This window comes from Trichomonas vaginalis, chromosome IV (assembly GCF_026262505.1).
Source record: "Trichomonas vaginalis G3 chromosome IV, whole genome shotgun sequence".
NCBI classification, from domain to species: domain Eukaryota; phylum Parabasalia; order Trichomonadida; family Trichomonadidae; genus Trichomonas; species Trichomonas vaginalis.
This window is the reverse complement of record NC_067206.1, coordinates 31,670,830-31,731,777: the sequence shown is the minus strand read 5'-3', so window position 1 is coordinate 31,731,777 and position 60,948 is coordinate 31,670,830. Positions and strand designations below refer to the sequence as shown.

The following is a 60,948-nucleotide window of genomic DNA, read 5'->3' as shown; positions in this document are numbered from 1 at the left end:
TGAATGTCTTTACAAAAACACGTATGAATATCTTATTGCAGTGGGAAGCCAGATGGAAAGAATTTACGTCAAATATGCAATTTATAAAATCTTATGTCGACAGGCTACGTAGCAACAGTGGTCTAAGGTGGTGTTATGGAGGGGTCAAGGTCTGTGGTTCAACCGCGACAGCGCCGTATTTTCTATTTTCTTTATTTGTCTTGTTTGTCGTGAATAAAAAGTGTCATAAAAGTGCTCTATCTTCCACCGGAATAAATAAAAAATTTACTCTTTATTTCTTCTTATTTCTTTGTTCCCGTGGAAGAAAGGGTTTTGCTGTTTTTTCTCAGCCGAAATCAATGATTTTTTCATTTTTTGAATCCCTTAGCGAATGAGGAATCTTTTCTCTCGTGGAAGCTTTGACCTAAAATATAATTTAGGTGAAGACGGTGAGATGTCACCTGTTTTCTCACCTCTTTTTCACCCTTCGTGACTTTGTCATAACTTCTTCGTAAATGCTTTGTCATAACTTCTTCGTAAATGCTTTGTCATAACTCTTTCGTAAATGCTTTGTCATAACTTCTTCGTAATGCTTTGTCATAACTTCTTCGTAAATGAGTGTAAATGGACCAAAATATTTATAGGTGAAGAGGTTGAGATGCACCTCTTTTTTCACCTAATTTCTCACCCTCATGAATTTTTCATGAATTTCCTTAAGATAGAAAAATAACGTTAGTTTTATTTTTATTATTTTTTTTATATTGTATGTAAGATATGATTTCAACAATCGGCCACAAACAACAAATTCAAAGCCGCGAACGGCGGACTCTGCCACAACAACTTCACCAAACTCGTTAGTCATGAATCCAACATCTATTTAGTAGAGATGAAAGCTTCAATTCCTTCTTCATTACTTTCGAAAACAAAAATCCAGAAGATAAAGCAAAGAACTTTTAACAAGTAATTTAGACTGTAGTGCGAAAGATGAAACAAATGAACAGTATCTTTATGAAATGCAGGACATTATTGACCATTTACCTAAACTACCTGAAATTCAGCATCAAAAACTAACTATTCCTGATTCGATTGAAGATTAAGATAGTGAAACCAACTGACTCAGTAGAAAAATAAAGAAGTTTGCGAATGAAATATGTTGTCATTGGTAATCTTTCATTTAGCATGTAGTGGTCTTCAACAAGAAGTAAGTCAATAGTTCTAACAGTTTCGCATTCTTTTGGTATATCTCTTTATTTCATTATGTCTTGAGTCATTGAAATAACCAATGGTAACATTAAATGCTATACCTGTTGAATCGGAAATTTCTTGTACTTTACTTTGAGGAAAGTCTCTAACACGAATGACTTCTCTCATGTGGTCAATAGTTTCTTCATTTACTCCAGCCTGAATGCAAGCATAAACGAAACAATTGTCCTCTGTCATAAGTGTTGCAGTTCTTTTGTTCAGTTCATTGAAGATTTGGTAGCGTTCAAGATTTATAGGTAATGTGCAAAGATACTTCCAGAACTGACCGCTTCTCTTCTTATAAAACTTCTTTTCACCATTATCTTTCCAAAAGCTTTCTATAAGTGCTGGGTTTCCTGTTTGCTTAAGAGCTTCCAAAATGGCTTTCTGGTCATTTGTCAGTGTGCTTTCATCTCTATATGGTCTCTTTTTTGGTTTGCCTTTCTTTACATCTGACATCGTTAAGCCTTCATATTCTGTTAAATCATACATCTTTATTTCGGTAAGATTCTTTATGTTTGTCAAGAAGAAGTCATAGTGCATTTCAACAATACCTGCAGCATTTGCTTCTATCTCTGATATAAAGTTCTCCTTCAAGAGCTGATGTAGTAATGTTCCAATATTATTGAGGTTTAACGTAGAACATTCATACTTTCCACCAAGTTTATAACATACCATCCATCTCTGTTGCGAGTTTATTTTAATTTTCTCTAAGAGTCTCATGAAAACCTTACCGAAATGTTTGTGTAAGTAGTCTCTGTTTGGTTCATCTAAAGCTTCGATGTTAAAGTCAATGAGTCTATTGCCTGACTTCACATTTCTCTTCCTATTCTCTTCATCTTTCTTTAACCATCTCTCACCTTCTTTTGGTTTGTCGTCAATGGAACGAATGACATCGTTAGCTTTGCGAACTTGTTCTATAGCACTTTTAAACATCTCTCTTCTCTGTTGTTTCAGTGTGTCATCTCTCTTTCGTGTTTCACCAACGTTTGCATTTGTTATGTCAAACATCTCTCTTCTTACTTCATGAGGTACAGCTCTTCTTGTTTCACCAACGTTTGCATTTGTTATGTCAAACATCTCTCTTCTTACTTCATGAGGTACTGAACGTCTATGATATAAGTCAATAGCAATGTCATTTAAAGGAAATGCTCTTGCATGGACTTCGTCCTCGCCGCGTTGCGGCTTTATGAACTCATGAATTCTATCATAACTTATTGCACCATTATAGTCTTTAATGAAGTCAGCTTTTTTGTTTGTTGCGTAATGCTTTGCAACATCTATATTAGCTTCTGTAAGAAGTTGTTTTATTTCCGAGTGTTCTAACTTAGACAACTTCCGATACATCTTTAGTAGGAAATAAAAAAATATTTTTTGAAAAAATTAGATTAGATTTTTTTTAAGTTATTTTTCAAAATAATTTAATATTTTTATTTTAATGAAACACATGCAAGATTGCAAGTTCTTTTCATACAATGCTCTCGCTACTGCCATCAAGAATGAGTTCAATAATGCTTCAAACGTTAATGTTATCTTTAACAAGAAGTTTGTGAAAGAATCTAAGTTTGGTCAGTATGTCAGACCATTAGCTATCGTCATTGACCGCAAACGTATACTTCACAAGAGTTAGCAGTAGTTTTGAAACAAAAGGGTTTCTTCGTGAATGTCAAAGATACACACTATACTGTCATAAAGAACTCCAACATTGACTTCTTCAGTATTGCTATGAATCTTTCCGAACAGAAAGAATATAAGAAGGGTGAAACATCTGTGAAATATTATCCTTCATCTCTGAAGACAATAACGAACAAAGATGTTATACAAAGTTCTTACCAAAGGTTGAAGAAGCTTCAATTGACATTGACGAAGGAAGTGAAATGGTTGAAGAAATTGACCCTGAAGCTATTTAACCAAAAATATATTTTTGGTGAAGAGGTGAGATATCACCTGTTTTTTCACCTCATTCTCTCTTCGTTAATGTTGTCGTGACTTCTTCGTTAATGTTGTCGTGACTTCATTCTTCCTCTTTGAAGTTATCGAAATATTCTGTTATTTTTTCCTTCAGTAATGTTAAGTCTTCTTTGAAGGTAAGTATTGTGCAACCTTTGATGTCATAGTGTGTTTGAGGAAGAGTATTTTTGACAATTTCTTTTATTTGCTCATTCGGTGTCATTGAAATCGGTAAGTTTTCACGATAGAACCAGTTTCTGTCAGATTTATATATTTTAGCAAGGTCGTAAAAGCTTTGTTGTTTCTTCTGACTAAATGCAACATAACCATATCTCTATCTTCTTCTTTCTCCAACTCTTCAGTATAAATCATATACTTATAACTCTTTTCCTTTCCTTTTGGTACTGAACGTGGTATTCTTTTCTGTATGCTTTTGTCTTTGGATTCAATGACTTCATCTTTTGCTTGAAGTTTCTTTTCCATCTCTCCACGTTCTGCTTTATATAGTTCATCTAACATCATGAAAATATAACAAGCATAACGAGGTGAAGCCCACATTGCTACAGCATTTACTAAAAGTCTATGAACATAATAACCTTTCAAACCAGGTGCCAAATTCTTGCGATTTTCGTACGGAATCTCTTCCCTCGGTTTTCCGAGGGAAGCAATCATATGAGGAAATTCTTCTAAAAGTTCTTTTGCCTGTTGGTTTTCAAACCAATGATATGCTTGCTTTGTAGAACGAAGAGCGCGTTCATTATACTTTGCATTTGATACATATCATCTTTGACTGAACGAATGAGTCTCAATTGTTTGTTATATTGTATGTATTCGTATTCTTCATTTATGGCTTCATGAACGATAGCAGTTGTTGTGTTCTCTAATGTTGACATACTGTTCTTACATACAGGATAAAAAAATAAATAAAATAAAAACTAACTTTATTTTTTCTGAGATAAACACTATTTCTTCACAACATTAAATTTTATCCTGTATGAAAGACTTTAAAAAGATTATTGACTGACTTCGAATACTATCTCATTGACGCACTGACAGACCCTCAAAACTGTGTTGAAAGTTCTTTAAGCTTTAAGATTGAAGGTACGACGCATTTTGTCTTCACTTACGTATTGAAAGAATATGACCGTTATCATAACGAAGTGAATCAAACACTAATAAAATTTGTAGATAAAAAATTGGTTAACAATGAATATTTTAAACGTGAAGACCCAAACACTGCTGGAGATGATGAAGAATACAGACAAGTTATTGAAAAAAATAACGCAAGATTAGATGCAATAGAAAAGAAGTTTAATGAATGTCTTACAAACACGTATGAATATCTTATGCAGTGGGAAGCCAGATGGAAATAAATTTACGTCAAATATGCAATTTATAAAATCTTATGTCGACAGGCTACGTAGCACAGTGGTCTAAGGTGGTGTTATGGAGGGGTCAGGGTCTGTGGTTCGAACCGCGACAGCGCCGTATTTTCTTATTTTCTTTATTTGTCTTGTTTGTCGTGAATAAAAAGTGTCATAAAAGTGCTCTATCTTCCACGGGAATAAATAAAAAATTTACTTTATTTCTTCTTTATTTCTTTGTTCCCGTGGAAGAAGGGTTTTGCTGTTTTTTCTCAGCCGAAATCAATGATTTTTTCATTTTTGGAATCCTTAGCGAATGAGGAATCTTTTCTCTCGTGGAAGCTTTGACCTAAAATATAATTTAGGTGAAGAGGTGAGATGTCACCTGTTTTCTCACCTCTTTTTTCACCCTCGTGACTTTGTCATAACTTCTTCGTAAATGCTTTGTCATAACTTCTTCGTAAATGCTTTGTCATAACTTCTTCGTAAATGCTTTGTCATAATTCTTAAATGCTTTGTCATAACTTCTTCGTAAATGAGTGTAAATGACCAAAAAATATTATAGGTGAAGAGGTGAGATGTCACCTCTTTTTTCACCTAATTTCTCACCCTCATGAATTTTCATGAATTTCCTTAAGATAGAAAAATAACGTTAGTTTTATTTTTATTTATTTTTTTATTTTGTATGTAAAGATATGATTTCAACAATCGGCACAACAACAATTCAAGCCGCGAACGGCGGGACTCTGTCCACAACAACTTCACCAAACTCGTTAGTCATGAATCCAACATCTATGTTAGTAGAGATGAAAAGCTTCATTCCTTCTTCATATACTTTCGAAACAAAAATCCAGAAGATAAAGCAAGAACTTTTAACAAGTAATTTAGACTGTAGTGCGAAAGATGAAACAAATGAACAGTATCTTTATGAAATGCAGGACATTATTGACCATTTACCTAAACTACCTGAAATTCAGCATCAAAAACTAACTATTCCTGAATTCGATGAAATAGAAGTGAAACCAACTGACTCAGTAGAAATAAAGAAGTTCATTCGAAAGGTAAACTATGAGTTTCTAGGATTTCATTGCAACCATAAGGTTATGGACAAAGATTGCGACATGGTATATAAGAATGTTTCTGACATATATAAATCCGGGGAGTTTAAGACCTACGATAACTTTGTTTCGTTAGTTGCTGAATGTGTATGGCAGATAAGAGATAAAGATAGAAGAGGTAAAATATGGAACGAACAGATAAGACCAACTGCTTTTGAGTTAAAGAAAACCATTGACGCCTTAGTTGTTTTAGCAGGTAAGGTTTCAGAATATAACGCAAAAATGAATCCGCAATGTTCTAAATGTAAAGCAGCAATTAGGAAATATAACTACTCCGTCAAAGAGATAGAAAGAATGCGAAACGACTATGCAGACTTAAAGAAAGAAGCAGAAAAGCCAGCAGAAAATAAAATGGACATGTTAGCATTTCTGAACAAAAACTATCCAACTGCTGACGATTTCCTTCTATCTGACGTCAAGAAGAAATATAAAGAAACTTTCGGCATTGTTAAAACTTTTGACATACTGACAGAAGAAATAGAAGCTACGAAATTGTTTAGGATTTCAAATATACATCGTACAATTCATGTAAAACGCTTGTGAAAAACTGGGGTGAGAAAACAGGTGAGAAAACGGGTGACATCTCACCTCTTCACCTATAATATATTTTTGCTTTAATTAAATGCTTTCCGGAAACGTCGATGAAAATCATATGGACAAATTATATGAAAAAATTAATAATGATTACCCCTCATTAACCAGGGAAATGACGGATTCTATAGTTCGTAAATTCGATGAAATACAGGATATGTGGTTCGACAGATTCGACATGAACGATAAGGAAAAGAGAAAGAACGATAACAATTTACTTACTAAAAGAATCCTAAAATCTAAAATAGGTGAAGCTTCAACATTTAACACAGTACATAACTTTTACACCGCTGTTTATATTTTCAATAATTTATTTAACGATGAACGAGAAAGAAAAAGTATGTTTAACGGAAGAAATGAATATGATTTTATCCTTTGTGCTGTTCGGGATGTTGACATGAAACTAAAGAAAATATTCTTATTACAAGATGACACGGTTGAAGATGAAGTCAATGAGTTTTTAAATCGTGATTTAAATGAAATTGATGAAGTTATGACCGAATGTTATAAAAAGTTCAAGAGGTGAAAAAAGAGGTGAGAAAACAGGTGAAATCTCACCTCTTCACCTAAATTATATTTTTGTCTGATTTACATCCAACGAAAAAGTTTAGAAGAATTTTCTTATTCTTTCTGGCATGTTTTTATCTTTCCAGTACTCCCGCTCTAATGGTCCCAGATGAGTTGGTTTAGATTCTCTCAAGTTCTTAGATGGTATAACATCTTCAACGCCTCCTTCATATCTTACTTTATAAGTGTCATCGTTTGTGTTATAGTCAAGTATTTCAATAACCACTCCTCGCTTTGCTTCGTCAATGGTTTCAGCAAGTTTGCCATTACTACTTTCGACTAATTTATGTCGAGGGTAAAATGCTATGGAGTCGTCAGCAGCTTTTATAAGATATCCATTACCTTGCGTAGAGTCTACGATATAATAATTTCGACTTAACCTTAAACGTTTCTTTGTCAATGGTTTGTCGTCAAGAACTACACGAACTTTTGTACCAGGAATGAGAGTAAATTGTGTTGAATTTCTGATATTTTGTGTTTGGCTTCGTTTCTTTTGTATATACTTTTCTTCTTGTTGTTGTGTCATTGAATTTGGTGTATGTCCTGTTGTAGAATGTGTTGAGGAATTATATACTTCGAGAAAATGTTTCATTGTTTCTTCGGTAAAGTCTCGCTCTTGATTTAAATCTCTGAGAGTCTTATGAAGCGGTTAATGATACCGAGTATGTTATGGTTATGGTCTTCAGTAGTGTAGTGAGTTATGTTATGCTTAATGAGAAATTCTGTGATTTCGTTGCTGAGGTATGCACCGTCTTGGTCTGATGTTAAAATACTTGGGCTATGTTCTGCTACAAACTTTTGTAAAACTCTTAACACTTCATGAGTTCCTTTATTTCTCATTATATACGCATATGCTTTACGAGTGTTAACATTTATGAAGATGAGGAATGGTTTATGTCCTCCTTTTCTGCTTTGAATGAGAGTGTCAAATTGGTATGCGTCAGGAGTGTTGGAGTAAATTGGTAAAAAGTAGTCGTAAGGATTTATTTTTGTTTGATGTACAACATTTTTGTCAAAGAACCTTTTCACTTCAGCTCTGTTAGTAAATCCCGAACTCTTTGCAGCTTCATTGAACTTCTTAAATGACCTCCATGGATGTTGTTCGAATACTTCTTTCAAGCTCATTTATGTAAAGTTAAAGATTTTAACCAACTCGTATCCAAGCGTGCATTGTTATATAAGGAGGCATATAATCTTTTCCATTACCTGCTGGGTCTGTAATACCAGCTACAACATGTGTATGATTTCCTGCAGTTCCACAGAAAATACCTGTGCTAACATCTTTGGGGTCAGTTGTGATATCATATCTATGCATTCCCTGTCTATCCGAACCCGCTGCAAGATTTGTATAACCTCTTTTTGTTATTGAATGTGAATGGTTTCCTTCCACAGATGTTCTTCCACTGAACCTATGCATATGTGAAGGAAGGTTTTCAATACCTATTTTCTTTGAACCTCCCATCTTCATTGACTGCGTATTAGTGTAGAATGGAAAACTGTCAACTATTTCATACCATCTACCACCAAATAAAGTGTTTGGATTTATTGGATTCATAGACGTATAAACAGCTCCTATAGGATATATTAAATCATATATGCTCATAACTCTATAAACATATTCTAAAGAACTTATGTCATTAAATACCATTTGGAATGTATCTCCCGGATGAAATGTTGCATTTGTTCCACTTTTATAATGTAATGTTAGTTCAATAGAATTATCCAAGAAAAATTCAAAAGTATCTGGTTGAAGACCTCTAACAAATTCAAATGGAGTTGCTGGTTCACCATTTATAATTTCTGTTGTAAATGTCATTGTATCTGGTTTCGAAAATTTCTTTGTTAGTTCTGCATCCACATAAGTTTTGCGCTTTCTTATCTAACATTGCTGGTAGTTCATATGCTTCAAAGTTTCTGGCATGATCTTCGGTATTCCTGCAACTCTTATCTAAATTGTTAAGAGTATCTTTTACGCTTGTACTCGGATTTCTAAAGGTGCACTTGAACCAAGGTCAAAGTTCAATATTATGTCGTCTGCTCTAACAGTAGTGAAGGATTTATGTGTATGGTTCTTGTCTGCTTTCTTGTCATATAAATCTTGAGCAGTGAATTTAATATTATGTTCATCCTTCATGACATAAACATCTTTACATCTAATGTTTCTCATCGTCGTTATGTCGTCATCCGATGTTAAACCTTGTGGAAAGTTAGGAGGTTTACAATATAATGCATCCCCACCAGTTTCTTCAACCGTTCCTTCAATACTTTCTATAGCAACAGTTGTGAAGGATTTATGTGTATGGTTCTTGTCTGCTTTCTTATCTAACATTGCTGGTAGTTCATGTGCTTCAAAGTTTCTGGCATGACTTTCAATGTTCCTGCAACTGTTATCTAAACTGTTAAGAGTATCTTTTACGCTTGTACTTGGATTTTCTAATGGTGCACTTGAACCAAGGTCAAAGTTCAATATTATGTCGTCTGCTCTAACAGTAGTGAAGGATTTATGTGTATGGTTCTTGTCAGCTTTACTGTCTAAAGAAGTTTGAAGTTCATTTATATCGGAGATGTTGTGTTTATGAGATTTCAAAACTTTGTTCGTTGCGTCAAGTTCAACTTTGTCAGCTTTACTTTTAATAGCATCTTCAAACGTTATTTTTGCCTTAACTCTTAACATAAATCTTGGTTCAACTAATACACCATTAACAGAGAAAGTAGAGGCATAAATTTCATCGTTATAACTAAATGCTTCTGGTGCTTTACCTGTGTCATACTGTACAGTACAGCTTATGTCATAACCTTTAGCACGAATGTATTTATATCTTCTTTCATTAACATTTTTTGTCTTCGCTTCATCACTTCGTGTTAAATATCCATGGTAGTCCGTTATAATCTGTTCGTCTGAAGTTATATAATGAACGTGGTTTTTATCTGCTTTTTCGGCTAATTTCTCATTAACATCATTCACTTCTAATTCAACTCTTCCGCCAGAACTCTTATTATCATTAATCTTTTTCATTAATTCGGTAATTACGTCATAAAGACTATATTCTGTTTTCGGTTTTGTAAATAATGAGTCAAAATTTCTTTTCATCATTACATCGCTGACATTAATGATATCACCAATTCCTTTTTCATTTATTCTCTTCATTAATTCTGCAATAATGACGAATATATAATCTGTTAATTTATTCTCTTCATCGAGGGTTATAGAATGTTTTGAAATTGAATCATTAACTCCTCTAAATAAATCAATAACTTCAGGATACACGTTTTTAATGTCTTGAATAACCCGACCAGTATCCTCGCCACTATGTGGCTCTGAGCCCGTTGGGCTCTGTTGTTCATGTTCTTCGTTCCCGTCGTTACGTGGTTTTATATCTCTAACCATCATCAACGCAGCCATAACCGGAGGGTTTGTTGCTACCTGTTCGAAAATCCGTCCGTTATGTATGGTATATCTAAATAATTTCTTTGTGTTTGTTAAAACATTTGAAACAAGTCTTTTAAAACCATCTACAAAATTTCCTGTTTCACCTAATGTTCTTGCAGCATTTACAAGCTCACCCATTCCCGCTTTTGACCCCAAAAACGTCCATATTGCATTTATTTCACTCTGTATAGTTGTCCATTCAGCGAAACTAACACCCGCATTCGCTAAGCTGAAAATGAAATTCAGTGGATCGAACTTAATTCCACCTTCTTTTTCAATTTCAACGAACTCACTAACATGAGATTTTAAATATTCTTTCGTTAAAATTGTTTTCCCCGATGTTATGTCATTAACGAAACTATCACCGTCAAAAGTTAACGAATTCAATTTCGTCGTTGATGCTTTTATTTCATACACCGCTTTATCGATAGTTTTTGGCTCACCTTCTTTAGAAGCATATGAAACATTAATGAATGAATTATATGTATTCGTGAATGAATTAAAATCAATGATTTTCATTAATGACGCCTTTAATGATTCATTAACTGTTGAATCCCTTAAAACAATTAATGAACTGTCATGGGCTTCGCCCTGGTCGCTTCGGTCTGAAAGACCTTCAGGACTCAAAGAGTCCGTTTGCGACTTTATGAAAGGTACACTGCAAACCGTCGAGTTTGGATCAAATGCTGTAGTTGGTGCAGGAATATTAATGATATAAGTCATTAAATCATTAAGTGACGTAAATAATGTTGTCGTTTTTGATTTAATTTCTTTAGCATCTGTTATATATGGTAATTTTATTTCTGTAGTTTCTGAATTAAAGATATTCGCTAAAATGTTTTGTAAACTGTTTTGAACAGCTGTGTAAACCGTTGAATTCGGAACTCTTACGATTTCACCATCCTTAATAAAAGGCATTGTACATGACGTAGTGCTTGGGTCAAATCTTTCGGGATTATAATTCAACATATATTCTAACGCTTCATATACAGACCTATAAACAGTTGTGTCGTTCTTCATGACAACTTCACCATTTACAATGAATGGCATAGTGCATGGAGTTAAAATAGGGTCAAACTTTTCATAGTCCTTCCATGTTATGTATTTCTCGGTATTTCCATCAGAAATAACAATATATTTGTCAGTAAGTGTGAGAGAGTATTGACCAAAATATAAACGTTTAGCTCTGTCAGCTTCATACGCATATGCAGCAATACTCATATTTTAATGAGAATAAAATGTTGTTCTATTTGCAAAGTACAGACCCAAACGAATACGGGACAGTAAAGCTACAAACAAACTTAGGTCTTCAGAATGAAGCGCTTGCTTTCAGAGTTGTTGACTTCAATACTATCGCTTCATTCGTTATAACAGATGAAACAGATTTCATGGAGCTTGAAATAGATGGAAAGAAGCACGAAATAAGATTTCACAATAATGTAGAATATAAGATGGAAACATTAGCTGGAGTGTTAAATGCGCTCATAAATACTACAATAAACAAGGAGAACGAAGAAAACTTAATGAATGTTAAACTTATTGCAGGAGTTTTGAAGTTCAGTTATGCGAAGGAGTTTAAGATAACACGAATGAGTCATAGAGTTCAATTGCTTCTGGGAGCATACCATATGACATGTCCTTTGAAAAGTGTTGACAAAACGATTGAGATGAAATCTGTTCCATACGTATGTTATGGTAATTGTTTATACGTTGAGTCAAAATAGCTAATGTCACAGGTATTTCAGGAGTTAATAGTAAAGGTTCAGTAGAATATAAATCCTTCTGTTATGCAGTCAATTCAATGTTCATTCCAAACGTTCCTGTCATAGTAACTCATTTAGGTAAATGGGTTCGCATTAGTCCTCATAATTTGAAAGACATGCAATTCAGACTTGTTGACTTTCAAGGAGAGCCTGTAGAACTGAAGGCACCAGTGCGAATGACTGTTGAAGTTGACTTTTTAGAAAATATTAAATGCAACAGCTTACAAGAGAACTCAGAGCTAAAAATATAAAGTATGAATGTTATGTATTAGGTCATGAACTTTGGTTGTTGCTGTTTGATGAAACAAATGAGTTAGTTATGTCAGTCAAGAGAACAGAAAAAGGCGTCAAAGGCGCCGAGCGCAAAGCGCTATATTGTGTTAGTGAAAACTGCACCAAGTCAATAAGATTAGGTTTGCATTATGAAGATGAGTTCGATACTGTTGAAGAAGTTTTGGATAGATATTACAAATTGCTTTAATTTACTAAAACATATTTCAAACAAAGCTTATATTCTGTTGAAAGTTTTGTATACTCGTTCGAATATTTATACTTAAACTCAACTCCTGTAGTTCCTGGTGTTTCAATGATGCGGATGTTACCTATTTTCATGAATGGTGGCGTTTGACCACAGCATTCGATTTCAGGGTCGAGATAGTCAATGACACATTGTTTCCCTGTTATTCGTGATATAACATTTTCAAGGTCCTCCTTTGTTAGAATTATTTGGTTCTTGCTTATAAGATTTGTCAAAAGCTTCTTATCGTCTTTGAGTAAAATTGTTTGGTATAACTGAAGAAGGTAATGGTCTACGTTATCTGAAGGATTTGTTTGAACATTTGTGTAAGGGTTGTCGTTGGCTTCTCTTGAAAGAATTTGGTCCAGTGGTGGATACTCTAACTTAACATCTGATGTAGCGTTAGCGTTTGAAGCTGAGTTTAAATTCACGGATTTCAGTTCTGGTTCTTTTTCTTTCAAACACTCCGAACTATAGTTCTTTATGACAATATTGTTGTCGTTCGTGAGTAGTCACATTTGATGTTGGTTCAATTGGAACATTAACGGCACCAGCTAAGATGGATTTGCTTCTCATTTCATATAGAATAAAAACCTTTTATATGTATGAAATGAACAATATACTCGACAAGGGTTTGAATGTAAAGCTAACGAATGAAAATATTGTTGAATTCACTGAGACAGGTGCTGTGTATAAAGATGTAGAACTACTGAACAAAAGAGCTAAGGGAAGAAGCAGGAACATGAACAAAGGGTGGAAGCCTATAAAAATTTATGTCAATGATGGCTCAGGAGGTTCAAACATAAAGTATGCAGAAAGTTATAGAGTTTATGCTCTCAAAGGTGAAAAGCCTTCATTTAAGAACAGCTATTCTAACGCATATCCTCAAAAGCTAACGGATGGAGAAGTGGATGATATGAATGACAGCAAAAATATTAACAGAAATGGCGACAGAGATGCATGGAATTTGTTTACCATCAGTCAATTGAAGGTTAAACTTTAAAACAATGTTGGTCGTTCCCATGGAATGTTTTTGACTTTAATGGTATTAGTCATGATATGAATCTCAAGGTATGAACGAGGAGAGATGAGAGACTTATATGCTTCCCAAATTTCTTCAAAAGGTAATGTTATACCTGACTGTTTCCAAATGAGTTCAATGTCATAGCGTGAGAAACCTTGAAAGATAACGAAGTCAGTTATGAGACGTTTTATGTTTAAAGCAAGGAAACGCCATGTTTGCATAAGTATTGCTACAGTTAAGTGGTAATGTCTGACTTTAGTAATGATGTTAGCTAATGGTGAGTCAGGCTTTGACACTAAACCTTTTCCGGCGAAGTCGTCGCAAACGAGCAGAGTATTTGAAGGATACTTTTTGAAGGGGTATTTTGAAAGTTTTGATAGAATGTAGTTTGTCAGTCGTTTCATATCGTAAACTCCTGAGTATTGACGTAAGTGGTGTTTGTCAATAATTCTTTCCATCTCTTCTGAAGTCTTTTGCATTCCTGACTGTATAAATTCAACGATGGCATAATATTTCCTCTTACGTCGAACGTAACGTTGAAGAAATTCAATGAGTTCACTGTCTGGAACTTTAACGACAGAGGCTTGAACTTTTGACATAAATGTTTTCGCTGTTGAATCCATAGAGTCTGAAGTTGCTGATATAATGATTTGGTCATAATATGAATCTTGACCTAAACGCTCTGTTATGAGTATATGACGAATGAGGTTAAATGTCTTACCTGAACCCATCTTTCCACAATAGAAATACACACCATTTGAACAGAATTCATAATCTTTGCTGAAAGGAAGAATGAGAGAAGAGTTAAGTTTGTCTGTAGTTTCATTCATGTCTTCATCTACGTCATGTATTAAATGCTTCATTTTATCTCCATTAAAAATGCAAGTCAGAAATATTCAGAACATAGCACCGAGTCTAACTGACAAGAGTATAAAGATATACTATGAACATGTTATGATGAAACCAACCAAAATTCAAGAAAGTCAGTATACTTATGAATATCCAAGACACTGGGTAGAGTATGTAGGAGGTGAGAAAGCTATTGAAATCAGACAGGTTCGAAGTATTCCAGCAGGAAGGACAATATTATTGAAGAACTTTAATGTTTTGAGGTATAATGATGAAACAAAGAAGCAAGATAGTTTTCCCATTGCTGTGTATGTGAACCTAGACACAGGAGATGACATGAAAGTTTTTAACACAAAGCTTCAAACGGTAGTGAGAGAACAACTTACTGCGGAAGGGCATCCATTACCTTCAGAAGTTACCATAGTATATAATTTTGAAACAAATGCAATAGATTTTAAAGTCATCTCTGCAAAGAAGTCAGGTTTTACATTTAATGAAGCAGATGTATATTCGAATGAAAACTTCAAAGCTATTGCATGGTTAGATAATGACGATTGCTTTAAGAAAATATTTAAATTCAGTGACTCAACGATGTCAATAGATGACCTTCGTGGAATGTTACCATCGATGTTTACAGTAGAAGGTTCAGCAGGATTGCTTACAAGATTGTCAATTGGTGGTATTTGGTCTCGTGAGAACATTGTTATAAAATCCAGTATAAGTGAATTTGCTGAAGAATCTATATTATGTCTTTCAAACTACATGTATTCGCCACCGAAGCATTATAGTATAACAAACTTTGTCAGTAAGTTTAATATAAGACTTGTCGAACCTTCTTCAATGAAAGATGTTGTGCTACCTAAAGATGGAAAGGATGGACTCATTATTGAGATGATTTTAATTGCATATTAAATGAGCTTGTTCTTGAAGGTCATTCATGATGAAATAACTGTTGTAGAAGATGTTAGCAATTGTTCAGACATTTTGAAGCGTATAGATGAGATAAGAAAGAAGTTAGATAGACCGCAAAGCGGTGAGGGCGAAGCCCGTGAGAACGTTTATGTTTCATTGACTTTCTCCAGTAACGAGAACTTTTATGAGATAATATTGAAGAGAGATGATTTTAATATGGTGTAAATGGTAGCTTGGGCAGCTTTAGGCGCAATGGGAACAAAAGCATTAGCATTTGGAGCAAAAGCACTTGGAGCTTATGACGCAGTAAATAAAATGAGTGGAGGAAGGGTTTCGAAGACATTAGATGCAAATAAAGGGAAGATTGGAGGCTGGGTTGCAAAGAAGTTAAGATTAAATAAAATAGGGCTCATAAATAAAACATCCAATTTGGTTGCGACTGAGTCAGAAAATGCTTTAGGAAAGGACGATGAGTTTGCAAAACATGCAAAAGACTTTAATGACCAGATGAAAGGTGAAACAATGCATTTAAATAGAGTCGATGGAACTCTTCCTCCACCAGTAGTTCTTCCGTATGGTCCCTATGGAATGTATGGAAACCCTTACGAAAGACCATTTGACCCATTGACTGGTGGAAGTAACTGGTATCATTACGGACGAAGAAGAAAGACAGTCAAGTTGGAGACAGACGTGAAGAAAGCAACTAAAAAGAAACCAAGGAAGAGAGTTATAAAGCAATGAATTCATGAGGTGAAAAAAGAGGTGAAAAAAGAGGTGAGATTTCACCACTTCACCTAAATTTATTTTTGTGCTATGTTTTCATACGTGTGAGGGTGGTGATATCATTAATTTTAAGTTTATTTTTTTATAAATGACAGAACAAAAATATAACATTTCTACTCAGCAGGAATGAGACCCTTACTGACTATGTATTCGTTTAATGCTTGATGAAAACAATGGTACATATTATCGTATGGGTATACACAGCGTCTGTTTCCATCGTCGTCGTATATGTAGAGCTCAAATCCAGTCCAACCTTCTTTTGTACAATATGTAGCTTTATTTAAGTATGCATTTATGTAGATAAGGCAATTTTCTTCATCGCTCCAGAAATAATTTTTGTTCTTTGTTGAAATAGTTTTCGTTCCTCTGCGACCATAAGGAATGTATGCAATGAACTTTGCGTCATATGGGATTGTAATATATTCGGGGTTTCTTTCATCGTCAATGGGTCTGTCTTTGTTAAAATGCATGTTTCTCAGTTTTACTTGAGTTTTGAATAGTTCACGGAAACGTTCTGGGAAAGAGTCATAGTAAATGTAGTCGGACATGTCTTTGTAATGAAATAAAAAATTAAAAAAAAAATAAAAATAGGTTATTTTTTATTTAGTGAGGACGGTAGTGAAGTCGTTAGTGAAGTCGTTAGTGAAGTCATTAGTGAAGTCATTAGTGAAGTCATTAGTGAAGTCGTTTATGTGTCAGATGGTTTTGTAAATATTTAAGGTTAAGTTGGTGTTATGGTTGTGTTGTAAAATATACGTTACCGGTTTCGTAAAGTGTCAAAACCGCTAAGTGGTGTACGGAGGCGCGCAGTGCCGCCGTACCCAAGTTAGGGATACTAACTAAGTTTTCGCGATAGAACCAATTTCTGTCAGATTTGTAAATCTTAGCAAGGTCGTAAAAGCTTTTGTTGTTTCTTCTGACTAAATGCAACATAACCATGTCACTGTCTTCCATATCTTCAGTATAAATCATATACTTATAGTTCTTTTCCTTTCCTTTTGGTACCGAACGTGGTATTCTTTTCTGAATGCTTTTGTCTTTTGCTTCAAGCTTGTTCTCTAGCTCTTTTCTAATTTCTGTATGTAAATCGTCAAGAAGTTTGTAAACATGCCATGCATAACGTGGTGAAGCCCACATTGCAACTGCATTTACTAATAGTCTATGTACATAATATCCTCTTAAATTTATTGGCTACTGTCAGTAAAAGTACTGCTACTGTCAGTAAAAGTACTGCTACTGTCAGTAAAAGTACTGCTACTGTCAGTAAAAGTACTGCTAATGTCAGTAAAAGTACTGCTAATGTCAGTAAAAGTACTGCTAATGTCAGTAAAAGTACTGCTACTGTCAGTAGCAATGGTCGAGGTCGAACCTACCGACGAGGCAATTTACCTAATTGAAATTAACGAGCTTGTTAAAGACTTCCTCAGGCAGAATGTAAAAGGCAAGCTTGTTAACGGTTGGATAACGGGAAGGGCTGCCTTGAATCTCGAGACTTCGACTGGAATTCCAATTGAGGTACCAGAAGGCACTCCTTTCGACGACATAAAGCAAGCAAAGAAGGAAGCCATTATAAAGTTCTTTGCCAAGCGTCCTTGGATACAACTTCCAAACAGAGAGAACCCTTTGGGAAATAAGAAATAAAGATTGGCGGTTAGAAACCGTATAGAACCTTCATTTTTTTCCTCAAAAATAATGTTTATGTTAGAATATTAGAAAATAACATTTTTTCTAACATAAGCGTTTTACATGTTTTATGTTGCAATGGTTCACAATTCTAAACAATTTCGTAGCGAGTAGGTGACAAAAGTGCATACTCTTAAATTAACCTTAAATGTTGATTTTTCGATATTTTCGGTATTAACCTTATTGTAAATTTTTCCGGTGATAAATTTATCACACTGAGGTTATTTTTCCGGTGAGATTTTTAACCTTGATTTAATGAAATTAATATATATAAATTTTATTATTTTTAATTTCGAATGAGTATAATAAAATATTTTTTATATCGTCATAACTCTCATCACTGTTGTGATTCCAAATGCGATTATTAAGGTTCAAGTCGCTAATGTTTTGAATGAAGATAGAGCAGTAAGAATTCTTACAAGGGCAGGTAATCAGATTGTTGAGCAAAGAGCTTCAAAACACGATGAATGTTTGAAATTAATTCAACACATTTTGGAAATTGTCGAAAGCCGAAGGATTGAACCTAATGTCCTTATTCCATCTTTGAAGGCAATATTAAATTTGGCACAAAGAAGTTTAAAGGAAGAGTAAGCAAGATTAGATAATTTGGACTTTTTTTAAAATTAATGAATAAACAGTATATTTTTGAAGTGTAAGCTTATTTACCTGAAGCTATATTACTTAATATAACATTCAAAGTATTATTGCTATTTATTGGAGAACAAATTTATGTAATTTTCACATGAAAATTGATAAATTTGTATTTCCTTATGATAATCAATTTTTGTATTTGTAGAGAGTCTCCCTGCATGATATCAAGACTTGGCTATTAGTCTTGATCCATTTTTGAAAATTGTATTGTAAATTGTAAGAATTTCCGAATACTACTACTATAAAATATAATTGCTTATCTATGTATATTCTCCCTGCATGATATCAAGACTTGGCTATTAGTCTTTATCCATTTTTGAAAATTGTATTGTAAATTGTAAGAATTTCTGAATACTACTACTATAAAATATAATTGCTTATCTATGTATATTCTCCCTGCATGATATCAAGACTTGGCTATAAGTCTTTATCCATTTTTGAAAATTGTATTGTAAATTGTAAGAATTTCCGAATACTACTACTATAAAATATAATTGCTTATCTATGTATATTCTCCCTGCATGATATCAAGACTTGGCTATTAGTCTTTATCCATTTTTGAAAATTGTATTGTAAATTGTAAGAATTTCCGAATACTACTACTATAAAATATAATTGCTTATCTATGTATATTCTCCCTGCATGATATCAAGACTTGGCTATTAGTCTTTATCCATTTTTGAAAATTGTATTGTAAATTGTAAGAATTTCTGAATACTACTACTATAAAATATAATTGCTTATCTATGTATATTCTCCCTGCATGATATCAAGACTTGGCTATAAGTCTTTATCCATTTTTGAAAATTGTATTGTAAATTGTAAGAATTTCCGAATACTACTACTATAAAATATAATTGCTTATCTATGTATATTCTCCCTGCATGATATCAAGACTTGGCTATAAGTCTCTATTCATTATGAGTATGACCCCATTTTTTTTTACAAAAAGTGCCGAATTGCAACTTTGTCCCAATCTCTTTCGTAGCTTCTATTTCTTCTGTCAGTACATCGAAATTTTTGATGGTATTGAATGTTTCTTTATACTTCCTCTTGACGTCAGATAAAAGGAAATCGTCAGCTGTTGGATAGTTTTTGTTTAGAAATGCCAATATGTTCATTTTATCTTCTGCTAGTTTCTCTGCTTCTTTCTTCAAGTCAGCAGAGTCATTTCGCATACGCTCTATTTCCTTGAGGGCATATGTGTAACCTCTAATTGCTGCTTTACATTTAGAACATTGTGGGTTCATTTTAGCATTGTACATTGAAATTTGTCCTGCAAGTACAACTATAGCGTCAAGGGTCCTCTTAAACTCAGAATATGTAGGTCTGATTTGTTCGTTCCATACCTTATTTCTTTTGTCTTTATTTCTTATTTCCCAAACACATTTAGCTACTAACGTAACAAAATTGTCATATGTTTTGAATTCTTCAGATTTGTATAAGTCAGATATGTTCTTATATACCATATCGCAGTCTTTGTCCATGACTTTGTGGTTGCAATAATATGCCAAATATTTGTCGTTTTTCTTTCGAATATACTTCTTTATTTCTGCTGAGTCAGTAGCTTTAACTGCAATTTCGTCAAATTCTGGAATAGTAAGCTTTTGTTGTTGTATTTCAGGAAGTTTAGGTAGATGGTCAATAATATCCTGCATTTCATAAAGATATTGTTCATTTGTTTCATCTTTTGCAGTGCAATCTAAATCTCCTTGGAGAAGTTCTTGCTTTATCTTCTGTATTGCCGTGTCAAAATCAAACGAATCTGGAATAATTTTTGACGTATCTACTAACATTGAAGTTGGGTTCATAACTAAAGAGTTTGGTAAAGTTGTTGTGCCAGTTGTTGCTAACATGTTCTTACAATAAAGATAAAAAATATTTTTTTAAAAAAACTAACTTTATTTTTTATGTTTTTTGTGAAAGTGTCAAAAATAAATTGTTTTCATGAGTTTTCTACGATGTTAGAAAAAATGTTATTTTCTAATATCTTCACATTCAATACTTTTTCAGCACTTTTCCGTAGATATATATGAAAGACAATTCGAGATAAAAGTCACAGTACAATGGAATAATATGTTGCACACCATTTGTTGTGAACCAAACTTGAAAGTCAGAGAAACTGTTACTAGGTGGTTCGTAGAATTTAGAAGCAAAGTCATAAAAGTCCTTACCAATACATAGAAAACTATTGTTGCTTGAACTGAAACTTGCATGACACATAACATTTTGAGGGTCAAACACGTTTCTATAAACCATCAAATCTGCTGGTGGAAGTATAAATTTAAATGGACCATCTGGTGGTAATGGTTCGTTCTGGTTTAGTAACCGAAGAAATTGTGCCCAAGAACGTTTGTCTACTTCCCAAAATAAAAACTCTGTATCTCTTGGAGGGTTAATTTCAATCTTTTGAAATGAAACGGTGGAGTTCATCTTGTCATATTCTAGTTTCAGATAGTATGTTCCATTTAGTAAAGAGTCGTATTTTTCTTGAAATTCCCAATAATATTTGTTCATTTGAGTTTGAAAGTCATTTAGAGTTTTTTCAAGACTTTCGTCTGAACGAATTGTAAAGATTCTCATTTCGTCAAATTTGTCTATTAGACCATCAGGACCTTTATACTGCCCATGAAAATATACTGCGAACATAAATGCGTTAGTTCTATTTGAAAACAAAACTCTTCTAAATCCTATTGCCTTTGCATCTGAAGGACTTTGAAGCCAACAAATTGGATAGTCAAACCTGTATGCTCGGGATGAAATTTCTTCATCTGAAATAGTCCTACCAGCATTTGTAAAGATATAGTCTAATGGTTTTGTATCTGCTACTTTTGTTCTTTGTTTTTCAACCTGAAGCATTTAATATATGTAAAAATATATTGTTTTAAAATGGTATGCCATAGTCTGTAATTTCAATTGTTTCATCTTCTAGTTCGTCGACAAATTCGAATACAATATCTCCAAATTTGCCTTTGTTCTTATTGTTTTCAGAACGAGTGACCCAACGTAAGTTTTCAAGTCTATTGTCGTTTCTTATATAGTTTATATGGTCTACAAAAGGTAAATTGTTAAGATTCAGTATAAAATGAGTTGCAATGACAACATGTTTAAGATAGTGTTTTCCATCCATCTTCATAATAGCATATCCATCATTTCGCTTAAAACTCTTTTTGTCTTTTTGTTTCTGACTTCAAATGACTCACAACAGTGAATTTCATATTTCTCATCTAACAAACAAGTTTTCCAACGGTCTTCTCCAACAAACTCAGCGTACATTTCAAATAAAATAAAAAAAATGTCACTTTTTTGAAAATAAATTTTTTACTTCATGCAATGTTTTATTTCTGTGCCGTCTTCAAGTATGCCCCAATATTTCCTTTTCGATATTACATGAACTTCGGTGAAAATTTTGTCCAATTTGAATCGACCCATCTTTTCACCGACCATACCCATTTCAATGAGTTTGTTGTATCCTTCTTCGTTCGTCATGAGTGCGTCAATGTTCTCATAGTAAACCACAACTTTCGATTTGACTTCGGAGAAGAATTTGTTGTACTCGTCAAGGACTGCCTTTGCGAACTGAGGGTAAGACCAATGTTCGACAATAGGTTTTAATGTGGTTACTAAGCCACTTTGACCTTGAGTGAATTCGTACTTCAAAACAAAAGGAGAAAACCTTTCAACAAAGTTGTCGACCTTCTCATAATGTTTACTCTTCATCTCTTGAGGTTTCTTAATGGAATATCCCCATGTCGAATTCATAAGCAATTTGAGTGTCATTGCAAGTTTGGGGTTTGAAGCTTTCCTAATATCATACAGTTGTTGTATGACTTTTCCAACTGTATAGTTCCTTCCCAGGAACTCACCATCTTCGTTTGGAATTCCAGTCGGAATATATTGGACAAACCTCATGTACGCAGCGTTAAGGTCGACATAGTATATCTTTTCGTTTGAGTCGAACTTGTTGCAACCAATTGGTCCAGTTTGTGGAAATTCAAGTGAGTCTCTTATCTTCTGAGAAACTTCTCCTGTTATCTCATAAACATCATCGAAGCAACCTGTTTCATATAAAACCTTCTGACCTAACTCAGATGCTCTCCAATACAATTTGACGTCAATTGGATGTCTCAATGGAAGTTTGTTTATAGCATCTTGAAGTTCTTGCAACCTCATTGGAAGTTCTTCTGGTTCAGGTTGGTATCCGAACAATCCAACTCCTTGTGGAACTGTGTACTTCTTTTGTACTAGAACTTTGTCTGGAACAACTTTTGGTCTTGCTAACAATGAAAAGTTTGTTTCGTCTTTTGGTACAAAAGTTTCTGTCAGCTTGTCATCTGGAATTGGTTCCAACAAACCTTTCTCGAAAAGAATGTTTACAGCTCTGACAATGTTGCACTTACCTTTTCCGAACAATGGGTTTGTAAGACTTTCGTTCAACATGAAGTGGTTGTGGACAATTACAATCTTCAACCATGGTAAGTCTTTGTCAACAACATAGTCGTCATGTGAAGAACCTTTAGCTGTAGGTATGTTGACTCGGATATTGACATTTGCCAACGGTGCAATTTTTGCCAATTGACCTCTGAGAATGTACCTTGTCTTCACACATGACTCAAGATACTTCATCTTCTCATCTGTAACAAGACCAGAGTTCCTGAGACATGTAAGAATGCAAGGTTCGTTGACAATTGTTTCAATTGAATTGTAAATTCCATACCTTGTCAAGTCAATGTCAGACTTATTTATGAAGGGGAAGTATCCAGCATGTTGTCTGACTGCTTGAGGGTTAGGTTGGTACCATTCGAACTTGACACTTGCAATTCCTTCAATTGCATTCAAAATGTCTGAGTCGGAGTCAACCATTTGTTCTCTCTTTGTAGTCTTGAAAGCGTCAAGAAGTTTTGCGGCTGTTTGTTCATTGCCATGTGCATAGTAAATGTGACCATCCAAATCTGTTATGGTCAATCTGAGATTGTGTCCTTTCTTATTTCCGTCTTGAATTGCAGCAAGTACTCCCATGAAGCCTTCTTTGTTCTTTCCTTCGTCAAAGTTTACTGTAAAGGTTCGACCAGATGTAATTTGACTTCTAACTTCACGATACTTTTCATATGCATATCTTGTTCTTTCCATGGGAGCATGTGCGTCTTCACCTTTTCCTTTTTTCCTTCTCAAAGGATGCAATTGTTCGTCATGTTTCCAGTAGAATCTGGCAAAGCCGTCGTGTCCTTCAACTTGAGGTTCACTAACATCGAAAGGCATGTCCATAAGACGTTCTTCTTCTAACCTCTCTAGTCTGTTTGGATAATTGGCACGTGCTGTTTCCAAATCTAATTCGTAGGTCAGACCAGCCAGTTTGTCATAGACTTTTATGGGTCTTCCCTTCCTATATTTAAAATTCTTCGAAACTCTCCAACCATATCTTTGTAACTCTGCTTTTATTCTAGCAGACTTTCTATCCATTCTATATGGGGGCATTTTTATAAAAATAAAAAAATATTTTTTTTCTTTACTTTACATAACCGCCTGCTGCCATAAGTCTTTGACGCCAACCCATACCAGCTAATGAAGGTTGACTTGGTTTAGTTTGGAAACTAAACTTTGGTTTTGGTTTATCTTCAGTTTTTGGTTTTTCTTCTTCTATCGGTTTTTCGTCACTTTTCGGTTCCTCTGACTTTACTTCACTTGCAGGAACAGTTGTGTCGTCAACATCTTCATAAATATCATATGCCATTTGTTTTTGTTTTCCTTTCAACTTTTTGTGTTTGTTGTAAAGTTTAGAATATTTCGACTCTAAGTCAATGAGATGTTCTATAATGAACTGTTGGTCAGTGAAGTAAACTTTTCCATCTGTTGTCTCGAAAGCTCCTTCAGACTTCAATATTTTATTTGTGAGAGTCTGTTTCTTTTTTGAGATACTAGCCGTTCCATTTCTATGAAAAGTGACTTTATAGTTAGAGTTTGTATTTCCAGACCTGGCACTTTCTATTATTGAATTTTTCTCTTCATCTGTAAGTTCTTTGACAGGTTTTGACAATGGTTCTGAACTTTTTGTTTGTGGTGTCAAATCTACCGTTTCAACTTCTTCGGTCATTTCATCTCAGTAAAAAATTTTAATTTGGTTTGTTTTCAACTGGTTGTTGAGGTTTTTGAAGTCGGTCTAAAACTTCCTGAGGTATAGGCAGAACTTTACAAACACGTGGTTTAAATGCTGGAAGCCGACAAATCCATCTTGAACTTATTTGTCTCAATGCTGCATTGTTCATTTCATCTCAATAAAAAACTTTACATTCCCCACGTTTGAGGCGGTTGAGGTTGGTTATTGTTTACCCACTGTTGTGCATGGTTATATCCTCTGTTAAAGAATCTTTCACCTTGGTCCATATAGTGTCCTGCTTGGTTATAGTAGTCATTTGCTTTGTTATAATAGTTTCCTGCTTGTCTTCCTACATTGTCCATCCATCCTTGAACTTTTCCTCTTGTTTCAGGATTTGGAATAAGATTTGTTGCATCTCGTGCTACATCCCAACCTTTCTGTACAGTTTGTATAATAGGTTGTGCTTTCTCTTTAAGTATACCTAATGTACTCAAAATTTTCCTTCCAACTCCAAATACACCTCTGGCTATTGTTCCCACTGCGGGCAAAAATCTGGATGCAACTCCTGCTAATGCGCCAAATAAACCCATTTCTTATAGGGTAAAAAATGACGAATCCAAACAAGGACCCCTATGTTTCTAAAGCGACAAAGAAAGCACTCATGATAAAAATCTTTAGTTCAACACCAAATGCTTGGTTTATGGATATCTTGGAAAACATTCCGAGGTATAGAGAAGATGGACCACCATACTGGTTAATATTTGTTGGTCAAAACACAAGATACTGTGAAGCCATACCATTATGGTCCAAAAATATTTTAGATGTGAAAACTGCTTTGACAATATTCGTTGACAAATACCATCCAACAAAACTGACATCTGACTGTGAAAGTTCTTTCAAATCAGATGATGTAAAAAACTATCTGCGTTCAAAAAATGTAAACCAATATTTCATTGTCGACCAAAACCATTCTGCTCTTGGTGTCATTGACGGATGTATAAAAATGTTAAGAGACTTAAACCAACCACAAGGTGGTGAAGCAAATGAAATGTCATATGACGACAAGTATAGACACTTCTCCATGGCAAAGATGAGACAAGTTTTAAATATTTACAATAACCGTAAACAAAAAGGTTTGGGAAACCACTCCCCCGAAGAAATGAAAAACAACCCTGACTTAGAGAAAGACTATATATTTAATAATTTAGTCAAAAGAGACAAACAAGAAAGAATGCCGGGCTTCAAACTTAAGAAAGGTGACAAAGTAAAAATAGAAATACCCAAACGCGACCCATATGAAAATACTATTGACTATGACAACAATGGGAACCCGACAGGTACTCACATTCGTGTTCGTAAAAATAGAAGAAAGTATACAAGAGAATATTATGAAGTTTTAGGCAAACATGGCAAAATGTACACACTGCAAGCAGAAGATAAAACTACTATTGTCAGACCTCGTTTCAAACTTGTCAAAGTTCAAGGTGGTATACTTTCAAAGACAGTTCCTAACAAATATAAGACAACTCCAGACGAATATGCTAAAGAAGTTGAAAATGACGACTAAGCAATTCTATACCATGCGTAAACTGTCATGTAAGGTGGCATGTAGTCTTTACTTTGTCCCGTTGTTTGTGTATATCCTGAAACGAAATGTGTATGGTCTCCTTCTCCCCACGTGTCATCCCAGTAACAATTTATAGCAAACTTAACGTCGTCTTTAACATCATATCCTTTACCTTTTGTCATTCCTGACCAACCCCAATATCTATGCCTATGCCAACCTGATTGAGATGTACTTAAATTTATGTAATGACTGTGTGCAGGTAAATTTTCACCTGAAATCGTTTTACTTCCACCTGTTTCCTTTGAAGAGTTTGCACAATACAAAAACCTGTCGACTATTTGTTCCCATGCACCAACACCAAACATTACTTGAGGACCTCTTGCATCCATAGATGTATAAATAGAACCTACTGGGTTCATTAAATCAAACATATGAGATATTATAGGATTGTCTCTTTTGAACTTAAAATATAGTGCAACTATTTCAGGTTTCTTCTGGTTTGTGTCAGAATATTTTTTATAATATAATCTTATGTTTTCAGGGTAGGTAAAATCTTGACTATAATATTTATTTCTGTCATCTGTATAATAATATACTATTCTCGTTTTTTCTATTGCATTATATCTTTTATATCTATAATAATCTAAATATAATGTTAGCTTTTGTTCATCTACATGTGGTGTTCTGTCATCATCTCCATAGTCATAATAATATGGTGCTGGAGCTGGGTCAGACAATGTCATATATGCCATTTCATAAACTCTTAAATATTTCTTTTGTTCGTCTCCATATAAGTTTAAGTAGCAGTTGTTGTCTAATGGAAATTTAACTTGTGTACCATCATTCTTTTTATAGCTTACATACATTTCATTGTTATTTTTCGGAATGAGTTTATGCCGTGTACCATTTTTTAAGGACTGTACCAACTGCCATCTAAAATATTTATTTTCTTCATTGACAGAAAAGTCACCAACAATAGTTTCAATATTTTTTGTTCCTATCAAACTTTGGTATATTTCATTGACATATGTTTTATCTGCTTTCTTTTCAAGGCTAACGTTTAAGTCTGTTATTTCAGAAGATGTATGTGTATGTCCAACGTCACTTTTCCTGTTTAAGGTTTCTTGTAAGTTTGTAATATTTGCAATGGTATGTGTATGTCCAACGTCACTTTTCCTGTTTAAGGTTTCTTGTAAGTTTGTAATATCAGATATAGAATGTGTATGTCCAACGTCACTTTTCTTGTTTAAGGTTTCTTGTAAGTTTGTAATATCAGATATAGAATGTGTATGAGTCTTATCTGCTTTTGTCTCTAATGTTTCCTTAAGACTTGGTATTTGGTTAATATAATGTATATGAGTCTTTTTAGAATATTTGTTTTCAGCTCTTGTCACTTCACTTGACATTTTATTGTCAACATATGTTTTGTCTGCTAGTTCAGGATGAGTATGTTCTTTTGTTGCATAAGCATTGTTAGCTCTTTCTTCTTCTTTTGCTATTGCATCGTCTACATATTCTTTGTCAGCTTTGTTGTCAACATCTGCTTTCAAAAGAAGTTCATTTATAGGTTTCTCGTTTAAAGTTCCTTTTGTTGGATTTATACAGACAGTATTGTTTTTATTGTCTTGAAACAGAAACTCATCTGTCATAGGGTTTATTGTCAGTTTTAGGTTTCCTTCTTTCAATGACTCAGATATTTTAGCATAGTTTGAAAAGTTTGTTGTGTTCTTATTTAGAGCTTGCATAATGAGTTGTCGGTTGTGTTGTATTTCTCTCATAGACGCTGTTTCATTTGACATTTTTATTATAGATAAAATATGCTTCCAATAGAAAAAGAAAATTCTAGAGTTGCTACAACTAAACCATTAGATGAACTTTTTACTAATGTCGGTCAAAAGTTTGACTTAGATACTATAAAGCATGAAGGCTATCGTTTTGACTACCCATTAAGATGGTTAAGAGACCCATCTGTTACTAAATCTATTGGCTTTCGAAGAATAAAATTTGTGTCTGTAGAAGATAAAAGTTTTCCATTTATTGTAAGGTTTCATATAGATTATATATCTGAAGGGAAACGAAAAATGTGGGAAGAAATTGAGCTAATACAAGTTGACCTTTCATCTTCTCTACAGACTGCGTTAAAAAATATAGAAGATAAAATAAATTCATGTTATGCAAAATATGCTGATGAATATGCGAATACCGATAGCACACTTTATGTGAGAATTGTATATGACAAACAAAATTCACAAGTGTCATTTCAAATCTACGAAAACAATCCAAATAAAGACGAACAAATATATACAGAATTCACTGCAATGTCATGGTATTATTTGCAAAGAATGTTAAATCAGAAAGTCGAACTTCCTTTAGCAAATATTTACAGTCGATATGCAAGAGATGAACCATATTTATTTAAAGATGTTTTCGACCAAGATGCTATTATTGTTCATGCTTCATTTTCTGGTGCGCAAAACTCTTTCTTATGCTTGGCAAATGACTTTTACGAAAAACCTACAAAGTTATATGAACCGCCGAGTGGAAGTATTTCAGACTTTCAAGTATGGTTTACTACAGATGGAAGAAAAAGAATAATTCCATTATACCATGCGTTTTACTTAGAACTTAGTTTCATATACAACTACTATCGAACGATAAAAATATAATTTTTTAATACGGTTGAGGTGTTGGATTTGGTTGCCAACTTGACTGTGGTGCAGGTTCAGGTTGTTGTATAACAGGGGCTTGTTCTTCTGGTTCAGCGTCTTTAGGTATAATACCAACGAACTGACCTACTCTTTTACCAATATTTTTGATACCGTTCCATACTCCTCTTCCGACAGATTTTATTCCATTCCATATACCTCTTCCAACATTTCGAAAGAAGTTTCCAATACTACTGAAGAAACCCATTTTACTAGTAGTAAAAATCTAATGTCCACCTAGTTTCTTACGTTTCCTGTTGAGTTCCATAGCATTCTTTAACTGGAGCTCATACATTCTGTTTCTCCTCTGGTAGAAAACATATTCTGGGTCAACTCCTGTGTTCGCGTCATCTGCATAAAGTTGTTTATATCCCACTTCAGGGTTTGTATAAAACTCTTTCCATCTCATATTTGCATACCATGGTGGCAAACCTAACGCAGCGTCATTTGACATGGCAGTTTGCATTTGTACATCTGTTGGCACTTGACCATAGTTTGCCATTGCAGTTTGTATTCTAACTTCATTTGGAATATTCTCTGGGTTTGGTTGTCCAGGTTGCTGTGCATTCGCTAAGTTCTGTGCGTCCATTTAATATTAGATAAAAATATCTCTTACGAGTACATATACTGAACATTTGCAGGCATTGGTTCATCTTCATATTCTCTGTACTTTTCTGCCACGTCAAATAAATAAATGACACAATGGAAAAAACCTAAAACAAGTAGTCCTATTTCAAACCACATTTACTTACTAATAAAATTTCTTTATTGTGACACTTTCTCCGGTTTATAGGACCTCTCTCATATTCTATCTTGTCATATCTAAACTCATAGTCATGTATGTCCTCTAACCATCTCATAACGGTTTCCAAACCACTTTTATCGGATGTAAAGTAAAAGCATGGATGGTTATGTATAACGTCTAAAGTTTCTAAAGAGTCTCTCAAAGTCCAGTCTACTTGGTATTGAAAATCCCATGTGTTATAGAACGGCGGGTCCACTATAAAGAAAACATTTTCCTTGTCTTTATATTTTTCATACAACTCTGTCCAATGACATCTCACAAACTCTATACCCTCAATATATTTTTCTATGTCCTCTTTGAAAACATTTGTATAGTTAAGATATAAAACTTTTGACATAAGTGTTTCAATGTCATGAACTCTTATAGCACCACTATATAATAGTCTAGCAGATATACTATCCCAGTCTATATATTCTGCTTTTTTCAAAACCTCTCTCACAATATTTTTCTTATCTAATGGTATACGTTCCATCTTACCTATAGGTATCTTTTCTTTTAACTCTTTCAATATATTATTTGTGTCTGGAATATGTTTGAGACGGTCCATATAGTTGTCGAAGTCATTGCATATAATCTTTGAGTCAGGAAATACGGTATGACATAAATGGGATATATAGAAACTTCCACCGAACAAATCTACAAATGTTAGACCATTCGGTAGTTTCTTAAGTTCTCTCAATATAATATCTTTACATTTACTCTTATTTCCAAAGAACGGTAACGGTGGTTTTGTAAAATTCATTTATATATAATAATAAAAATGTTTTTACCCGAAAAGTGACAGAAAAGTGACAAAACATGAAAACATATATAATTTGTGAAAAGTGACACAAAAAGTGACATTTAAAAAGTGACACCATTAATATGATGTAAATAACAACGGTTTTGGTTTTGTCACCGGCTGGTCGGCTGGGGTTCGGTCCTCCTCTTGGGTCTTGGGCAAAATTTCTTCGGGGCTAGAGGGCGCAACGCGCCTGGAAGCCCTCCGAATAAAAACTTCATTTATACTAAACATCTTCGGGGCTAGAGGGCGCAACGCGCCTGGAAGCCCTCCGAATAAAAACTTCATTTATACTAAACATCTTCGGGGCTAGAGGGCGCAACGCGCCTGGAAGCCCCACTACCTTTTTTTAATAAGTTATATGGAGTTAATATTATGTATCTATTAATAAATGTTTTTCATTATCTTGAATAAAATAATTTTTTAAATTTTTTTATTTTTCCTGCATAATTAGCTAATGAAGAAGATACTTACAGGACAATCGCACGTAATCAATCGATCAATTTCCAAAAAACAATTTGTCAATCTTGAAACAAACCCAAAAGATAGTTTTAATAAAACTTCTTTTGGATCAAAAGTTCAAAATCTTATAACTGCTCTTCAGTTAAGTCCAGTATTTATTATGGAACAAGACCTTCTATTATCTCCAGAAAAATGCGCAACTGATCAATTATCCGAAGCTTATACACATTTAAGCAGAATACAACAACTTTTTAGTTCATATGATTCTCAAAACGATGAACAAACAAGAGAGCTTCTAGAATTTATCGAAACAAACATCCAAACAGGTTTACACGAATTAGAGATTAATATCTGGCTAAGACCGAAACATGTTAAAGACTACGTTTATTTGTACATGAATTTATCTCGAAATGTACGCTTATTAGCCACCAAATCCCTTTATGTTTCAGATCAATTCAGTTATTACTTACATAAAGCTGATGAAAATTCATACTATGAATCAAAACTTCTCAGTTCTCCATTAGATCCTGAATTATCTTCAAATTTGGATTATTTGTACGGTTTAATTTTTTCAAAATGCGATGTACAAGCAACACAGTTTCCATATGAATATCTTGATCATATCATTGATGATGACTTTCAATTCTTTGCTGAATTATCGAAAAAAACCGATTTTGACTTAAAACAAATTTATTTGTATAATGGAGCAAAAATTCAACTCCTTCAACTTGCATGTTTTTATGGAGCACGAAAGATCTTCAAATACTTCTGGGATAACAAATTAAAAATTGACATTAAATTATTTCAAACTGTTTACAACGTTTACGCATTAGCCAGTGGAGCTGAAGAAATAATTAACCTTGTAGGTGATTCTGACACCAATTGCAAGGAATATTCCTTGATTCCTTTGATTTTTAGACATGATAATATTTATGATTGGTTTATTTTCAATAAATTCAAAGAAGAAGATTTCAATACAGGCAGCAAATTCTATTATTTCTCAGAAACATTCTCAATACGAACACTTCATTCATTTCATGTCAGAAATCCAAAGAAATTACTGAAATGTCAGAATTATTTGCTTTGTTTAGTAATGGATGGAATTAATGTTCTTACTCAAGAACTTTCTCAGTATTCTGAATACAATTCAACAATATTTTCAATTGCATATGATCCAGTAACAATAAGTAACATCATAAACAACGCTGATGATCAATTCATCAATTCATGTTTCAATAATTGTCTTGAAAATCTTGATATCATTCATTTAAACGTTTTTCTTGACCATCCAAAATTTAATGTTCTAAAAATCGAACACATCATTGAAGATTCTTATCTCAAGAACTTTTTAATAACAAAGATAAATCAGAATCAATCTCCAAAAGATTTAATTAAATTACATAATTCAAATTTTCCTCTTTCAAATGAGGCAAAGACCATGATAATCAAGTATTATTTAGATAGATGTGAACTTGCCGATTTAAATATGTTCATTTCTGATTCAATTTCTGATTTTTCCAAAAATGAATTATTAAATTTGCTTCAACTTTCACCATTTATGTACTATTATTTGTCAACACATCTATCAAAGCAGTTATTCACTGACGATGAGTTCAAATACCTTCTACATTTTGCTTGTTTCAATCCTTACGAGAAAATTAATTTTCCTTTTAAAGAAGATTCTCGTTTGGATCCAATTGCGATGATTAACTTGAGTTACTTAAAGAGGAGGACAGGACTTTTAAAACCTCAAAATTTAAATGATATAAAAGTTTTAATTAACTCAATAATGCAGAAAGAAGCATACAATGATTATATAACAAAGAATCCAGCAGCTATAATTAATATTTTGCCTGTTTTGATCCAACTCAAAATTGATTTCAAAATTCAAACATTTTCTCAAGAAATGTTTGACAAAATGCTTCATTATTATATAATGGCACAGTTAACTATGAGATCATCAGTCAAAAACTTAGAAAGTGTCTTGGATTACTTACTTTTGGATCAAAACCGTCAATTTGTAAATCTCGAAAAAATTTCAGAGATTTTCAACAGTTCATCTTTCTATTCTCGTCTTGCTTTCACTAAAGAAGAGTTTGACTACATCAAAACAATTAATCCAGACATGAGAAGACTAATGAACAATCTTGAAAATGTCAAATATTTGACAATTGAAGAAATTTTTGAATTAGATGATGAATCATCTCCCAAAACTAATAATAGCTCTCAAGGACAATCAACAGCTACATTTGGTTCTGGAGCAATCTCTCAATGGCCGAATAAATACAAATACAAATACAATTCCAATTCCCATTCCTGGATCAGTAATCCATTTACAAAATCTATTTCAACACGTTGGGAAAAAACAAAAATATCTAATAAATCAAATCAAAACGAAACATTTCAACATAATCCTCCAAAAACAGAAATGCAATTAAAACAAAACATTGTTAAGAAATTTTTGGAAGATTTTCAACCAAATGATGAATCAATGAAATTATTATTATCTCAAAATAGTATCAATGATTACGTTGTTTTCATGGTTGATTATGAAAAATACAACAAGTATTTGACAACTGATTTGTTGATTAATGCTCTTACTTGTAATAAATCCAGTGATGATGTGTCAATTGCTACAGAACTGTTTAGTAGAAAATTAAATACAGAACAAATGATTAAAATTTTTGAATTGATTCCGATTTCTTATTATAAGGATTTGAACTTGCGAAATGTAGATCCAGCAATGAAGTTGTTGATATCTATTAAGACAAAGAAATACATTGAAAACATCGGGAAAATAGAGAATGAATCGGTTTTCTTGAAGAAATTGATTGACTCAAATTATAAATTTGAACATTCCGAGTTTTTGTTTAAATACGAATTCTCTCAAAAAGCGAAAGTTTCTGCTTTGTTTTATGCGATTGAAAAGAATAAATTGGCTGTTGTTGAAGAACTTATTAATCATGGAACAAGACTTGATATAATGATGAATGGAAAACTGCCAATAGAATACGCAGTAATGTTCGATAATCCAGGAGCTTTTAATCATGTTCAAAATGGTTTTATTATAATTTCAAAGAAAGATGATCAAAAGAAAAATATTTTCAAAGCAATTTTTGGAAGATGTTCAAAAGAATCGAGAATTTTCCAAAATATTAAGGACCAAATCAACCCAGAGATAGAGAAGAGATACTTTAACCTCAAAGAGTATTATCCTGATGTTACAAAGACAAAAGACCTTTTGGTTGATTTAGTTTTGAGTTCTAAAAAATTTGAACAAAAATATCAAATTACAAAAAGTGACGATTTGGATGAAATCAAGTTTAATGAAATTAATGATATTGTTGAAGCTCTTTATCTACTTGTTATGTACTCTTCTAAGTTTAGAGAGTTCATTGGATCTTTTTACTTGAATATGGAATTTTCTTTTGCAGATTACACAGAAAAAATTGAATCAAAAATTTCTGAATTTTCAAATAAGTTTAAGAATGTTTACTCTGTTCTTTCTGGCAAGGACATGATAACAAATGATGAAGATAATTCTAAACTATTGTATCTAGCATCACGTGTTGGAAACTTAGAAATAATTAAATCACTTTTAGAAAAAGGCGCTGAATTGAAAAATGTCGAAGGATTTTATTATTTGTTTTCTCCGGCTTTGGAAGCTGTTTCGAAAGACAGAAGTGATATATTAGAACTATTCATTGAACATGGTTTAAACGTCAATGAAGTTTATACAAGCGATCAAATGACATTGATTAATTGCAGCATTTTATATAATGCCAAAAATTGCTTTGACATTTTGAAGAAAAAAGCTGATTTGTTGCGTTCTGTCAAATTAAGTCTATTTGAATGCTGTTTGATACAATATTCACGTGGAGAACAATACTTTGCAAATCAACTTTATGAATTGATTGACCAAGAAAGAGAGAGAATCGAAAGTTATTCATTTAATTTGTTTGAAATGAAACAAATGAATTTTAACTTGACCTATTCTGTTGATTTCGGAAGTATAGGATATGTTTCTGGTGCATTTGATGCAGAAATTGCTTCCAGAATAATGTTAACAGACATTGTTCAAAAGAACCTTGCTGTTCACACAACTTTTAGAGGTGATTATGAATCATACACTGATTGGTTATAATTTTTAATTTGTAAATATATATTTTTATCTTTATTATGCTAATATTTAATGCAAACTACTACTTATGCATCTTCTCATCATTTAATGTCTTTGATTTGAATTCAAAAACTTATTATTTGTTTCATCATCCAAATGTGACTTGAAATTTTCATTTTCATCTCTTCTCTATTCAATATATAAGATTACTCATTCTTTTTTGACTCAATTTTAAATTTTCAATAAATTGGGTAATTTAAGCTTAATGTAACAAGGTTATCAAAAATTCACAAGTGTAGAACATATATGTAATGCCATGTGGCAAATATTAGTTGTCACGTCAAATCCCAAAGTAGAATGTGGTATGACAGGAAATTTATTGTTGTTTTCTGTATCTTTACATGTACAGTTATGTGTATGTTGAAAATAAATGAGGGACTACTTCATTCAGAACTCTTTTGAAATTTTTTACAGATAAAATAAAAAAATAAAATTCAGATGTCGGGCATTGCGAAACCACTTATTCCTGAACCAATAGTCTACGTTCAAGAAGGACAAGAACTGTACGTTACTGAATGGGAAGATAGGAGTTGTTGCGGCGGCAAAACAAATTGTTGCAGATGTGCTTACTTCCCTGCTGCAAAAATCCGCATTTGGGGACATTGGATTGTAAAATTACCAAAAGTTATCTTCGCCTGCAGCTTGTTTTTGGCGTCATTAGGTTTCTTTTCATATTCTCTTTTCTTTAACAAATCAGATTGGTTTACAAAGCATTACAATGTCGCATTTGGCTTACAGATATTCGGTGGCTTTGCGTTTTTCTGCTTATCATTCGCATATTTTACAGCTATGATCAAAGGTCCAGGATACTATCCATATAACTGGTCATTGACTAGGAAAACTCAATACACATGGAATGAGATGATGACTGGTGTTGCAATGTTCCAAGAACAAGAAGATTTTGCAAAATCTCAACCAATGCCAACGAGATCATCATTCAGTGTTAATGCTCGCCGATTTGTTATACGTGCTGACCACATTTGCGCATACATGCAAACATGGATTGGCTTTCATAACCATAAATATTTCATAATGACAACAATGTGGGCTACAATTTACTCTATTACATATGTTTTATCCCAGATATCAACAATTTACGAAGCAATCTACCATATTGCCAAGAAAAAGTATGATGCCGTTGAAATTACAATGGCAGCCTTGATTTTGGTTACAGTTGTCTTTGCCTCATATATTTCTGTGTTTTCTTTCAGACATTTCATCATATCTCTTCGGAATTTATCGAGGAATAGGACAATCACGGAGAACTACAATAACAAGCCATCTCTTTATGACAGAGGAAGTGCATGTGCAAATTGCGAAGAAGTTTGCGGAAAAAGATACTATTTTATCACTTGGATCTTCCCGTTCTTTGTATGCTACAATCCAACACTTCCTAAATGGGATGCTGATAATAATTCAGGAGTTATTGATTCTGAATCTGTTGCAAATATTTTATAATTTTTAATCTTTGTTGAATTATTTTAATTGTTTGTTCTAAATGCTTAATAAACTATTCTCTCATTACAATTATCTTATGAAATAAGGCTAATTTGATTATTCAATTCAAAATTTAAGATTTTGAGTTGAGAAATCATAATTGAGATAGCATATTCAAGCCATGCATGCACCGATAAAATTCATTTGCTAATCAAAATAAGAACGTAATTTTTTTTTTGAAAAGAAATTTGAGAAGAAATATTTAGCCGTGCAAAATGTATATTATTCGATAAATCTGTATGCACATAAAAATCTAATTTACGAACTTAAAATCAATAACGTTTTTTTATTTAATAATTTAGAATATATGCATATGATATAATTCTTTCATTATATCAAATATAAATTTATATTGTTCATTCAAAAAATTGATATTCAAATTTTCAATAATTTCTCTCGGAATATTTTATTATGTGGCTGTTGCTTTGTATAATAAATCAAAATTAAATTCTGATGGTTATTGATCAATTTAATTTTAGTTAACTCAAATAATTTTAAAATATGACATTTTAGGTATTGTCCGATATATGCCAAAATTTGATAATATGACTTTTTAAGAGACATCATTCAATAATCACAATCGAACGTTCAAAATTTCAATGATCCCATCAAATCTTATATATTTCTCCTTTTAGATTTGTCCATTGATCATTTACAAAAGTATTATCCGATACATTTAATTTGCCCATCTATCTCAATTTTATTTTTCTGAAAATTATTTTATCAGATGGAGAAAAAAGAATACGAGCATTTTTCTTCCCTTGGAATTATCTGTAAAGATGTCATAGCTAAAGGTGGATATGGCACTATATTATTAGTTTATTCAACACAGTACAAAGCAGAATTTGCACTAAAAAAAGTACCATTGAAAGGATTTAATCAACTTGAAATAGAAACTCTTACTTCTCTTGATCACAGAAACATTATCTCTTTATACAAATGCTATAGATATAATAGCTTCGTCTACTTATTGATGGAATATTGTGTTTCCGATTTAGACAGTTTCATACGGAAAAACAAAAACATAGATCCACAGACAGTTAGAAAATATTGTTTTGAGATACTACAGGCTTTGAAAGCATGTCATGACAAAAAAATTGCACATGGAGATATTAAGCCATCAAATTTCTTAATAGATTCTTATGGTAGGCTCAAAATATGCGATTTTGGATTATCTTCACTCATTAGGGAATCTTTCTTAGCAAGCCGATATACAGGAACACCTTTATTCATGTCACCGGAATTAATTAAAAAAGAAGAATACAATGCAATGAAAAGTGACATCTGGGCGGCGGGCGTCACTTTTTATTTCTTAGCCACACGTAAATACCCATTCAGATCTGAAACAATTGATAGTTTGAAGGAAGTAATTCTTACAGGCCAATACAAATCGAGGAATATTTCGGATTTAGAACTGCAAGATGTCATCTCAATGTGTTTGAAAGTTGATCCGAATGATAGAGCATCCATTGATGAACTTTTAAGCATGCCATACTTCAGGCATTGCTACAGATCATCATTACCTATATTAAAGGTTAATTCTGTAATCAAGAATTCCTTGAAAGCCAAACCAACATGCAGTGGAAGAGTGAAGCTTCCTATGAATAGGCAGGGTCCAATAAATAAGTGGTCAAGTTGTGTTCTTAAGCATCCTATCCAAGAAACTACTCCTTCCAAGCTTGCACTTAAAACCAATGTGGTTAATTTTAGTTTGTATTGATTCTAGTATATCCATTAATGCCTCCACGTTTAATTTGTTTGATATTATCATGTTATTTATATAAAATTCTATTGTATATTGTCAGAATGTAACTCTTTTTATGTTTCTTTTGTGATAGCCCCATTGCCCAAAATGTATTTCAATTTAGATCATTCATGATGTAAGCGGTAAGAAATTTTTTTTACATTCATATTACAACATTTAATTTTCCGATTTTCTAGATATACTATAATCAAATAACATATTTGATCCTATCAAAATTATCGATAACTTTTTAACGAAAATATGATATTTCAAGAGAGTATAATATGGATATTAATGTTGCAACCCGACGCTCGTATATATTGAAATCCCTGACTTTGAAAAATTCAAAATATCCCTTTGAATATTTTGAATAAAAATTGAATTTCACAAGATTTAAAACCAAAAATAGAAATGCTTAAATCTAGTATGAATGCTGATATTTCTTCTTATAAATGGGAAAATATTATATTAAAATTTGACTTTGATAGCCTATTAGAAGGCGCAAATGACCCATTATTGTTCAAAGAAGAAGGTCAATACATTACCTGGAGTCAAGGAACATTTAAATGCTATCAAGGAGATTTATTAACAGAATCCAAGCGAAAGGCATTAATTGGAACATTCAACTTCGTGAAGCTATGGGTAGAAAATACATTTAAAGTTCGAAGAATTTATAATTCACCCTATAGTTTGTCACAATGTTCAGATAATCAAGGAAAAATCAAAGACACACAAGCTGTTGATACTGATTTATATATTAGTATATTTGTACGTCCATATGGTGCCTCTTCAACTGCTGCAGTATCAACAATTAAACAACTTGAATCTCCATCGTATAAACCGAACCAAGGAGGAATATTCTTTAACGCATTTGAAATACCCGATGAGCCTGTTAACATAACGACATGGAAAAACGGATTTTTCTACCTTTGTCTGCATGAAGTTGTTCATTTACTTGGATTTTCATATTCGAGGTTCGAAGATTATCATCCGATAAATGACTTTACAAAATTCAATGAAACCACTTGTTCTTTTACAAAATTAGGGAAAAATTTTACATTTTTAATTACTCCTTACGCCCATAAGTTTGCAGTCAAGAGATTCAACCAAGAGACATTTGTTGGTGATAATGGTGCAACTTGTCCTTCAGGAATCGAGCTAGAAAACGATGGAACAGGAATTTCAAAATTTAATCACCTCGAAACAAGAGTTTACATGACAGATATCATGATGTCGCAACAGATAGTAGGTAATAATAGATTTATGCACTTCACTGATGCAACAGCTGCTGTTTTACTCGATACAGGAAATTATAAAATTGATTTCAAACAGATACAACCACTTTTATGGGGTAATAGAGATACTATATCAGAAAACAAGTACATTGACGACTTCGCAACTGGTCCTCCCCAGTTAAAATTCCCTGATTTGTATCTTCTCAAAGGAAATTCAAATGATCAATGCGGTTTTGACTACAAATTCTATGGTTTGGCCTCAGAAACAACCGCCCCTGACTGCAGATATCCATTTGACCCTGTAACGAAAAAATATTGCGATGGAATCCAATTTTACAACCCGTTGAACGAGAAAATGGTTGTAGATAACACATTCAATGATTTCCAGCGGTTTAAACTTCCAATTGAAGTTTGTCCGGAAGGTTATGCGACTTTACCTTTAATTGGACGTTGTTTGAAGACGGATATCGTAGATGAAGAGACACTGAACTTTTCTACTGAATTATTTAGTTTCCAATGCAAACTGGACGCAAATACAGACAAAATTAATTATATTTACACTTATAAGTACAAATGTCCTAATTTCGAACGTTTCTTGAGGACATTGATATTATATGACTGTTTCTTTAAGTCTGATCCATTTGCATCGCCACAACCAAGCTATTTCATTAAAAGTTCAACAAATTCTTCAACTGTTGACTTTACTCCTTATCCAACTTTGTCTAATGTTGAAAGAAACATATATCCGATATTTATTGTGATTTGTGTTGTTTTGAGTCTTTTAATTGTTTCATTTATTGTTGTTGTAGTTGTTGTAGCCACGAAATGCTACAAAAAGCACAAACTGAGATCATCAGGTGATATATCTGATTTTACTGATTGACTTATATGTTTGTTTTATTAATAAAGTTACTGTTTATTAAAAAAATCATTTTTAATATAGATGTCATGAACCAATATATTGTCAAAAAAGATTTAAGTTAGAATTATAAGAGAATTAAACTTATTTTAGTGATACATTGAAAATTATTTCTGTAATTAGCTAATTAAGTTTTCAAGGTAATGTGAGAACGTTTTGTAAAGTTAAGATGAAGTCATTAAAGATTGAAGAAAGAATTGTCAGAGAAATATACAAGTTTTATTAAAAGAATTAAAATTATTTCTGTAATTAGCTCTAGGTAAGGTAAGAACACTTTGTAAAGTTAAGATGCAGTTATTAAAGATTAAAAAAGAATTGTCAGAGAAATATACAAGTTTTAGTAAAAAATTGAAAATAATTTTTAAATTGCACTTGAATGCATTATGGTAAAGTTTTACTAGTTTAGTATGCAGTCACTGAAGATTGAAAACAGACACATTAGCGTTATCCAAATATTTTAGCAAAAAAATGAAAATTATTACGCTAAAAAGCTTGTAAACACAGTGATATAGTTATCGTAATAATCCAATTTGAAGAGCATAGCAAACCAATTTATAATAACAAGTATAAGCGCTTGCAAATAAAATATTCATATTCAATTAGATGAATATTCATTCACAATGGTGGAGATCGTTTCAGTAAACTCTTATATAGCTATTTTTATCTCATGTTCTTTATATTATAAGAGAATAATACAAATCATATTCAAATTTGAAAATTATTTAGCATCTTTCTTTATTTCTTCGCCCTTTTCTCTATTTTTATTTCTGAAATTTCAAATCACTTCTTATAAGGATGAAAAAGAGAACCAAGACAAAGAAGATGATTAGATGCAATAATACAAAGTTGATATTATATATCTACATAAATGGTCAGCTATTAGAAGATAAGATATTAACCTCATAGAAAAATAAAAAATAATTCCCAATAATTGGTTTTATTAATGAAGGAATATTCTTTGTTTTGCAATAAGATCGCACTTTCGGATTTTCATTGCAAAATCAAAGATGAATAAGTATCAAGTGAAGTCGCCATCGAACGAATCTAATGAAATGTCATTATCAAACAAATCGATTTGATCGCAAAGTGGAGAAAACTCCGGTGGAATTATTATCTGAGAAATTCTTTGTGGTTCGGTTTTTATTGATTCATTTGAGGATGTCTGAATATAGTTTGTGATATTTGGAAGCTCTTGAGCTGTGTTTTGCAGAAAAGGCTCAAGGTGTTTTTTAATTTGATTTATGACGCTTTCATTTGTAACCAGTGTTCCGTTACAATTGCCAACATACATACAATTTCGATTTTCAGGATAATGAGTAATCACAACATGAAATAAACGCCCTGTCCGCGCCATTCGAAATAGAGTGAAAAAAAAAATTGAATTGAAAAAAATTCACTCTATTTAAGGGTTTCGTTTTGCAAAAAAAACGTACAATACGCAATTTCGCTAAAAAACATTTAGCTAGCAATTTCGACCTTTGACTCCACTCAAGACGTCACTTTTTTAATTTTGCGGTATCATATTTTTGGAAAATCTTTATGAATATTATATAAAAAGTCTCTTTAATATCTATATTTCATATTTTTATCGATTTTTAAAGTTTTTGCGAAAAGTATTCAATTATTTTTGCTATTTGGTCGGGTAAATGTCGGATTTGCGACATTTTCTGATATGATATTCAGATTCTACGTTGATAATAATGCTTATAGAACCCTCTTGCTATTGTGTCAAAATTGCGAATGTTATAGACCGAAAATAGATTTTTTCGGTTTTCTCTTCAAATAATTGAAAGAATGATACTATTATAGGTTTATTATATTATATAGCATATAATCATGCTATAGCCGAAAATTATAAGTTTTGAGAAGATTGAATATAACACAAATAAATTTGAATGTAAGTTAAATTGCTTGTTGTTTTTAATAGCTATTTAATGAGAAATCCAATATTGCAAAATTCAAATTGAATGATTGAAAGAACAGAAAAAGTCATTCTTTTCAATTTCGAATTTGTTTCATTGTATTTATAATTATATGGCAAATAAGATATTTAAACTTGATTTTTGAAGGAAAATTCACAAAATTGAATAAATTCAAATAATTTTTATTCAAAAATAAACTAGTTATTTGAGTTTAATACTAATTATCTATTCAAACTACAAAGTTTGTAATTTAAAATATTTTGTGAGATCAGCTTGAATTAATTCAAGGTTCTTTTCAATTAATATTAATGACCATATTACGCATTTTCGAACATTCTAAACCAAATATATAAAAATGGGAGACGAATGTTAAATTTGCTAGACATGGGGGAGTTGTCTGCAAAGTTTTAGCTCTTATCTCTAACAAAAAATTAATTTTTAAAAAAATGACCGAATACGTTTCACAGCGAGAAAAAAATAAAAGGCAAGATAGAATTTTCTAGACATAAAGAAGTTGTTTACCGAGTTTTAGCTCTTATCTCTAACAAAAAATTAATTTTTAAAAAAATGACCGAATACGTTTCACAGCGAGAAAAAAATAAAAGGCAAGATAGAATTTTCTAGACATAAAGAAGTTGTCTTCCAAGTGTCAGCTGTTACTTCTTCTCAATACTGATATAAAATAAAAATCTTTATTATTTATTTAACCTTTATTGTTTCATTAAACTTCATTTATTTTATATTATAGTTTTATTCTTTTAGCTACTTGTAAAATAATCTAATTTTATATCATCATTTTACCGGATTATTCTTCAATACATCGATTGTGTATCTAAAATAATATCATTATCCTTATTCTGTTTTTTCCAAAATTCTTTTAAATATCTTTTTCGGTTAGATTACTTTATACTTTTTACTTTTATTTTTTAATTTCAAAAAAAATTTTGGTGATTGTTCTATTCTGTTACAATGTGCATATACTAATTATGAATTATTACATACATTTAAAAAAACTTGTTAAAAATGAAATTAAAAAATTATGTTTATTATTACGCTGTGAATGTGTCAACAGCGGTCATGCCTGTATCTGTATCCCATATTTGCCACAACCTTTCTGTATCTGCATTTGTGTATTTCGGTTTCAGCTGATACATTTGATTTGGCGTGTAATTTGTTCCGGTTAATGGATTAATTGGGAGATCTTCATGCGGTGTGTTATTATTGTACTCCCAAATAAAGGCAGGAATAGCCTGAATGCTTTGGCAGCGCTCCAATGGCGGCCAGAATCTCTCAATCTTCCCATTTTGGTAGGGAGAATGAGAGTCTGTATGCCGCCATTGGACGCCCCAAAGATCAAGTAGATCTTGAAAGGCGCCCCTATTTTCTGAACCGTTGTCGGTCCAGAAACAATAAGGGGCGCCAAATTCAATGAAGGCGGAAGCCGCAACGTTCGCTGTCGTCGCTGCCAGCATATCTGGTATTTGTATATACGCTAGGACTTTGCGGCTAAAATCGTCGATTATGCCATAAATATATTGGCCACGAACACCCCTAAAATAATGAACATCTGCGTGCCAGATAAGATTGGGTGAAAGCGCCCAATATCTTACTGCTGTTTCTGGCCCGGCATGCTCTAATCGCGTCTTGGTGAAATGATTTTCTTTGAAGTATCTGCGTACTTCTCTATAAGATACATCAATTTGTTGTAATTTCAAACGTTTCCATTGTTTTGTTTGACCACAGGGAAAGGCCCAGTGGTCATGTATCACAGCAAGAGCTTTGATTTGGTCGTAGGGATTGACCCTACGACCTTTCTTGCCTTTAGGCAATGGGATATTCTGTAAGCTAAATTGATTTTGTAAAAAAGATTTTGAAACATCTAAATATTTGAAATCATTTGATTGAAGGTTGGGGCGATGGGAACATGGGTGCAAGCTTCTTCCCATGTCATTTTACCTTCTTCAATCTGATTGGAAATACCAATTAGGTAAATTCGATCGACATACCCTTTGTAAGGATTCATTCTAATGAAGTACGTTAACAATCAAAATATTCTATAAGTGTCTAGTATGGAATTCAAAAGAATAAAGAAAATGGTAACGTAAATAAACGTAATACGAAATAATTTATAATTAAAATGAAAAAAAAGAAAAATAATAAGTAAAGTGACTGGAAATGAAAATGAAAATCAGTGTACAGTTTTATTTTTTTCTCGCTGTGAAACGTATTCGGTCATTTTTTTAAAAATTAATTTTTTGTTAGAGATAAGAGCTAAAACTCGGTAAACAACTTCTTTATGTCTAGAAAATTCTATCTTGCCTTTTATTTTTTTCTCGCTGTGAAACGTATTCGGTCATTTTTTTAAAAATTTTTTTTGTTAGAGATAAGAGCTAAAACTTTGCAGACAACTCCCCCATGTCTAGCAAATTTAACATTCGTCTCCCATTTTTATATATTTGGTTTAGAATGTTCGAAAATGCGTAATATGGTCATTAATATTAATTGAAAAGAACCTTGAATTAATTCAAGCTGATCTCACAAAATATTTTAAATTACAAACTTTGTAGTTTGAATAGATAATTAGTATTAAACTCAAATAACTAGTTTATTTTTGAATAAAAATTATTTGAATTTATTCAATTTTGTGAATTTTCCTTCAAAAATCAAGTTTAAATATCTTATTTGCCATATAATTATAAATACAATGAAACAAATTCGAAATTGAAAAGAATGACTTTTTCTGTTCTTTCAATCATTCAATTTGAATTTTGCAATATTGGATTTCTCATTAAATAGCTATTAAAAACAACAAGCAATTTAACTTACATTCAAATTTATTTGTGTTATATTCAATCTTCTCAAAACTTATAATTTTCGGCTATAGCATGATTATATGCTATATAATATAATAAACCTATAATAGTATCATTCTTTCAATTATTTGAAGAGAAAACCGAAAAAATCTATTTTCGGTCTATAACATGTCAAAATTGCGAAACCGATAGCAAAAATATCTCGCAATATCAAAATTGAGATATTGAGTGAATTATGCATTATAGAGATTAAAAATCTGATTTGTGAAAACATCTCATCGGTTTCTAGCTAATTCAAAAATCTTTACTATCTTATTCGATTAAAATGAAAAGGGAATAGTTTCATTATGCTTTAAATGACAGCCTTATAATATAATCATAGTTTTCGCTCAATATGCAGCATTTTTTTTTCGAAATCTATGGTCAATATCCTAAATACTGATTGCTTTGCATTCATATCTCTTACATTTCTATACCCACATCACTATTCATTGCTATTCCTATCTTTTTCATTTTTGTTTGTTTCTCATAATTTATAGATCTGCAATTTTCCCAAATGAACGGGGTGGATAAGATCCCAGCCCTATCGTCATCCCAGTGTCAATTTTACAAAAAAAATTCTTAATAAAAAATTTTTATTAAAAAATTCTTATCTTTTTTCATTGAAATTTAAATAATAAAATAAATTTGGCTGTAAAAACCATCAATTATTATAATTCTTATCGAAACACATGTAGAAAAACACTTATCTTTTATACTCTTTCTATTTGAAACCTGTTTAGTTCAGTAATTAATAATAAAAATTGTGAAAATAGTGACTATTTAACTAAAAATATATTAAATGATGTAATAATGAGATATACATATATTTTTACGAATTATAATTAGAAATTATTCTGGTCTGGGAATCCCAACCCAAAATCATTGAAAATTTGAATATATGGGATGGGCTACCCATCCCAAAACTATATTGAAATTTTTGAATTGATAATAAATGTATCTATATCTAAGGTATATTAGAGAATTTTTAAAAACTATGCATTAAAAAATTGAATTTATTCAAAACAAATTGAGAATAAAAATGCTTAAGTAATCACTTCATTATTTCAACAATGATTGATGCAGTACCGATGTACTATAAAGACATTGAGGTCGGTACTAAGCATCAGTATCTTAGATATAAAAAACCAGGCGATAAGTACGGAAAATATTATGTTAAATGCAATGAACTAGTAAAGCGTCCTGACCGAACTATATGCCACTGTGCAATGGAAGAAATGCGTGAGGATCATTTCAAAAAATGGATCCAAAACAAACGGCACATATGCACACCAGGAGAAGTAGCATCACAACAAACAATCGATCAATACTATCAAAACGTCCCAGCAACAGGGCTTACACCTATATCGTTAGGGGATATCTATGAACAGCTTGCTACATTTACTGGAAGATTTAACTTGGCTCTGAATACCTTCTCAAGCCCAGAGTTTACAAAGCTAGTTAAAACCATTATAATGTATACTGCAGACTCGATGATATTGAAGTTCCCACAGTTACACAATGTTAACATCAATGTTGATAAACTAGCTTCTCAAATATACCAGCCTATTTCAACTGACAAACTAAGGCAAACAATGATACAAATTGCAAATTCAATCCATGTTGCAAAAGTTGATGAGTTTGCTAAGCTTGCCTGTACCTGTGTTGCCATTGATGAGGGGAAGACTCAGCAGTTTCACAATCTGGACTTCTCCCTCACAAATCCTCTGCAAAGCAAGCGGCCCTATCCTGTTGAGTCAATCCAAATGAATGGTGGAACATCTGAAGATTATATCCACTCGCTTACTCAAGGATTTAACAGAATCTTCATTAGAGATGTTAAGATCAGCAGTGTAGTTTGCGATGGCAATAAAGCGCAATTGAAATGTTTTCAGAAAGGATGGAATCAATCGTTCTACAACTCAAATGACCCAAGGTTATTCAAAATCTTGTTTATCCCGTGTTTATGCCACAGGATTCATAATTGTTATCAATATATGACAACAAAAGACGTAGCATTAGGAGCAATTGTGAAACATATCCACGAAATATCAGCTCTTTGTAGAATCCATGTTGAAGACATCGGAGCTCTCTGTCCAAAGCATGTATCCACCAGGTGGATCTATGATTATAATATTTGTATGTTTATTATCAAGTATCAAGACAAAATTTCAAGATATACGCGTATTGATATTGAAAACATCAAGTTCTTAAGAGACTGCTTGGCAATTCTCAAGAAGCTTATTTCCACGTTCGAATCAGATAAAACCAAGATATCTGATTGCTACGTATGGCTTTGCAAGGGTATTGAAGCACTCCAATACCTTTCCAGCAGCAACAACAATCCTTTTGCTGGAATCCTTTCAAGATCGTTGTTGAACTATACCCTTGGATCGGACTTTGGAGGTCTTTGGTGCTTAGCCTTCGCTTTTACACCGAAAGGTAGGTATTATTTCAACCAAAAATTCGTCCACGGAGCGCAGATCAACGAATCTCCGGCAATTAATTCATTTGATATTACAAACGTAACTTTCGTTAATCCAGTAGAAGACATTCAATCTATCTATATGGACTCTATCTTTGAAGAAGGTTCGACTGAAGTTTCTCTTGATATGGTTGAGGAGGGATCAATTCGTCAGGTAACTGCTACAATTGACCCTCCTATGCTTGATCTCGCAGATGTAACATCTAGTTCAAATCAGCCGGTTAACCATTTTGTTGCAGCTAGGCAGTATCTCAAAAGTATTTTGGAACAATTTCGTATTCCGGGTCAAACAATAACAGATATTATTACACTATTTAACACGTATATTAATAGTGATAATGATATCTTCTCTGATGATATGATTCAAGAACGTCAAGAATACGGTTGGGAAGAAATCTCTCATAGAGATGGCAATGTATCAATCTTTGCAGATATCGCCCTTCGTGTTATCTCCGCTTCACCTTCAGAAGCAACATGTGAGAGAACAATAAAAGACCAAAGATTGATACTAAATTTGAAAAGATTACGTTCTCACAAAATTTTATTAGATAGCCGAGAAATTTTAATGGCTACAAAATAAATATCTATATTTATTATTAAAAATTGTTTTATATTTTATCTGTTCAATATTTATCTCATATAAAAATTTGAAATACTTAATCAAAATTTCTATGTGTTTGTTTGAAAGAGATCGATAGCAATTCATATATCTTTTGAATTTGCTAATTGTGGTGATGGTACTATTATTATTAATTTTTTATTTTTATTTTTTTTATTTTTTTATTTTTTATTTTTTTTTTTTGATAATATACTATTTAGATTTATACATTCATTCAATATTATGAAATAAATATTTCTAAATTGATCTGATTAATTTTTCATTAAAGTTATATTATCACCAAATAAATAATTCGAACATTAGAGTCATTAGTTCAATGGTAAAGTCAAAGTTATAATCGTAAAGTCCATTTTTCGAATCAAGGGGATTTTCACATTTTCTTTTTTTTTAAAATTTCAGAGGTTTTTTTTAAGGTTCTCGCTGGCGACCCCCATTCGTCGAAAAAAAAAATTGATTTTTGCTGGCGACCCCCCAATCACCAATTTTTTTTCGACGAACGTGGGGGGTCGCCAGCGAGAACCTTAAAAAAACAAAAAAAACAGAATCCCAAAAAAGGTGACATTTTGGGTGTATCGTCTATCCCAGGGATAGAAAAATGACTTCACCTTGGATCTATACTCATAATTTCTCAAAAAACACGATAACTTGATATTTGTAAATATCATACTTTATAACGTAAATAAGAACTTGACCTATTAAGAAAAGCAGTAATGAAAAGAAAATCTGAAATTCATAAAAATTACAAGTTTCTGATGACAATTAGCTTAATTAAACCAGGTACAAGATTATATAATTGTATTTTCTATCCAATTATCCATATAATATCTTATCCAGAAAAAATAACTTGATCAATACCAAATGATTTTTTAACTAGTAAATAAAGTATTTTCTTTACACACACATTGTATATCATAGTTTTTTTTTGGTTTCGCAAAACATCCAAAAACAAATATGCTATAAAAGTGACAATTTTAGCAAAACGAAACCCTTACTCTATTAGCTTAATAGAATTGTTAATAGCTTTGAAAATGAAATCATTTTGGGAAAATTGTAAACTATACAAAATCCAAAGAAATTGTATCGTAATATTGATTATATATCAATTGTTTATCAAAAATATCTAAATTGTAATTTCCAAAATTTTACCAAAAGTGACAAACAAAAAACACTTAGGGGAATTAAACATCATGACAAGACAGTGTTATTGTCATTTTAATGTTTTATTAGGGAAATAGTTTTTAATTAACTGTAACTAATAAAAAAACATAAGAAAGTTTGATCGCGATCATTCAATTAATTGAATAAAGATATAATTCTCACAAAATGTGTTTAGCTGTTTTATCAGCTGACCAGCTGAACAATTGCAAAAAATTCGAAGAGTTCACCGAACTCCTATGGCAAACTGACTATAGTATAATTCCAGACATTGTTGATCTTACGAAAAAACTCATGGACGAAAATATAATCTGCAACGCGTTGATTGTGAACATAATTGATATGATATCATATAAAAATAGGAAAAATCTTAGATTTTATCATTCATTATTCAAAGAATTGGTAGATAAATTAATTGTAACAATACCATCGCACTATTACTTCTCATGTCAGCCACTACAAGCTGCGTTAATCAAAACTGAGTGTTACGATGGCGATACACCTGAAGAATACATCGATAAAAATCTAGACGAAATTTATCAAATTTATCCAAAACAAACAATTAACTACTGCTTATTCTGGGATGATGCTCAGACATTGGAATGCTTGGCATTATTACCGAAGTTTAAATTCAACGTACGATTGAGCAACGGTCTAAATTTATTGGACACAGCGGCGATGTTTGGATCTGAAAAATGTTTTAAGTATTTGCTTGCCAACAATGCAAAAGTTACTCAAAAGACACTGGAGAACGCTTTCTTCGGTAATAATTGCAGGATTCTGGAGATTTGTTGTGAATCGTTCAACATTACTCAGAAATGTCTTGATAATGCAATCAAATCACATCATAACGAATGTGCATGCGAAATTATTGAAAAATTTGGATTTGATTTTTCATGGGATTCAACACTTTTCTTTTTCAACTTGAAAATGTTCTTTTACAAGTTAAATAATATCAACGATATCAATGTCTATGATTCTAATCATGATACCGCCTTAATTGTTGCAGCAAAAATTGGACTTGCATATATTGTTGAATTATTACTTAAAAACGGCGCAAACACAGAAGTTTATGATCATTTTAAAGAATATCCAATAATGCATGCTGTCGAAAACAATCATTTAAAGAGTTTCGGCTTAATTTTGCAAAATGGAGCTGATTTTGAAGCCAAAGACCATATTGGATGGACAACAATACTTTATTCTGCTTTACATAATAGGATTGATATCACAAACAAACTAATTGAGAAGAAAGCAATCAATTCTATCCAAGATAAGTATGGAAAGAACGCGTTATGCATTGCATCATATAATTGTTCAGTGGAAGTTGCTTCTGCACTTATAGATGCTGGTATAGATATGGATGTTGGTGATAAAAACAATTGGAATGGACTTTTTATTGCATCTGCAAATAATTCGCTCGAAATTGTTAAAATATTCATAGAAAGGGGCTGTAATATAGAAAGAAGAGATAAATGGGGTATTACGCCGTTTATGGTTGCTTGCGTTAAGAATAGCTTTGATGTTATAAAATATTTGAAAGAGAAAAATGCAGATATCAATGCAACAAGCAATTCTGGTAAAACAGCGCTTATGCTCGCAGCCGATAATAATTGTATTGAAGTTGTAAAGCTTTTACTTGATTTTGGTGCCAAAAAAGATATTAAAGACTGCAATGGATGAACTGCATTAGATTTTGCTCGTGATAACCATTTTATTGAGATTGAACAACTTTTATCAAGATCAAATTAAATTTTGTTATTATTTCCATGGATTTGTAATTTGTAAATGTTGGATGCGTTTATAACCTTTTTGCATATTTTTGATTTTCTTGAAGCATATAATTTCAATGAAAAAAATATAAATCTTTCAATGTTTATTACTAGGTGTATATCTCTTTAGAAAAGTCTAAACCCCTTCAATGTTACGCTCAAACAAAATTTAAATCACGATGAAATTTTAATTTTTTTTTTATCATTTCGATCTCCCTTTGGAAAAAAAGTTGTGAATGCAGGTGTTATTATAATTTTTCGTTTTTTCCAATTTAACAACGCTGCTATAGTTTCATTCAATTTTTGGAAAAATGAAATCGTCAGAATTTATCTATTGAAAAATTCCAATCAATTATTATTTAATGTATGTACTTAGTAGAGTATTCCTTTTAAAAATTTTTAGAAAAATTTTGGCCCCTTTCAATTCATTCCGGCAGAATAATAATGAATTGTATTCCACTTACCCAGGATCCTGTCCCTTGGAAGAAGGGGGCATTGGAGAATGCGAAGGGCCACCTCATCATTCATATGAACGGTGTTATTTCTCCAAGCAAGCGTGTTGCCTTTCGTTTTATCCACCTCATAGGTTTTGGCGAATTTGGTAGCGTTTATGAGGCTATCGCATTACACACTAATGAGCACTGTGCTATTAAGGTATCCACTAACAATACTTCCTCAAAAGACTCAGCATATCGTGAGAATTGCGTTTTAAAGTATATCAAGCGTGACAAGACAGCTCCAATTCAGTACGCATGTAAGTATGTCGACTACTTCGAATACAAAGATCACGTTTTCACTGTTACAGAAAAATTAAATTGCTCAGTCTTAAATATCATTGAACAGAGCGGATATCGTGGCATTTCACTTGCAAAGATTCAGAAGATCATCCGTGATGCCTCAATTTTCATTTCTTACTTACATAAAAACAAAATGTGCCATGGCGACTTGAAGCCAGAGAATATCATGCTCGGTTTCGATGGAAACTTCAAGGTTATCGACTTTGGCGGTTGCTTAATTTATGAGGAAGAGTTTGCAAATACATATTTCCAATCCCGTTATTACAGAGCACCAGAAGTTATGTTACGTCTTCCAGCAACCGTAAAGATTGATATCTGGTCATTGGGTTGCATCGCTGCTGAGCTTGCAATTGGTCTTCCAATCATTGCCGGCACTTCGGAGCTTCATTGCTTACAGTTAATGGAAACTCGTTGTGGGGAGATTCCAGCGTACATGAAGAGCGTCTCTCCACATTACAATGACTTCTTCGACAAGAATAGCGAACTTATTAAAAAAATACAATGGAGGATCCCTCCACATTACCTCTTGAGAAGCTCTCAGGAATTATCATGACATACAGAGATAATCATGGCGATTCAGACGAAGATAAGTTGAAATTCATCAACTTTTTGGGTGGAATGTTATGCATGGATCCAAAGAAGAGATTTTCAATTGAGGATGTGTGTAACCATGAATTCCTTCACATGAATTTCAACAATAGCGAAGATATCTAATTTCATATTATTGTATTTATGCTTTATGCATGAATGTATCTGATATCAATGATTTTTGCTGAGGTCATTGAATTCAGTTGTTTTGGGACGTTTTTATTTGGTAATTTTGAGTTGTATTCATATTACCGAATTATTTCTTTTCACAGTTTGGAGATAACGAGTTTTCATTCGTTTTCATTTGTTATTTTGATCAGCAATATATTGTTTTTAAATATTATTTTATTTTTAAATTTTTATCTGATTTAATTATTTTGGACTATTCAATTATTTAAACATAGCACCTGATGGTGCGGTAATTGAAAAAAATGAAGTATTTAAGTAAAATATAATATGTTCAATTAGAAATGCATATCTTGGTCATTACGATAGGATTTAAAGTATTTATGCATTTGATTGGGTTCAATAATGGATATAGAATGGTGATTGAGGCAATGGTTTCTGACATTAAAGTTGTTCAATTACAATTCAATGAGTTTTATTTGAATTATTCATATCAACGAGTATTAAAATGATATGACTATATTATGTCATGGTATATCATCCGATATTGATTACTCAGAATCTAATCAATTTTTTCTTAGAGTTAATCATCTACTGTATAAGCTAAATCAAGCGATTTTTAAAATCATGAAAGGTCCGTAACTTCTCAAAAGCGATTTGAATTAAAATTACCCATCATCATGAAATTTACATTGTTAAAATTTTTGAAAGGAAAAAAATCTATTCAAAATAAAATTATTATAATTATATACTTTGATTAAAAATATAGATTGTTGAAATAAGAAAAAAAGCAAATGTCTAAAATAGGATTTTAAGTGAGTTTCTCTGTTGTATATATGATGTATTATATAAATACATGATTAAAATCAAATATTAAAAAATGCGCGTGGATATTCAAAATTTATACTTGCTTTCAAAAATTTGAAATCTAAAGAAAATTTATCTAAGAATTCATTGAAAAGCTTTTATGGTCAAACAAATAATAATCTCTCCTTTCTTGATGTAAAAAGCTTTAATAAGAGGGGATGATATCAGCTATTATTAATCGAAGGTATAATATTCATCGAATAACAAGCCGAAGAATGGAATCCGCTTTAATTTAATAAATATTATAAAAAAAGGCCATCATTCATTGCAAAACTTCTTGTAATCTTACTACATGAATACATTTATTAAGATAATGCCATAATCCAAATCATTATTTAATTTAATATAATATCTTGCGACAGCACGAAAATCAAGATGATCTTTCAGCATTTGGAAACAATCGGATTAATTTACAATCATTTATTTACAATATTTTATTTGATATTTTTCAGAGGGTGTCCAACCAAAATAACCTTAAAATGAATTTTACCTTTTTGAGTTTTTCTTCATATTCAGAGGAAGTAGAGAAAAGTTTAAACAGTAAATACATGCGAATGCATATCAGCATTATGCTCGAGCTGGATTTGTATATTTTTCTTTTCGTAATTTGAATAAATTCGAAAAATACTGATTTATAAAATTATAATAAGAATTATAATTTACATTAAATATCTGATAAAATAATAAAATAAAAATGATGATTTTTCGAATCAAAAAATTGAACGATGATTTTTTCAAATTATTATATTTATTGTAAATAACGACAACTGAAGGTGAGATATTGAATATTCATGATTGGGAATAAATGTTCAATTTTGAGATTGAGTTGAGATATCATATTAAAAATTGATTTAAAAGGTTAACATATAGCTTAATGATATGTAATATATACATATTATGAGATATGCATATTTAAAAGAGGTATGATCGTTGAAAATGGTATGATTCCTAATTTAATCGGTAGGAAAATATTATGAAATTAAATAATTAAAAGAATTTCAAATAACTTCTATGTGTGGTATTAAAAGTATCAATATATAGCAAATATAGTAATTAAGGTTTAAAGAAAACAGGGGACACAATTAAACATCTTATATTAATAATAAATTGAGAGCATGTCAATATCTCATAGTTCAATTGGTTTTCTGGTAAAAATGGATCCGTAAAGGTTGCAAGTTTGATTGTGATCAGCGTTTTTTTTTAATTTTGAACGATAATAAGATTGTGAATAATAGATAATAGCAACCAAAACATAGTTCGAAAATTTACCTAAAATGATAGAGTATGGTAGGAAGTACATACCCAGGTATCTAAAATATCACCTAAAAGCGCTCTTAATTTATGCCAATTGGCATAATAAAGCTACAATTAGAATGCTGACATGATGAAGAATCATTATGAATCATAATTGGCCAGTATGATACAAGATTTAAGAAATCTTAGAGATTATCTGATTTCATGAAACACAGTGATTACTAAGTTTCAGACTTTGAAATTTTAACATGTTGATATGGGTACATAGGATTTATGATTCCAGTCATTTATTTAAAAAATTAGGAATAAGAATTAATATGATGTGAGTAACATTGGTAATAAATGCTTAATTACTAATATATTATTTCTTGGTAGAAATTAAATGTTTTGGTGGCATTTATAGAAGTTAAGCTGAGAATCAAAAATGCAAAATTTAATTTATTTTCGTGTATCTATATTGGTACACTAAGTTATTGATGTATATATGAAAGAATCATGAAAATGAATTGTGAATCTCAATATTACCCTATATTTCCAACTCTTGGAAAATTTTCATGACCCCCTACCCAGGGTCCTAAAATGGGTATTTTCCTCACACAGACACCGTGGTTTTTTGAGCCGGGAAATAAATAGCGCAGATAGTTTCTACATATAGAGACATGCTTATACTTAGAGTTTGACGGGAATCTAAAGTGATTTTTTTTCTGCATCGCGAAATCTAATGCAATCTCAAAATCATGAAGAAACTGCGAATCGGAGCGCAATTTTTTAATATGTTAATATATAAAGGTACCCCTACTACTGCAAATGCTTCAAATGAAAATCTAAGAAATCAGATTAATTTGATCACATTAGTATAGTATTGGTCAAACCAAAAACTCATATGTTGATATATAGCCTATAGATATTCATATTATCTACTTTTCATTGAATTACATAAGATTTAATAATCTCATAAATATTCTTTTTAATTTTCCGAATTCCGTGTGCATTTAGATTGCCTATACCTGTATAGAATAATTCTAGAATGGTTTGGTTAGATATTAAGTTTTTTAGATTAATATTTTAACATTTTGATAAAACAAGCATTTGTTCCATTTTAGAATCGCCATTAAACTCTAGTTTGACTAACATGATGTTGTATGATCAAATAAATTCTAACTTCATGAGATAAATTTTGAAATTAGAAAATGCGATATCTGACTCAAATATTTATATGAACACATTTAACATTCAATGATAAACTAAAGTACTATACAGCAGATTCGATTTGGCTTATATTTTATATAATCAACTAATAATCCTATAAAATTGTGCTATTCACGTTGCTCAAAGATGTATTGAACATTCCCTACTTGTGTATTGATAAAATTAGATATAGATTCTAATGTAAATCGATATTTTGAAAATTCATATATATTTTGTCTTGGTTTGGCATTTGATCGTGTTGAAACCGGAATTGCAATATATATCATCTAAATATATAACTATCAAAATATGAGCTATAGATTTTTAAATTATTCTCCTGAATATGAGTGACTAACATAATTATATTGAATTGAGTAGTAAGAATCATAAATATTAGAATCTGACGATAATTTATTATAACTTTATATAGGAACAAGATTATAAATGATGATGAAAATAAAGATTAAATTTAAATCTGAAAATTTGAAAACATTAAGTGTATATGATAGCATTACAAAATTAAATTTTATGTGGGAGGAAATAGAGGAATTAGAAGTATTATGAGAAAATAATAAGATATAAAAACAAGATTCTATTAAATGAGTTAATTTATAGAAAGGAATAACAGTGTGAATGTAGTAAATGAATGTTTTCATGATGTATTATTGAAATCTTAAGTTTTGTTAAGAAGATAATAAGGGAATCAAATTTTGTATTAGGAAGTTTGACCGACAAGAGTGTATTGTGCACTCTTGTCGGTCTGCATGTCTCATTCCGGGAGACATTGTCACTGCATGTCTCCCAGAATGAGACAATCTTCCGCATTCATAACTTGAATGCGGAAGTTTGACCGACAAGAGTGCACAATACACTCTTGTCGATCTAAATGTATCTTACAATCAAAGACACTTTCATACAATCTTTTCGAAGTTAAAAAAAAAATTTAATTATTTCTTTCTTTTGTTTATTAAATCGCCTTACTCACGTACTAATCTCTTTTAGAGACTCTATCGAGCTATCCCCACATATAAACCTGTGACAATAATACATATTTACTCTCTTCATATTCTGATCTCATGACACATTATCGCAAAAACTATAATTATACAACACATCTCATAAAGTCTCATTCTAGCCCTATCTAAGCGTTCAAAACCTATTTTCCACACGTAATCTGATTCTTCTGGCTCCGCTGATTCGAATTCTGCTGTCAGATCGTGAAAATATGCATCACATAAAGAGATAAATGCAAATTGCAAAACTTAATATTTTCCTAAATAAGCTCTTTTTTTGAAAATTCAATTTTTTCCAAAAATGTATGAATTCAAAAGTTCAGATTATATCTAGTCATTTTCCAACATTAATTTTGTGTTTTAGTTTTTGAGATATTCATTTTATTATACGTATTATTCAGAAAATTAAAAGAATTTGTGAGGGGAAACAGAGGAGATAATAAATATGTAAAGATGGATGAATAGACAATTTGAAAAAAAAGCAATAATTTTGAGTTGTGTTTATCTCTTTATGTGATGCATATTTTCACGATCTGACAGCAGAATTCGAATCAGCGGAGCCAGAAGAATCAGATTACGTGTGGAAAATAGGTTTTGAACGCTTAGATAGGGCTAGAATGAGACTTTATGAGATGTGTTGTATAATTATAGTTTTTGCGATAATGTGTCATGAGATCAGAATATGAAGAGAGTAAATATGTATTATTGTCACAGGTTTATATGTGGGGATAGCTCGATAGAGTCTCTAAAAGAGATTAGTACGTGAGTAAGGCGATTTAATAAACAAAAGAAAGAAATAATTAAATTTTTTTTTTTAACTTCGAAAAGATTGTATGAAAGTGTCTTTGATTGTAAGATACATTTAGATCGACAAGAGTGCACAATACACTCTTGTCGGTCAAAGTTTTGCAATCACACTCTGATTGCAAAATATTATGCCATTCCGGGAGACATGCATTGGCAATATCTCCCAGAATGACACATTGCGACCGACAAGAGTGCATAACACACTCTTGTCGGTCAAAGTTTTGCAATCACACTCTGATTGCAAAATATTATGCCATTCCGGGAGACATGCATTGGCAATGTCTCCCAGAATGACACATTGCGACCGACAAGAGTGCATAACACACTCTTGTCGGTCAAAGTTTTGCAATCACACTCTGATTGCAAAATATTATGCCATTCCGGGAGACATGCATTGGCAATGTCTCCCAGAATGACACATTGCGACCGACAAGAGTGCATAACACACTCTTGTCGGTCAAAGTTTTGCAATCACACTCTGATTGCAAAATATTATGCCATTCCGGGAGACATGCATTGGCAATATCTCCCAGAATGACACATTGCGACCGACAAGAGTGCATAACACACTCTTGTCGGTCAAAGTTTTGCAATCACACTCTGATTGCAAAATATTATGCCATTCCGGGAGACATGCATTGGCAATGTCTCCCAGAATGACAAATTTTGAACTACTTATTTGCATAAAATACTATTTTCTTTCAAATTTCTGAACTTCATTTTTTTAATATAATAATATTGTATTAACCATTATATTTTCTATCCCTATCTTACTTTTACACTGATGTTCTCAATGAAATCTATTGTATCATATCTCAAATACTCTCAAACAAAATCTTTTAAGATCATCAAAGGATCCACTTGATTTACATCTTTTTTGTACAATGAATGCTAAATACCGACATAAGAATCTTCAATATTTTATATTATTTGTCAAATATCTTAAATCTGAGATTGATTTATCCATGATTATTCTAATATTTTTAAAATCATTCTAATTCTTTAATTATTCATTAATTCATATATATATTTGTTAATTTTCTTGATATATCAAACAATCAAAATTGGGAGAAAAAAATAATTAGATGAGATTTGAACCTGATACCTCTCTTTGTAGGTGCAAAAACCGTTCTGTAACACCACATATTTTATTTATATATTTTATATTGACGTTCCTATTAGATTTTAATTTGTGTTTCCCCCTTCTAAAATCCATCATCATGCTAAATTACTCATTTTGCTTTAATTGACCAAATCGCAAGTTATATGATTCTAACATATAGATCCAAGGTGAAGTCATTTTTCTATCCCTGGGATAGACGATACACCCAAAATGTCACCTTTTTGGGATTCTGTTTTTTTTAAGGTTCTCGCTGGCGACCCCCCACGTTCGTCGAAAAAAATTGGTGATTGGGGGGTCGCCAGCAAAAATCAAATTTTTTTTTCGACGAACGGGGGTCGCCAGCGAGAACCTTAAAAATAAACCTCTGAAATTTTAAAAAAGAAAAAAGTGTGAAAATCCCCATGATTCGAACCAATGGACTTTACGATTATACTATGACTCTTACCATTGAACTATGACTCTAAGGGTTCGAAAATTTATTTGGTGATAATATAAACTTTAATGAAAAATTAATCAGATCAATTTAGAAATATTTATTTCATAATATTGAATGAATGTATAAATCTAAATAGTATATTATCAAAAAAAAAAAATAAAAAAAAAAATAAAAATAAAAAATTAATAATAATAGTACCATCACCACAATTAGCAAATTCAAAAGATATATGAATTGCTATCGATCTCTTTCAAACAAACACATAGAAATTTTGATTAAGTATTTCAAATTTTTATATGAGATAAATATTGAACAGATAAAATATAAAACAATATAGATATTTATTTTGTAGCCATTAAAATTTCTCGGCTATCTAATAAAATTTTGTGAGAACGTAATCTTTTCAAATTTAGTATCAATCTTTGGTCTTTTATTGTTCTCTCACATGTTGCTTCTGAAGGTGAAGCGGAGATAACACGAAGGGCGATATCTGCAAAGATTGATACATTGCCATCTCTATGAGAGATTTCTTCCCAACCGTATTCTTGACGTTCTTGAATCATATCATCAGAGAAGATATCATTATCACTATTAATATACGTGTTAAATAGTGTAATAATATCTGTTATTGTTTGACCCGGAATACGAAATTGTTCCAAAATACTTTTGAGATACTGCCTAGCTGCAACAAAATGGTTAACCGGCTGATTTGAACTAGATGTTACATCTGCGAGATCAAGCATAGGAGGGTCAATTGTTGCAGTTACCTGACGAATTGATCCCTCCTCAACCATATCAAGAGAAACTTCAGTCGAACCTTCTTCAAAGATAGAGTCCATATAGATAGATTGAATGTCTTCTACTGGATTAACGAAAGTTACGTTTGTAATATCAAATGAATTAATTGCCGGAGATTCGTTGATCTGCGCTCCGTGGACGAATTTTTGGTTGAAATAATACCTACCTTTCGGTGTAAAAGCGAAGGCTAAGCACCAAAGACCTCCAAAGTCCGATCCAAGGGTATAGTTCAACAACGATCTTGAAAGGATTCCAGCAAAAGGATTGTTGTTGCTGCTGGAAAGGTATTGGAGTGCTTCAATACCCTTGCAAAGCCATACGTAGCAATCAGATATCTTGGTTTTATCTGATTCGAACGTGGAAATAAGCTTCTTGAGAATTGCCAAGCAGTCTCTTAAGAACTTGATGTTTTCAATATCAATACGCGTATATCTTGAAATTTTGTCTTGATACTTGATAATAAACATACAAATATTATAATCATAGATCCACCTGGTGGATACATGCTTTGGACAGAGAGCTCCGATGTCTTCAACATGGATTCTACAAAGAGCTGATATTTCGTGGATATGTTTCACAATTGCTCCTAATGCTACGTCTTTTGTTGTCATATATTGATAACAATTATGAATCCTGTAGCATAAACACGGGATAAACAAGATTTTGAATAACCTTGGGTCATTTGAGTTGTAGAACGATTGATTCCATCCTTTCTGAAAACATTTCAATTGCGC

The 60,948-nt window shown here is 32.1% G+C and overlaps 23 protein-coding genes and 3 pseudogenes across 26 annotated transcripts in view, besides 10 other annotated features; 12 read left to right on the top strand and 14 right to left on the bottom strand.

The window, feature by feature from the left end:
- Positions 1-16,930: part of a mobile genetic element that runs on past the window's edge.
- TVAGG3_0203820 lies at positions 3,236-3,690 on the bottom strand (annotated as a pseudogene). The gene has a single exon. A coding segment is annotated over exon 1 (455 nt).
- Positions 6,852-7,403, bottom strand: TVAGG3_0203810 (integrase core domain containing protein family; the record flags this gene model as incomplete). Its single annotated transcript, XM_051226397.1, has 1 exon — positions 6,852-7,403. One exon carries the CDS (start codon positions 7,401-7,403, stop codon positions 6,852-6,854), a length of 552 nt encoding a protein of 183 aa, XP_051111383.1.
- Positions 8,018-8,978, bottom strand: TVAGG3_0203800 (annotated as a pseudogene). The gene has a single exon. A coding segment is annotated over exon 1 (961 nt).
- Positions 13,521-14,375, bottom strand: TVAGG3_0203790 (protein of unknown function, DUF4106 family; the record flags this gene model as incomplete). The annotated part of the gene is made up of 1 exon (XM_051226396.1): positions 13,521-14,375. The coding sequence occupies one exon, from the start codon at positions 14,373-14,375 to the stop codon at positions 13,521-13,523; it is 855 nt and encodes a 284-aa protein (XP_051111382.1).
- TVAGG3_0203780 (uncharacterized protein) lies at positions 14,425-14,825 on the top strand (the record flags this gene model as incomplete). The annotated part of the gene is made up of 1 exon (XM_051226395.1): positions 14,425-14,825. A coding segment is annotated over one exon (401 nt), but the record flags the coding sequence as incomplete, so codon positions are not given.
- On the top strand, positions 15,532-16,047 carry TVAGG3_0203770 (protein of unknown function, DUF4107 family; the record flags this gene model as incomplete). Its single annotated transcript, XM_001296391.2, has 1 exon — positions 15,532-16,047. One exon carries the CDS (start codon positions 15,532-15,534, stop codon positions 16,045-16,047), a length of 516 nt encoding a protein of 171 aa, XP_001296392.2.
- Positions 16,203-16,637, bottom strand: TVAGG3_0203760 (uncharacterized protein; the record flags this gene model as incomplete). Its single annotated transcript, XM_001296392.1, has 1 exon — positions 16,203-16,637. One exon carries the CDS (start codon positions 16,635-16,637, stop codon positions 16,203-16,205), a length of 435 nt encoding a protein of 144 aa, XP_001296393.1.
- Positions 16,638-16,930: a terminal%2Cinverted (terminal inverted repeat of Maverick-2 transposon ID:TVAGG3_0203750).
- Positions 16,931-17,409: 479 nt separating this feature from the next.
- TVAGG3_0203740 (uncharacterized protein) lies at positions 17,410-17,730 on the top strand (the record flags this gene model as incomplete). The annotated part of the gene is made up of 1 exon (XM_051226394.1): positions 17,410-17,730. The coding sequence occupies one exon, from the start codon at positions 17,410-17,412 to the stop codon at positions 17,728-17,730; it is 321 nt and encodes a 106-aa protein (XP_051111380.1).
- A 150-nt stretch (positions 17,731-17,880) lies between these two features.
- Positions 17,881-18,093: a mobile genetic element.
- Positions 18,094-19,403: a mobile genetic element.
- Positions 19,404-27,448: a mobile genetic element.
- Positions 20,422-21,282, bottom strand: TVAGG3_0203710 (uncharacterized protein; the record flags this gene model as incomplete). Its single annotated transcript, XM_051226393.1, has 1 exon — positions 20,422-21,282. The coding sequence occupies one exon, from the start codon at positions 21,280-21,282 to the stop codon at positions 20,422-20,424; it is 861 nt and encodes a 286-aa protein (XP_051111379.1).
- On the bottom strand, positions 21,308-21,553 carry TVAGG3_0203700 (His-Me finger endonucleases family; the record flags this gene model as incomplete). Its single annotated transcript, XM_051226392.1, has 1 exon — positions 21,308-21,553. The coding sequence occupies one exon, from the start codon at positions 21,551-21,553 to the stop codon at positions 21,308-21,310; it is 246 nt and encodes an 81-aa protein (XP_051111378.1).
- TVAGG3_0203690 (DNA/RNA polymerases family) lies at positions 21,745-22,863 on the bottom strand (the record flags this gene model as incomplete). Its single annotated transcript, XM_051226391.1, has 1 exon — positions 21,745-22,863. One exon carries the CDS (start codon positions 22,861-22,863, stop codon positions 21,745-21,747), a length of 1,119 nt encoding a protein of 372 aa, XP_051111377.1.
- On the bottom strand, positions 23,141-23,883 carry TVAGG3_0203680 (uncharacterized protein; the record flags this gene model as incomplete). The annotated part of the gene is made up of 1 exon (XM_051226390.1): positions 23,141-23,883. A coding segment is annotated over one exon (743 nt), but the record flags the coding sequence as incomplete, so codon positions are not given.
- TVAGG3_0203670 (phage tail repeat-like family) lies at positions 23,930-24,514 on the bottom strand (the record flags this gene model as incomplete). Its single annotated transcript, XM_051226389.1, has 1 exon — positions 23,930-24,514. The coding sequence occupies one exon, from the start codon at positions 24,512-24,514 to the stop codon at positions 23,930-23,932; it is 585 nt and encodes a 194-aa protein (XP_051111375.1).
- Positions 24,706-25,107, bottom strand: TVAGG3_0203660 (uncharacterized protein; the record flags this gene model as incomplete). Its single annotated transcript, XM_051226388.1, has 1 exon — positions 24,706-25,107. The coding sequence occupies one exon, from the start codon at positions 25,105-25,107 to the stop codon at positions 24,706-24,708; it is 402 nt and encodes a 133-aa protein (XP_051111374.1).
- Positions 27,449-27,901: 453 nt separating the features above from the next.
- On the top strand, positions 27,902-28,750 carry TVAGG3_0203640 (uncharacterized protein; the record flags this gene model as incomplete). The annotated part of the gene is made up of 1 exon (XM_001310194.1): positions 27,902-28,750. One exon carries the CDS (start codon positions 27,902-27,904, stop codon positions 28,748-28,750), a length of 849 nt encoding a protein of 282 aa, XP_001310195.1.
- A 4-nt stretch (positions 28,751-28,754) lies between these two features.
- TVAGG3_0203630 (serine threonine-protein phosphatase family) lies at positions 28,755-28,997 on the bottom strand (the record flags this gene model as incomplete). Its single annotated transcript, XM_001310195.1, has 1 exon — positions 28,755-28,997. One exon carries the CDS (start codon positions 28,995-28,997, stop codon positions 28,755-28,757), a length of 243 nt encoding a protein of 80 aa, XP_001310196.1.
- An 18-nt stretch (positions 28,998-29,015) lies between these two features.
- On the bottom strand, positions 29,016-29,378 carry TVAGG3_0203620 (uncharacterized protein; the record flags this gene model as incomplete). The annotated part of the gene is made up of 1 exon (XM_051226387.1): positions 29,016-29,378. The coding sequence occupies one exon, from the start codon at positions 29,376-29,378 to the stop codon at positions 29,016-29,018; it is 363 nt and encodes a 120-aa protein (XP_051111373.1).
- Positions 29,379-30,832: 1,454 nt separating this feature from the next.
- On the top strand, positions 30,833-34,992 carry TVAGG3_0203610 (ankyrin repeat and EF-Hand domain-containing protein 1 family; the record flags this gene model as incomplete). Its single annotated transcript, XM_001310196.2, has 1 exon — positions 30,833-34,981. The coding sequence occupies one exon, from the start codon at positions 30,833-30,835 to the stop codon at positions 34,979-34,981; it is 4,149 nt and encodes a 1,382-aa protein (XP_001310197.1).
- A 443-nt stretch (positions 34,993-35,435) lies between these two features.
- Positions 35,436-36,747, top strand: TVAGG3_0203600 (DHHC palmitoyltransferase family; the record flags this gene model as incomplete). The annotated part of the gene is made up of 1 exon (XM_001310197.1): positions 35,456-36,475. The coding sequence occupies one exon, from the start codon at positions 35,456-35,458 to the stop codon at positions 36,473-36,475; it is 1,020 nt and encodes a 339-aa protein (XP_001310198.1).
- Positions 36,748-37,241: 494 nt separating this feature from the next.
- On the top strand, positions 37,242-38,234 carry TVAGG3_0203590 (protein serine/threonine kinase protein; the record flags this gene model as incomplete). The annotated part of the gene is made up of 1 exon (XM_001310198.1): positions 37,242-38,234. One exon carries the CDS (start codon positions 37,242-37,244, stop codon positions 38,232-38,234), a length of 993 nt encoding a protein of 330 aa, XP_001310199.1.
- Positions 38,235-38,669: 435 nt separating this feature from the next.
- TVAGG3_0203580 (regulation of choline O-acetyltransferase protein) lies at positions 38,670-40,376 on the top strand (the record flags this gene model as incomplete). Its single annotated transcript, XM_001310199.1, has 1 exon — positions 38,670-40,376. The coding sequence occupies one exon, from the start codon at positions 38,670-38,672 to the stop codon at positions 40,374-40,376; it is 1,707 nt and encodes a 568-aa protein (XP_001310200.1).
- A 1,778-nt stretch (positions 40,377-42,154) lies between these two features.
- Positions 42,155-42,993: a mobile genetic element.
- Positions 42,155-42,993: a terminal%2Cinverted (terminal inverted repeat of Banshee-A1 transposon ID:TVAGG3_0203570).
- A 393-nt stretch (positions 42,994-43,386) lies between these two features.
- Positions 43,387-44,259: a mobile genetic element.
- Positions 44,260-44,533: 274 nt separating this feature from the next.
- Positions 44,534-45,314: a mobile genetic element.
- Positions 44,534-45,314: a terminal%2Cinverted (terminal inverted repeat of Banshee-A1 transposon ID:TVAGG3_0203550).
- A 945-nt stretch (positions 45,315-46,259) lies between these two features.
- TVAGG3_0203540 (uncharacterized protein) lies at positions 46,260-47,187 on the top strand (the record flags this gene model as incomplete). The annotated part of the gene is made up of 1 exon (XM_051226386.1): positions 46,260-47,187. A coding segment is annotated over one exon (928 nt), but the record flags the coding sequence as incomplete, so codon positions are not given.
- Positions 47,188-47,327: 140 nt separating this feature from the next.
- On the top strand, positions 47,328-48,251 carry TVAGG3_0203530 (uncharacterized protein; the record flags this gene model as incomplete). Its single annotated transcript, XM_001297030.2, has 1 exon — positions 47,328-48,251. The coding sequence occupies one exon, from the start codon at positions 47,328-47,330 to the stop codon at positions 48,249-48,251; it is 924 nt and encodes a 307-aa protein (XP_001297031.2).
- A 1,362-nt stretch (positions 48,252-49,613) lies between these two features.
- On the top strand, positions 49,614-50,072 carry TVAGG3_0203520 (protein ubiquitination; the record flags this gene model as incomplete). The annotated part of the gene is made up of 1 exon (XM_051226385.1): positions 49,614-50,072. A coding segment is annotated over one exon (459 nt), but the record flags the coding sequence as incomplete, so codon positions are not given.
- A 1,588-nt stretch (positions 50,073-51,660) lies between these two features.
- On the top strand, positions 51,661-52,958 carry TVAGG3_0203510 (annotated as a pseudogene). The gene has a single exon: positions 51,662-52,728. A coding segment is annotated over exon 1 (1,067 nt).
- A 6,799-nt stretch (positions 52,959-59,757) lies between these two features.
- TVAGG3_0203500 (ribonuclease H-like family) overlaps positions 59,758-60,948 on the bottom strand; it is a gene marked incomplete at both ends in the record, with an annotated part of 2,001 nt that continues 810 nt past the window's right edge. Inside the window, one exon of the mRNA XM_001310202.1 lies at positions 59,758-60,948. This exon is cut by the window's right edge and continues 777 nt beyond it. Within this exon, the coding sequence (XP_001310203.1) occupies positions 59,758-60,948 (1,191 nt within the window).